The sequence below is a fragment of the Beta vulgaris genome, chromosome 9, assembly GCF_026745355.1.
Source record: "Beta vulgaris subsp. vulgaris cultivar EL10 chromosome 9, EL10.2, whole genome shotgun sequence".
Taxonomy (NCBI): domain Eukaryota; kingdom Viridiplantae; phylum Streptophyta; class Magnoliopsida; order Caryophyllales; family Amaranthaceae; genus Beta; species Beta vulgaris.
This window is the reverse complement of record NC_079210.1, coordinates 30,028,161-30,100,249: the sequence shown is the minus strand read 5'-3', so window position 1 is coordinate 30,100,249 and position 72,089 is coordinate 30,028,161. Positions and strand designations below refer to the sequence as shown.

Here is a 72,089-nt window from a genome sequence, read left to right as displayed (position 1 = left end):
GATACCCCTTGAGTTATTGCAATCACAACAAGGACACAAGACTAACTTTGACCCATTCTCCGATTGATGTTCTAACGCAACTCTGATAAATTCATTAACCCCTTGTAGAAATGTCGTCGAAATTCGATTACCATACATCCAGTTTCGATCCATATTCATACACTAGAGACACCAAACAAGAATACAATCGATCACATCATTCAAAGTAGTTTATCAAATGCAGTCATGACCATTTGGGTCCTTATCACTCCAACCTAACCCATCCTTGAGTTTCTCATCTCACTAGTGAATGAACATTTGGTTTTCAATTCTAAGAAAAATTCGGCAGCACTTCCCTACAGTTCTCCAAGTACACGATGAAGATAGTAGTTAAACTATCAACATATGTACCCAGAGAACGCTTAGGGAAATGAGCCGGATCTTTCTTAGAATCAAAAACCAAACATTCATTCACATCCTAAGTGAGATAAGAAACTCAAAGACAGTCCCAAACCGGGGACTATTCAAGACTTACTCCTAATGAGTAAGCCTCGAACGGGTATCTAGGCAAATGATGCACATTGCAATAAAACAACACAAACCAATCCATTCCTTAGATTTCCCTCCTCACCCCATTAAGGTATGTCCAAATAGGTTTGGTTATGCATGATTCAACATATATTTTCCCAATCACATAATAATCAAACAATTCACATATATACATCCTAAATCCAAATAATGGTTACATTAACATACATAAAAAAAATAACAAAAATATAATACATACCTCTGCTCTCAAGGAGCAGCGAAGACGAGCACAAGTGCACAACGACGCAGCTTGGAGAACCGGCAAACCCGAGGACTAAGGTGGCAACTAGAATACAATGTAAAGGAATGACATAATTCCAAATTCAAGAATTCCAACTCATAATCAAAACACATAATTCTAAATTGATTATTCAAGAAACTACATACTACACAAATTAAACTATAGAAATTCAAATTCATAAGCTACGAAACCTAAATTTAATCTCAAAATTATACAAAAATATATTGAAGCATAATAACTTTGAAGATATTATTTTTCCACGTTCTAAAATAAGTGAAATACGGTAAAAAAAACTTTTAAATAAAAGAAAGAAGTGTTTCACTTATTTAAAAATGACAGAGAAAGTGTAATTTTGCAAATGCAATTAGAGGGAGAATGGTAGATTCTTATAAACATCCTAATAAGATTCTACATTTACGATTTTGTAGTTCATGACTTTCTTTTTGGTGAACAGTGAAGGGTCTACCCTTGTAGTGTATAAAATGACAAACATACGAAACCTAAATTTAATCTCAAAATTATTTCACATGTTTAACAAAAATTAAAACTAAGTTTATTCAAAGCAACCCCTAAAAAACTTAAAATAACTTGAAAATACATGATTAATATACATTAATACAAAAAAATAAAAAAAAAATCAAGAATTCCATACATTATCGGCGGCGGGACCGACGGCAGCAACTCAGTCCACAGTGGCGGCGGCACGAACGCGTAGGATGGCAGCAACCGAGAAGAAAGATGAAGTTTGGGGCAGGGCAGGGCACGCAACTGAGGGCGAGTTCACAGTGACAAGGCACGTACGCACCGAGGGCGAGTTCGCCGGAGAAGTGAGGCGAAGATGGTGAGTTCGCCGGAGAAAGCCGTTGAAGCCGCGAAGGATGGCGGAGAATACCGAGAGTGAGAGATGAGAAAGAGTTAGCCGAGAGTGAGAGTGAGAGAAGAGAGATGGTTAGCCAGTGGGAGAAGCGACAGTCGCCGGCAAGATAATGCCGTTGGGAGAAGCGAAGACCGCCGGCGAGCGTGAGGGCGAGAGTGATGAACGAGGGTGTCGCAGGAGAGAGAGAGTAGAGCAGCAGTTGTAAAGTTAGGGCTCGAAAAAAAAAGGCCGTTGGGAAAATACTGAGTTTACAAAAAAAAAAACCTAATCTGCGTCGCATCAACACGCGCATGCAACGCAGATAGTGAATCTGCGTCGCACCCTAGCAACGTGCGACGCACATTAGTCTTGCTTAGCCCCCCACTACACGCGCCTATTTGCGTCAAGCTAGAGTCGCATGCGACGCAAAACCCTTATATGCGTCGCACATATGTACCATGCGACGCATATTGCTCGTGTTCTAGTATTGTTTTTGATGTTTTGCGTCATTCACTATTTCACATGCGACGCAAATAAGTGTTGTGCGTCGCTTCCGTGTCTATGCGACGCAAATAAGGAGACGCAAATCGTCCTTTTTCTACTAGTGCGACTTGCAGTTAGATATAGTAGTGAGCCAATCATACCTCGATACTTGGTTTGATCCACACTTATTCTTATAGAATCTTCATCCAATCTGGTTGAAATTCCCATAGGTGTATGATTTACTTTGGATGCTTTCAAACCATACTTTTTCAACAGTTCCTTTATGTACTTTTGTTGATGGATGTAGATTCCTTCTTCTGTTTGCTTGATTTGCAACCCCAAGAAGAAGTTGAGCTCGCCCATCATACTCATTTCGAATTCTTTACTCATGAGATTAGCAAAGTCCTTGCACAAAGATTCATTAGTGGCACCAAATATAATATCATCAACATATATTTGAACAACTAATAAATGTTTTCCTTTTGATTTTAAAAACAAGGTTCGATCCAATTTTCCTCTTTTAAACTCATTTTCAAGAAGGAACTTTGAAAGTCTTTCATACCATGCCCTTGGAGCTTGCTTTAACCCATAAAGAGCTTTGTCAAACTTAAAGACATGATTAGGAAAGTCTTTACTTTCAAAACCTGGAGGTTGTTCTACAAATACCTCCTCATTAAGATAACCATTCAGAAAAGCACATTTTACATCCATTTGATACAATTTAAAACCCATGAAAGCGGCAAATGTTGTGAAAATTCTAATTGCTTCCAGTCTTGCAACTGGAGCAAAAGTTTCTTCATAATCAATGCCTTCCTGTTGATTGTATCCTTTCACAACTAACCTGGCCTTGTTTCTTATTATGGTTCCAAACTCATCCAATTTGTTTCTAAACACCACTTTAAACCAATAACCTTGTTTGTTTAGGTTTAGGTTCAAGGTGCCAAACTTTGTTTCTTTCAAATTGATGAAGTTCATCCTGCATAGCTACGATCCAATCAGCATCAGTGAGAGCTTCTTCATGATTCCTAGGTTCCAAATAGAAAGAAAAGCATGAAAAGCACAAAAATTTTCAATTGAGATCTCGTTTGAGTTCCCTGTTTATATCACTGATTATGAGTTCCACAGGATGGGAACGATGAGTTTTCCAAGGCTTTGGTTGGAAATTCTGGATGGAAACTTGGTTTCCTTGATTATCTTCATTTCCCTGTTTGGGAACCAGGTTCAACAATAGTGGATTCATTCACTAGTGTATCATCACCTAATTCTTCTTCTTTCTCATTGGGAACAGGAACATGATGTTGTTCCCTTGGCTTTGTTCCCATGACTTCGTCTTCCAAAGTTTCATCAATAAGACTTAGGTCTTTTGCCAATCCTATTTCGAAGTCATCATCAACCTGTGTGCTTGCATCAAATTTATCTGTTTCATCAAAAATAACATGCACACTTTCTTCTACACACATAGACCTTTTATTATAAACAGCTTTGCTACTAGAAGAATATCCTAAGAATACAGCTTCTTCACTTCTAGCATCAAATTGTCCAAGATTTTGTTTCCCATCATTATGAACAAAACATTTACATCCAAATGTTCTGAAATATGTAATATTGGGCTTTTTACCAAAATACAGCTCATAAGGAGTTTTATTTAATAAAGGTCTTACCATGGCCGATTTATAATATGACAAGCAGTATTCACAGCTTCTGCCCAAAAGTTTAGGAAGACCACTAGCTATCAACATAGTCCTAGCCATTTCTTCTATGTTCTATTCTTCCTTTCAACAACACCATTTTGTTGAGGTGTTCTAGGGGCGAGAAATTGTGATCTAAGCCATTGTCTCTATAAAGTCATCACTTAAAGTTCTCAAATTCTTTGCCATGGTCGGATCTAAGGTGTAGTAATTTATGACCACTCAAATTTTGAACTTTCTTTGCAAAGACAAGGAACTCATCATAAGTCTCGTCCTTGCTAGAAAGAAAAATAACCCAAGTAAATCTAGAGAAGTCATCTACAATTAAAAACACATATTTCTTTCCACTCCTACTTTGTATCCTCATAGGTCCACATAAATCCATATGAATTAACTCTAAAGGTCTTGTGGTACTTACCACATTCTTGGACTTGAAAGAGGACCTAACATGCTTACCTTTAGCGCATGCATCACAAACATGATCTAAATGAAACTTAGTAGAGGGTAAACCTAAGACTAGTTCTTTAGAACGAAGTTTGTCAAGCAAAGAAAAGCTAGCATGACCTAGACGCTTGTGCCATAAAAATGAATCATCATCAATAACACTAAGGCATGTGAACTTGTTTTTGGGAACAAGGTTGAGATCCACAACATATGTGTTCCCTTTCCTTGTTCCTTCCAAAATGAATCCTTTGTGCTATTGTTGCAATTAAACATTTTTCACTATTAAACTTCACACAGTTCCCTTTATCACAGAATTGGGAAATACTCAACAAGTTATGCTTTAATCCATCAACTAGGAAAACATTATCTATGGAATGTGACGATGACTTACCAACTTTGCCCATGGCAACTATGTTACCTTTCTTGTTGTCACCAAAAGTCACACTTCCACCATTATAGGCTGAGAGTGAGAGAAATCTTGATTTATCTCCAGTCATATGCTTAGAACAACCACTGTCTAGGTACCATGTGTTGTTCCCCCTCACTCCAACCTGCAAGAAAACTAATTGTTAGAGTTAGGAACCCAATCTTTCTTGGGTTCCTTTCCTTCAGGAACAATAGATTTCTTTTTCCAAATTACTCTACTTGTTTCCAAGTTCTCATTGATGCGACCAAGTCTTTTAGGACAAGAGTTCCTAAAATGACCAGTGTTCCCACAAAACATACAAACTTTATCACTTGGTAAATCAACTCTCTTTTTAGGTTTTTCAAATTTCTTTTTGTGATTAAAACCAAGACCTTCGGTTCGTTTTGTTTGAGGGTTCTTAATCCAGTTTGGAATAGGTAGCATTTTCTTTTCATTTCTCATTTGGTGCAGTTCCCCTACAAGTTCTTTTTATTTTCAATTTCCAAAAATGAAACATGATTTTTCAATTCGTTTATTTCAGATTTGAAACTTTGCAAGGGAACTGACTTAATGTCAAATGAACTTACTTCAGGAACAAACTCTTTTATTGTGATAACTCAAGACTTAACAAGTAGTTCTCATTTTTAAGATTTTCGAAATCCTCTTTTAATTTAAGATTTTTGTCAAACAATCGAAAAATCTTTTCTCAATATCAATTCGAACACTTTAAGCCAAGAGGTATGTTCCTTTGCAACATTAAAGCATGTTGACATTGTTTTAGTTTAATGGTCTCATCTTTGCAATCATTTACAGCGTCAACAATAAACTCAAATAATTTTTTTACTTAAAGAATTAAGACGAGTTTTGATGGTGTCTAGACTTGCCTCAAGAGATTCAATCTCTTCATCAGATTCGGAATTGTCAAGAGCCATAAGACAGAAGTTTGCAGTCTCCTCATTTGGTTGAGGATCATCTTCTTCTTCGGTCAGAGTCTCCCCATGCAGCAACCATAGCTTTCTTCATGTCAGATCGAGTATAGGAGTTTTTGATTCCTTGTTCCTATCTCTGCTTTTCCCTTCCTTTGCCTTTTTCTTGTTCCCATTGGGGACAATCCTTGATGAAGTGCTCAGAACTGCCACACTTATGACAAACAAGTTTGTTAGAATATTTCTTATTCTTACCTTTGTAATCTCCATTCTTCATGTTCCTAAACATTCTTTTGAATTTTCGGACCATGAGAGCGGATTCTTCTTCATCAGTTTCTGAGTCTTCATTTCATCAGCTTTTAAGGCAATCGATTTTTGCTTGGACATGTCTCCATTCTCATTGTCCAATTGCAACTCATGAGTCATAAGGGAACCAGCAAGTTGTTCCAAATTGAACTTAGTAAAGTCCTTAGTTTCCTGTAAGGCAGTTACCTTAGCCATCCACGATCCCTAGGAAGGCTCCTTAGGACCTTTCGTACCTGTTCCTCAGATGTAATCACTTTACCAAGAGATGTTAGCTCATTAATAATATTAGTAAAGCGTGTAAACATGTCTTGGATAGACTCTTTTGATTTCATTTGAAAAAGTTCATATTGGTTCATCAAAAGATCTATTTTTGATCTCTTAACTTCACTCGTACCTTCATGAGTGACTTCAAGAAGATCCCAAATTTGTTTTGCGGTTTTCATCCCATGACACGATTGTGTTCATGAGGTCCAAGACCACAATGAAGCAGTTTTATAGCAAGAGCATTAATTTCCATCTTTTCGAAATCAGCTTTATCAAAATCAGATATAGATTTAGGAATTACCTCATTCTTGTCATTAGTGGTAGTGACTTCAAAATCACCTACCTCTATGACTCTCCATACCTGGTAATTGTCGGCTTTGATAAAGATCTCCATTCTGTTCTTCCAGTAAGTGTAAAACTTACCATTGAACATTGGTGGCCTCTGCGTAGAGTACCCTTCTTCCAGTTTCTCTCTAGTATTCATATTTTTCAAGATCTTGAACTCAACAGGGTTTCCTGATTATTAGAGTTCCTGCTCTGATACCAATTGTTGTATAATATGAGCACTATAAGAGGGGGGTGAATTATAGTGAGAGAATAAGCTATACTTTTTGCGGAATTAAAAGTAAACTTGGGAACAAACAATGGGAACGAGAGATTTACGAGGAAAAACTTCCTAGGCCTAGTAGGAAGAAACAACCTCGACCACAAGGGATTTTAAACAACTTTCCACTATAATAGGCCAAAACAATCCTGATTACAACCTATTACTTTTCTCTCGATTCTCAACTTAAGTCACTCAACTCAAGTTCCCAACGACAGTTCCCACAACTGACTTTTCTCTCAAACTTCACTCGAAGTTCCTTTCTCTGTCACTTTCTCTTTCTCTTGCTTCACTCAAAGCTTCTCACACTTACAAGAGTTCACTCAAACCCTTTTCTCAAAAATACACTTTGTAAAATAAGGGAAGAGTAATAAAATCGATTAATGTAAGTATGAATTCTCTTAAGGAAAAGGCACTGACACTTTAGATAACTTAAGACAAATTAACTAAGTCAGACACATTTTGCTCAAATGAATTAGGCGCCTATTTATAGACAATTAAGACAAGACATGTTCCACTAATTAACCATTATCACATGATTCCATGATGTTTAATTAATTAATTAAATTAAATTAATTTTCCATGTCATGTAAAATACTAATCCACTACTTCACTTCATAAGAGAACAGTAACATTACTGGTTTTTACAAAACTTGGAGAATAATTAAACTATTTTAATTAATTAAATACTTGGAGGATAATTAACTAAGCCACTAAATCCACTAACTATAAACGTGTAGCAGTAGCTTTAGGCGTGAATGAATTTTAGGAAATAAATAAATAAATAATTTAGCTAGTTTTTAGGAAAAATTCTTTTTCAAAATCTTTTATAAAACCGGAAAACAGTTTATATTTAAAAATCCGAAACATTTTAAAAACCGGAAATATATTATTTTCGAAAACTAAATCTTTTAAATAAAATATAAAAGATAAAAATAAAAATAAAAAGATAAGATTTGAAAATCAGTTAATTAAAATCAGAAAATTTTTAAAATCTTTTCCTAACAAACTTAAACTAAATTCCTAAAATAGTGGATCTTAGTCAAAATATCCCTAAAAACTCTAACAACTATATTGGGCACAATTTAATTAGGCGCACAATATTAGAGTCTCTTAGGAGTTCCTAAATCAGTTTTAAGTCTTGTTCCTAACCTTGTTCCTATATGCCAGGTCTGTTCCTTTCATGGGAACAGAACCAAGTTCTTTGAGAATTCACCACGAACTTAATTAAGCTTTTACTCAACCTTAACATGAAGATTGATAAATACCCTAATGTATTCTAATCTTCATTCCATGTTTGATTCTTCATCTCTCGAACATCTTTGCTTCGATCTTGATTACTTCTCCGCTTTAATCTACAATCAAGTATTCTCTTAGCTCGAGCATGAATTACCTTGCAACAACATTAATAAAATATACTATGTCTTTTGTGGTTAGGTCATCTTCAAAACTCAAGGGTCGACAAAATAGAAGAACCAACTATGCGCGTCATGCTTTATTCAGAGGGTGCCAACTGGGCTACTCTTCACACGGCTTTGGATCAGGTTCTTGAAGTCAGGGGCAATGCTCTATTTAATATGCAGTTGTATAACACTAGGGGAAAAAAAAGGAAGGGTTGCGCTTTCTTCATTACGCAGCCCTTCTATACAATAGGGCTGCGCTTTTAAATAAAACACATCCCTTCTTTCTTGTAGGGCTGTGTTTTTTAGTCAAACGCGGCCCTTTTAAATGAAGGGCTGCGTTTTTTGGGAGAAGCGCAGCCCTTCATGGGTTTTTTATTTTATTTTATTTTGAAAAGAAGCGCATTGGGCTTAAAATATAGAAGCGCGCTAGGGTAGTTTATTTCTCCAACCCTTCCTCCCTCATTCTCTCAATCTCTCTGGTCTCTCACAATCTCATTCTCTCTCTCCTCTCTCACAACGGCGTTCGACTGTTCTTCTTCATCAGAAACCAGTCGTAAATGGAAGAAACGAAACGACGGAGAATATAGAAACGAAAATCCCTAAAATTATAGAAACGAAAAGCCCGCTGAAACGGCAGCAAACAGTAACGAAATTCGAACTTTGAAGAGAGATTGGGGACACACGAGAGATGAATGAGCGTCTAAGGCGTATTTCCGGTGAGCCTTTGTCGTTTGATGAAGCTGTGAGGAAAGAGAAAGAGCACGAAGAAACACAATATTCGACTTTCACGAAGGCCGCCGTCAATATTTCGGCCTTTGTTCGTCGCCTCTGACGAGTTTGGCGGTGGCCTTTGTTAGTGTTTTGATTTCAACTTCAAATCTATAATTTTAGGGTTTTTTTTTTATTTTCATTTATTTTTTTCATTTTTTGTTTATTTTCAGATTAGTTTATTTTTCTAGGGTTTTTTTTTCATTTTCGTTAATGTTCAGATTTTTTCAGATTAGTTCATTTTCAGATCTATAATTTTAGGGTTATTTTTTCGGTTTTTTCACCATATACCCCTAACAAATTTTTTTTTGCACCGTATACCCTTTCAACTTTCCAAATTCATCATATACCCCTCACTTTTCGAAAAATACATCAACTTACCCTTTTGACTAACGGTGTTAGACTTCCGTTAGTTATTAGGCTCTAATCCTCTCCTAACTCTAATTAACTACCCTAACCCTAAATCCTAAATAACCCTAAAATCAATAACAAACCCTAAAAACCTAATTAACCCTAAAAGCCCACCAGCCCACCAGCCCATCAGCCCATCACCCACCCCCATCCCACCACCCCAGCCCCACCAGCCACCATCCCACCACCCCAGCCGCAACCTTGCCAGCCCACCACCCCACCCCCTCAACCTTGCCCCCCACCCTCTCAACCTCAGCAAGCCCACCACCACCCCCTCAACCTCGCTCACCCCCACCCCCACCCCACCCCCCCACCTCAACCTCGCCCATCCCACCACCCCAGACGCAACCTCGCTAGCCACCACCCACCCCCTCAACCTCGCCCATCCCACCACCCAGACGCAACCTCGCCAGCCCACCACCCTCACCCCCTCAACTTCGCACCTAATTTTCGCAACTGTGAACCCCACCCACCAGATTTTCGCAACTATGAATCCCACCCCACCGGATTTTCGCAACTATGAACCCCACCCCACTGGATTTCTTTTCGTCGGCATTCTAATCGCACCCTACTGGATTTCTTTTCGTCGGCATTCTAATCGCACCCCCTCAACTTCGCACCTGATTTTCGCAACTATGAACCCCACCCACCAGATTTTCGCAACTATGAATCCCACCCCACCGGATTTTCGCAACTATGAACCCCACCCCACTGGATTTTCTTTTCGTCGGTGTCTGTTTGAGGGAATATCGTTGGTCTCTTTTCGAGGAATCAAGCGTTTGTCGGCGGAGCAAAGCCGGTGGGGAATTCCGTCGGCATTCTATTCGCACCCCTGTGTTCGAGGATTCTGGTGTCGGGTTCGTTGCTGTGTCGACTGTCGGTCAATGGGGAGGGAGGGGGTGGGGTTGCCGATGAAAGGAGAAGGGGTGGGGTTGCCGGGGAAAGGGGGGGTTGCGGCTAGGGTGGGGGGAAGGGTGGTGGGTGGGTGGTTAGGGTAGGTTTAGGGTCAATTAGGGTTAGAGGAAGATTAGGGTAGGGTTTAGGATTAATTAGGCTAGAGAGGGTGAGGGTTTAGGTTAGTTAACTTGAGTTAGGAGGAGATTAGGGATTAATGACTAACGGACGTTAACGCCGTTAGTCATAAAGGGTAAGTTGATGTATTTTTCGAAAAGTGAGGGGTATATGATGAATTTGGAAAGTTGAAAGGGTATACGGTGCAAAAAAAAATTTGTCAGGGGTATATGGTGAAAAAACCGTTATTTTTTTCATTTTTTGTTCATTTTTGTTAACTTCTATTTTTATTTTCGTTCCTTTTTTTTCTATTTTCGTTCGTTTTTTTTTTTTCATTTCAGCACTAAGATTTCTGGAATAATCATTGTTTTGTTATATCTGTTATTTAATTTCAGTTGTATATTATATTATTTTGGTTGTATGATATTTATCACCTTTGGTTGTTGCTGTTGCTTTATCAAACTATATTATTTCAATTTTTTTATTTTTTTTGGTCTAAAAGGGCTGTGCTTTTTACCTAAAAACGCAACCCTTCAGTTGTGGACGGGCTGTGTTTTTAGGTAAAAAGCGCAGCCCTTCACTTGTAGAAGGGCTACGTTTTTAGGTAAAAAGCGCAGCCGTTCATTGTGAAGGGCTGCGTTTGAAAAGCGCAGCCCTACTTAAAAAGTGAAGGGCTGCTATGGAAAGGGTTGCTGTCAAAATACGCAGCCCTAGGGGCCTTTTTTAGCGCAGCCCTTCCTTATTTTTCCACTAGTGTAAGCTACGAATGGCTCGAGAGTTTAACAAAAGAGTGGTTAGGCGGCCATTGAAGGTGGGAGATCTTGTCCTGAGAAAAATGGAAGCGGTCGGCCAGGCTAAAGAAATGGGTAAGCTCACACCAAACTGGAAAGGACCTTACAAGATTGTCAAAGAAGTTCAAAGTGCCACCTTTCGTCTGGAAACTATGGACTGTCGTCCTATTCCTCGAACGTGGAACCAGACACTTTGAAAAAATACTACATCTGATGTAATTTGAAAGTGTAATTCCCTGCTAACTAAGTGTCATAGCACATTAATGACAAAGTAGAAATGTATACATGTATCTTAGCTCCCAACAAGCAAAATTCATATAATACAAATCTACTTCCATACTATGATTGTCTCTTTACTTGTTATGTCTTGCTATTTGATTAAGGGCACCCACCAACGGCCAAGCCGGTGGTCTAAAACAAATATTCAAAAAAGAACAGCAAAACATAAACACCTTCTATTAGGAGATCGACCAACATGTCAAAATCCATTAAGGATTACACATGACGAAGGCCACCAATTGACAAACTTATAAATTTAACATCAATCTCCTAAATGAAGGCGGTTGGAATTAAGAAACTTTAGTAAAAGGGTCTTACTTTCCGTTCAAAGGCCACTCACTATGATAACCACCTTAGTTAAGGAATAAGTTATTGCAAGTTGTAACAAGGATGGACGGGCCACAATCCAAGATTATACTTTGCATAGTATACCACCATCAAGCATGTTCGTTCTCCTTCTTAAAACAAAGAAAATTACTAAAATTTCTTCGTCCAAGAAGGGGGGATACATATTAAATATACTAATGCAAGTAGCAAAACGTCCTTGAACAGAAAACCAAGAATTGGTGCAACTTTGCGAAAAGTTCTGACGAACAACTCTAGCATTTCAGGCCGAACAATTTTGGCACTTGGTGCTATTATTCTTATGATTGGATTAGATCGTCCATGATGAGATTGTCGACATCTTCGGCCAAAACGATTTGCTTATAATTGGGAAAGTTATTTGAATTGAATTATTAAACTATGAGTAAAATGGAAATAAGAGACAATAAGTGAAAAAGGAGATTCTCTTATACAAATGCAAAGAAGATTACAACCTAGCCTAAACACACAAAAAAAAACTGCTACGCTAAGTACAAAAGGCTTGCGGCCAAGATCGGAAAGAAAAAAAAACTAAGCGTCCGGCTCGGGAGGATTGTTGGAAACATCTGCTTGAGTCTCTAGGTCGGCTTCCTCCTCCTCTCCCTCGTCGTCCGAGGATTCTTCGAAGACTGGGAGCTCTCTTCCTGCCATGGTGGCTTTGTGAAGGCTTTCTTGAAACTCCAGACGACGTTTATATCTGGGAACGTTGTCGGATTCGGCAAGCATTTCAAAGGCCCTAACTGCCCAAGTCTTGGAGGTGTTTATCACCTCATTCAGTGCCTCCTTGGCCGCCTCAAAAGCCTCAGTGGCCTTCTTCTATAGCTCATGATTTTTTGCCCGGAGGTAGCAATTCTCTCTCCGAAGCTCAACGGCTGTCAGAAGGGTTGTGTTCCTTTCATCCTTAAGAGTTAGCTCAACAGCGGCCTTTTCGTCTAAAAGCTCGGTTAGACGAAGGAGGTATCTCTGGTTGGCCGACTCCATCTCGGCCGAACGCCTCTCCCAAGCTTCTCTTGACTGGCGATACAAGACTTCCTGCTCGACCATGGAGAATTGAGCCTGGTCCGCAGCTTTGGTGGCATCCCAGACGAGTTGCTTGTTCTCTTTTCTGAGCAACCTTGCCCAATCCTCAGTTATTATACTGCGAGAAAAAAGTTGAAAAACAGAAGTTTAAGGCATGTCAGGACGACCGCAAAAGTTGTATAATTTGCAAAGTATAAAAAAGAAGACGACAGAGAAATAAAGATTGTACCTCAGCCCAGATGAAGCCCCTCTTAAGCCTTTCATGTAAGGCTCAGGGAAGCATTTGAATAGCTCCTGTTTGAGCTTCTCACGATCGGCCAAAGTCATCCTCGCAAAGGCCGTCGAGGAATCGTCGTCCGATAAGATCAAAGAACTGTCATGAGCTACTTCAGCTGCCCATTTTCCTTTATCTGAAAGAGGAGGCTCGTCAGTATATCGGACTGGTATAACCACGACCAGTTTGTTGGACGGACTCATTGGACGTCCCCCCATGCATAGGGTTCTAATTATGTTAGAATAGTAAGACTCACCAGAAGATCGAGAGGCCGATCTATAAGCCAGGGGCATCTGTGATACCATCCCCACCACGGGCCCAGAAAAAGTCGATCCGTCCACAGCCGCGTCCGACTGAGAAGCTTGCTTTTCGGCCCCTTTGGCCTCGTCCAGGAGTACAACCGCGTCCGGTTGCTCAGAAGTAATGGGGGGTGTCAAACCCACTGGGCCGGTATAGGGAACCATGGCCTTCTCTTTCGCTAAGGGGGGAACTTCCTCTGTTGAAGTGGGAATCTCGACCTTAGGCACAAGAGGCCGGTCAGTTTTCTTTTTCTTGGCCGTGAAGCCTTTGGATTTTTTAGGAGGAGGGGTGTCTCCCGTTGCGGCCAGCCTCTTCTTTATGGTCGCCTTCTCCGCCAACTCCTTGGACGTTGGAGCATTTTCCTGAAAAGAGTCAAGTTAAATATAAAGGTGTCAGAAAAAAATAAGAGAGTAATCATCATAAGGATAGCAAAATCCCAACTTGGACAGGGCTTGCCCAAAGAAGGAGATTGGCAAGACTCAACTAAAGTTGGCCCCTAGACGAGGTCCTGCCAAAGAAGGAGACCGTCATCAAATTTTTCCTAGCTGGGTGGGAGTTCGTCCAAGAAAGTTAAAAAAGCGTTATGGACGACGTTTCCTCCAGGAAGAAAATCGGCCACCAGAGGTTACGACGCCTTTCTCTTGGAAGCTGCGAGCGTCCAAAAGGAAGAACTCATCCGGAAAATCAATAACACTATTACTTCCTAGGACGAGGTCATGCAAGAGAGGAAAGCCGACCTTATAAAGGTTGGTCGCCTTCCTCTCCGGAGGAAGGGGCGTCTAGATGTGATGTCTCATCCCGTGGACGAGCCTCATGGGGCAAAGAAGACCGGCCTGATGCTTCTTGGACACCTTTCATTCTGAAGAAGGGTTCGTCTAAGAAAGAGAAAAAAGAGAGAAAAAAGAAAATTTTCACTTACCAAGGTGTTCGTCCGCTTTTCAGGGCCGGATTTGTTGTACTCTTTCCACAGTGTGCTATTGAATTTAGACATGCTTATGTCTCCTAGCCAAGATTTTTTCAGAACGACTTTGGCTGCAGCTGAAAAGGAAAAAATGCACTAAGGTTAAGTTACAATTGTAAGACGAAGCTATTTACTTAATGAAATCTGAGCAAATATACCTCTTTCCTCGGCCTGCCGCAAGCCTGCGGCAACCAAAAAGTTGTCATTATAAAACATCTCCTTAAAGGGAATCCAGTTGGACGGACCCTTGAAGGACGAATTATTAGGGGTAGAGTACTCCGGAATTCGGAAGTACTCCATCATTTCGTCCGCGGAATCATCTTCCAGCTCCAGGAATGAAGCCGTTCGGCCGGTATTAGTGGGGGATCGGCTGAAATAGCGGTAACGTCTAGCAACTGCTTCGGAGGGGGGTTGGATGAATAGAAACTCTGTCTTCCAAGCATGCATCTTAGATGTTTTATCCCAAGACGTCAGGAAGCCATGACGGTTGCAGACGCTGAACCAAGCTCCATCTATTGTTCTGGGGACTTATGATACGTAATGTATCTGGGTAAAGGTGGCCAAAGAGGAATCAACTCCCTTTAAGTCACAAACGGCCAAGAAAGTCAGAATATTCTGCCATGAGGTAGGGGCAAGCTGATTGTGGCTAATGTTGTAATGATGAAGTAAGCGGCTTATGAATGGATGTAAGGAAAATCGCAACCTGCGTTCAAGGCCAGGCGATAAACGGCAAAGTGGTCGGCCGGCGCACTTACTATGGTATCCTCCATACCTGGCAGTATGAAGGAGAACCCCGACATTAGTATTGTAGAAGAGAAATGTCTGAGGTTCGATCCTACTCGTCCAAGCCAACTATTGTCGGCCAGGATGAATCAAGGGTCTAATAGGGGACCTAAACGCCGTCGATTTCAGAAGACGTGGTGGACGGCTCCTCCGAGTCATAGGACGGGTTTGAGGAGACTTCCACCTCATTAGACTCGTCCATCGCCGCAACTTGTCCGGACGGGCTGGCCTCCGAGGTCCTTCGGGGGATCTTCTCTTCCTGGACGATCTCAGGAGAAGGAGTTCGATTGGCTGGCTGAGCACTTTGAATCTCACGTTCCCCTCCTTCAGGGACTCGGCTAGTTGATACGTCCATTCCCGAGCTAGAGGCCGGGAGATTCACCCCTCATCTAATACAAGCTGTTTGTTTGACACACGCCAGATTATCCTGCACAGGTAACGACTGGGTTGTCTGACTTTGCCGTCCATGTCCAAATAAATAAAATGCATGTCTGACCAGAATAGGCCCGAATCTAGAATATGTCGAGGAAGAAAGGCTCCTTGTTCTAGGGTTAAGAACAACCCTTAAGCGGCCGGGATTCGTCGATGAAGAGGACGAATCTATTTTTTCTTAAAAAGAATGAAAAAGGAAAAACACAAAGTAAGGATTAACAAAAGGAATACCTATAGAAAATACTCGGACGGATGGAAGAACCTTAGCGAAGATCTTGGACGGATTGAAGAAACTTAGCGAGGTCTTGGACGAAGGCTCTTTCTCTCTCTAAGGATCAATAAGAAATTGAGCAGGGTCTCTCTCTCTAAAAAGTTCTCTTAAGGATGTGAAAATGATTTCAAAAAGGACAAGGGGCATATTTATAGAGAGGTAAAAATGACCTCCCCTTCCGGTAAAGTAATTGTTGCATTCAAACAATGCTTGAGGGTTGACCTGTTAAGACCGGCTAAATGGCGCCCATTTCATCTTGAAAAAGATAGGGCAGTTCATGTCGGTTAAAAGAGAATTTCAACCGTCTTGGTGCCTAAGCTGGTAAAAATCCTCTTTTAAGGGGCAAATGTTGTAGCCTGAAAATATCAACGGCTATAAATGGGGCATGTGGCCGCATCACAACATTATTTGTGGCACTTTGCTGCTGCAGTATAGTACATGGCCTAGAATAATGTATTGACTAAAGTACACCTTTTCTGAATAAAGGAAGTTGTACTAGCCCTTCTTCTGCCCCAATATGTACTTAGGCCCAGTAAAAGCCTATGGCATCTTTTTATAATAGATGATGTGTACTCTCCAATCAATGATTGCCACGTGTTATAGTACTGTTATTTAGATGCTCCCAAATTAGGGTGACATTAAGGTACATTAGTCATTTCAGACACTATAAATATTCCTTGAAATCAGGGGAAAGGTACGTTTTTCAGAGCATAGTACTGTTATTCTGCCATAAATTCTCTCTCTCTACTTTCTCTCTCTAAAAGTTCCTTTATACTCCTAATGCCTGACTTAAGCTTCGGAGGGGAAAATACCACCTAAACCTCCAGGGTGGGTCCCTTTTTGCAGGTTTGAAAGCAGAGCTCAGGATCGGATTTTGAGTCCAGGCATTGTTGTACAAGTCTCATATTGTTGAACCCACTCTTGGGGATAGTAGTAATTATTTACGAGTCGAGCACTACCTAACAGTAGTCATAAGGGAAGTTGTAATTTATAGCAATTTATGTAAGAATTGTGAGTGACCAAAAGGAAGGTAGGTAAATCAAATCCTGTATTATGTGAGAATTTTAAATTCCCATTTTCCCTACTTCATGTCAACTAAATAACTACTCAAATCAAAAAAATATTATTGAGAATTTATATTACCTATATTATTTGTTATATACCAAACAGCCACTAAAAATGCTTCTAATTAATCTCCGGGGACTTCAACAGTGATAGTTGCGGCGATGACGCCATTATACATCATGATTCTTTCTCTCTCCTCTGAGTCGATACTCAAGAGAATGTTGCTGATTTTTTTCTCTCTCTTTTCAACTTCCATCATTCCATTCTTTTAGTTCCCATTGTAATTTAGCTAATTTCCTTTCTATAATGTAGCTGAATTGAATATTTGACTGGAACAGAAAAACCTTGAAGATTTGCTTAAGTGGAGATTTCCTTCTAATGAGGAATCTTTCGAAATCACGGAATATATCTTCAAATTAATGAACTCAGATATTTTCTAAGGCATTTAATGACGTGTTTATAAATTTGGAAACTAATAATATCATAAATCAAACAAAACCATTTAAATGGGAGTGACACGTGGCATTTATATCTTGTTCTATGAAACCGACGTATATTGTGAGAGTAGAATTTCTATGAAGTTGTCACATAGACGGATTTTTTCTTGCTTTAATATTATATATGATATATTGTTCTTAGTGATTTTGAATTGAAGCTTCAAGCTTCGCCTGAAGTATGAGCACATCTTTGCTGTTATGAAGTATACAGTATAGAGCATGTGTTTGTTGTTTTAGAAGTAGAGTATAATTTTCTGCATATGGACATTGTAGGAGTATACATTTTGATTTGAGATCATTTTCTTTTTGAACATGTGTTTGTTTGGTAGTATTGTGCTCGGTAAACGTCCATTTATAACTGAGATCATTGGGTAAGTTTACTGGCTTGCTGTGAGACATGTGTAGGAGCGGTACATCCGGAAAGTTTCTGATTCATAGAGCTCACTCTATTACAACCTACATGATGATTTTTAAGCCTATGGTCTAGCAAAACCTGCTGCCTCTTTTAGGCTTTAATTATCAGGTGTAGATAGGGTGTTTTTTAGGCTTTAATTAGCATACTAAATATAATAAGATCTTACCTTACTACTTAATGAACTAAAGCATCCTAGCAATTAGTTATTATTACTTCGGAAGCCTAAACACAAAGCTAATAAATCTAACATTAACTAGACAAATCTTAACATGCAAAATCCACACTTTAAAAGCATGTTACTATAGTGTGCTCCATTATGCTGAACAAATTTACCATTTGGACTTCCGAACACAACATTAGCCATTGTGGAATGTAGTAGAGTGTCGATCCACGTTAAAGCACAAAAGAACTGAGTAGGAGAAAAAAAAATTGAAATGTTTATACATTTACAGTTTATATCTTCACTTTTATGGACTTTGATCGAATCTTGCTAATGGAATGCCACAAAATTGGATTTATTAAGCTTTTGGTATTAAATCTTAGTAAAAAAAATTAGAAAACCCAAAAAGTAAAAAAATTTGGCAATATATTCTTACGGGATTCTATAGTCATTGGAGGGAGTTTTTTTTCCTATAACTTCCAAATTTATGATGGAGGTTACAAATCTTAATTTGTGGTGAAGGTTACAAACTATTTAATTTTGGAAGTTAAGTACTACATATTCTACTCATATAAATACCCCAAACCTTAGGTCATCTTTTCCACACAAAAACTTTGGAGAATCCATACTCTCTTACTTCAAGGTTCTTCTTTCTCTTCTTATCTATTCTACTTTTATATATCTTTTTCAAGTTCTAATTTTTTTCAAATACCAGATAAAGGAAGTGTACAAATTGCTGATGATAGAGATTCCTAGAGTGAACGGGGCAAAGGGTGTGTGGAATAAGATGACTCTTCCAAAGCACAGATTCATACTATGGCTCTGTGTTCAAAACAAATTGAAGACAAAAGAAAAGTTACAGCTCTATGGCATCAATCCTGATGATAAGTATTGTATTTGTGATCAAGTAACTGAAAGTCATTCCCATCTCTTCTTTGACTTTGACTATAGTACGCAGATCCTTTGCAAAGTTCTGGAATGGGTGGACATTCGTTATCATAGGAGATCTTTGTGACAATGGATATTGTGGTCCCAAAGATCCTACATAGGAAATAAAACGAGGAAGCAAGTTATCTGCACAATGATAGCTGCTGTTACAGGCCAGATTTGGAGGGCAAGGAATGAAGCGTATTGGAATATGCAAGTATATAGTGTAGATAAAAGTGTAGAGGATGGCAAGTTTATTGTTAGACATTGAATTAAATATTGTATACCAAAGAATTGTAGCACTGTAGATTGAGTGTGGTAAACCATTTGTAATGGTTGTTTGTTTGCTAACCTTTTGTGGTTGGATGCCCCTAGTATGGCCTTGGTTAGCTAAGGGTAGGAGTGCTTGGTTGTAACTTGGAGTTTTGGTGATGAATACAACTTACTTACTTACCCAAAAAAAAAAGTTTCAGTTTTCTTTGAGTTACGAAAAAAAAAGTTCCATGTTTCTTACTCAAAAATATTATGCTCATGATAGGTTATTCACGTTTACGTTTATGATGAAGTTCATGTGATAAGTTATTTATTAGATTTTTATATTATTTGTTTGTTAGGAGATCGTTAAAGATTAATACTAAGTGGAGATACTAGTATACTCTTCGTGAAAGATCAAGGTACATTATGTAGCTAGATCTTTTGAAATGTGATTTTATGTGATAAAGTTGTTTATTGATTTAAGTGAAAGTATTGGGTCAATCCGTCTGACCATAAGTTATGGTCATACCAGCCTAACCCAATACTAAAATTCCATTTAGTTAGCTCTACTTTCCTTTTAGTTAGCTATGTTTTTGTTTCAATTAGCTCTATTTTGAGTTCAATTGGCTTTCTTTTGCTTCATTTGGGTATTGTTTTGTTTCAGTTAGGTACAGTTTTGTTTCAGTTGGAACTCTTTGTGTTTCAGTTTGGAACCACTTGAGTTTTAGTTGGAACCACTTCTATTTTAGTTGGAAGCACTTCAAGTTAATTGAAAAAAATATTTCAGTTAATTGAATAATAAGACTTTCAGTTAGTAGAAAAAGTATTTTTACTTAATTGAATAAGTCTTTTCGTTAACAAAATTAAAGCTAACTGAAACACAAATATACCTAACTGAAATAAAAGTAGCCAACTGAAACAAAACAATACTCAAATGAAATAAAACAAAGCTAACTGAAAGGAAAATATAGCTAACTGAAAGAAAAACGGAGCTAACTGAAAAAAAAGTGTCAAGTGAAAATTACAAAAAGCGGTTTGACACAAATATTATGGTCAAACGCGTCTGACACAATACGTTCTCTTGATTTAATGGTTCGATTTGTTTAGAAATTTGGTTTAAAATGCTTACAATTATTCACTCTTAGAAGTGAAAAGAACGAATGATTTTATTAATCATTTTTGTATAGAAATTTTGTTATCCTTTTTGGAAAATTAAATTATTTTTACAAGAAAAAGTTGATTGGTTTTTATGAACTTTGAATGTTCAAAAAGTTGTTTATGAGAAAATGAGGTTTATTCATGACTTACAAGTCATATTATTCTTATTTTCGCTTTATTAACATCAAGAGCTTCAAAGTCCACTTGTTGGCCAATATAATTACCCCTTGATATACCTCCGTGATGGGATGACTAGCTTACGGGGTGTGTGTACACTAGCAAAATAGAAGGGGAGATAAGAAGAGAAATTGTTTTCAAGATTATTTTTAATACAAGTTGTTTGGAAAGAGTTTGCTCTTAAAAGGTTATTCTTGAATTATTATTCAAGTATTTGGAAAGAGTCTGTTCTCAAAAGATTATTCTTGAATTATTATTCAAGTGTTTGGAAAGAGTTTGTTCGTAAAAGGTTATTCTTGAATTATTATTAAAGTGTTTGAAAATAATTTATTGTTTGAATTATTAGTGATGGAGTTTTCGAAATGAAAAAAATGTTGGGAACTAACAAATGTGTTACTTATCTAGTACATTTCATACTCAGATTTATATTGGCGCGTATTTCCTTTTTTCTATTTGGATTTGCCTTGTTTACCTTTTTGGTAAGCATTTTTGCAGGTGAATTTTGGATGTGCATGGGAGCAAACTAGGAACGGGGATCTTCACCTACATTAGAGTGTTTTATTTATATTGAGTTTTGAAACAATATTTACTTTTATTAATAAAGAAGTATTATTATTATTGGTTAAAGTCTTCCGGTCCAAGTTATTTTGTTAGTTAGTAGTTGGTTGTCGAAAGTGTGTTAGTCATGTGGCGGTAATAATACTCCTAAATTACTCAAATATTATTTACTACATTATTTATTTAAAAGCGAGTAATTTTTGGGTGTTACTCTTCACCATATTTTCAGTTATTTTCATTAAACTAGCTTTTAACCCATGCAAAATGCACGGAAGGTTTTATATAGATATGAGTTGGTCCCGTGCATAATCTATGTGTTGCATTTTGTTTATTAAGTAGTGTTTTTATTCCAATTTATCTAATTCATAATTATTAGAATCCAAGTATTTAAAGTTGAAAGATTATAAAATGCAAAATTATATATCACGATATTTGTTACAACATTTTAAAGTTTGAAAATCTTATAATTGTGATATATAAATTGATAAATACGTTATGAAACAAAAAACACATTAACATGCACAGGAAGTTTTTTGTTTTATAAATTTAATATTTTAGGATGGTCTCGTAAAATTATAGTTTGAATATTAGCTCGTGATTTAAAGTTTTTATAATAATATCGTGTATTAAGTATACATTTTGAAATCGGTTTTAGACTTGTGCCACTTGCACGGGAAGTTTTTGTTTTAATAAATTTAAGATTTTATATTCTCTCCTAAAATCATGGTGGACGTATTTAACCCGTTAATCTATAAAAATGATAATATAAAAATTAAGAATATAAAAAATGAAACATACATATAAGTTTGAAAAAGTAAATTTTAATTTGTTATTCGCATAAACAGGTTTTCTAAAGTATGAGTAGACAGCTATATGAAATTAATGGTTGAATTCATGATTATTTACTTACATAAAAGAAAAAAAATTGTTCAATACTTTTGAATTGGTATGAAATACTTTTGACATATTATTATCAATTTTAATGATTATAGTCAATGCTTTTAGACTTTAAGAACTCATGAGATAATTCTATCTAAATTTTAAAACTAATAATATGTGTTTTAATTTTATGATCTTTTATCGAGAGTATTAAATGTGGCTATGACCCGTATGTTATATAGTTATGATTTTTGTAAAATGGCCTTGATATCTGAAAATTTGCTCATATTCTTAATCTGACAATATAAAATACTACTTTTTATATGTTTCCATCAATGTTATTGACTATACCGTTCGTGCTTGTAGACTTTGAGAACTACATTAGAACAATTCTATCTAAATTGTAAAACTAATAACTTGTGATTTTAATTTTATAATCTTGTGTTAAGAATAATTAAAACCTGGTACGTTGAATAGTTACAATTTTAGGGAGAAGTGTTTGTTGTTGTAATGATTACTTAGCTTGTGTTCAATCAATATTCTTGTATTGAGAATAATCAAAATTTTCTTATGACCCGTACATTATACTGTCATGGTTTAAAGATGTATATATATATATATATCTAAAGTAAAATCCTTGAGGCCACGTATCGTTCAGTTAGCGATTTCAATCCCACGTGGCATGACGTGGCATGGTCCTTTGATCAATATTCCTCGAAGCTCAATGAGGGTGTCCACGTGTCACTCGAATCAAATCATATGTAATTGACGTCAATTAAGGATTTTAATTGATATGTGATCTACATAATTAAGGAAACGTTTATTGGAATAACGTAGTCTTCGTAATCTATGTGAACCAAATTGCACGTGAAAATTAAAAAAAAAACTGAATATCAATCACGATATTAATTGATACATTTTCGAATCAATTAAGGAATCAATTAAGGAAATCTCAATATCAATCACGGTTGTAATTGATACTAAACCAACCAACCATGCTAATAATAAGGAAACAATTTTACATTACTATAATTACAAATAAATAAATTAAAAAACAATTAGGGAGGATATTAGAAGATAGATTTCGGAATTAAATTTTCGAATCAATTAGGAATCAAATACGGAAATTTGAATATCAATCACGATTGTAATTGATACTTACCCAACCACCATGCTAATATTAAGGAAACAATTTTACATGGTGGTAATTATACTCGGCCATATGTAGTATAAATATAAGTTTTTCATTGGCCTTTGTCTCACCACACCAAACCATAACCCAAGCTTTCGTAATTTTAACAATTAAAAGAGAGTCCAAATGACGTTTTTTGGATGGTCAAGGCACACCACAAAACAGTTTGTTCGTTTCTTATTCATGCGCTTTTATGAGATCAGTTTCAAAAAAATACAAACCAATCTAATAACCATAAACGTGATATGTCTGTAATTGAAGATGTAATTCATGAAGTCCCATGTGAAGCACAATGCGCCTCAATTGAAGATTCTGCGTGTAAACCAAAAACGTGTTGAATATACATGGCATCCGAAATTGGCACATTCTAATTTCTTTGATGTTGATGCAATGGTGTTAACACTATTTCGTTCGGGTCGTCTTTTGAGTCATAAAGTATCAACTGAATTCACGCATGATATATGTTATGATTCGCCTATATGGGATACTATTGAAGACGTTTGTTCATCAAAACCTAGGTTTACGGTCTACTTGGATTGTGATAACATGATGTTGTACTACCTACACACTTTACCTCCAAGGATTCATAAAGTGTGCCATAAGTGTTTCGAAGAATTGAATTTGGTCGACGGAAATCTTCTTCAATTAAGTAGAAATAAAACTTTGTTGTATTATGTTGCAAAGAATGATTAGCAAGTTGTCTTACATACTCTTTTATATTAGTGTAGTATGTTAATTTTATTAATTGAATTACAAAATAAGTGCAATTAGAGTTGTACTATTTATTTGTCAATCTTAATATATAAAAAAACGTGTTTGCTATTATAACTCACGGTTGGTGATTAATACATGCAATAAATTCAAGCTTTTAAATACCAACCAATGCATGCAAGTCATTAAATATTATCTACCACCTAATGCATGCAATACATTAAATGATATTTTTTGCCTATAAAATAGACTTGAAGAATCCGGTTTTCATTACCCCTCTTGCTTCCAATACATCAAATTCTGTTTTTAAATTTCCAAGCTAAATATCCTTCTAATTTCTGAAAAAATAACTTATTTTTCTAAATGGATCCTAAGATTGCAAAACATTATGATGGAATTTTTGAAGCATGGTCTGCCATTGATGAGCAGATTGCGAATTCTCTAAAAGCACTAGAGAAATTAGAAGAAGAAGAAAAAATGGAAACCATGGGTTATGTTGGTATGATTATCTCCTTTCGTAATAAGATTGAACTTGCAACAATAAAAGCAAAGGAAAGAGTTCAGTATTTGGATTCCCTAATAAATGATTAATGTACTTAAACGTGTGTAACAATTGGGGATGAAAAGATGAGATGATGTCTTGAAGAATGAAGTATTCAAGTTTTCTCATGTATTGTTTTGCATTTTCGTATTAAATATGTATTACATATCTCTATTTATTTTTCATGGTCATAAATTTTGTTTACTAAAGAAAAAGTCTTGCAGTAAATGACTAAATTGCTTAAGTGGAATTTCATAGTAATTAATTTGTGAATATTTGTATTAAATATGTATTATGTATGTATCTTTAGTTATCATGGTCATGAATTAAGTTCAATCAAGAAAAAGTAAAATATAATGCATAATTTTTTTTTTTTTTCGAATCTATAAAAAAAACGTGACTACAATTTATATCTAACATAATTATTTTGTATATTTCAATCTAACAATGAACATATCACTGTGGGATACTCTTATGTGTGTTAAAGATTTTGATTTGATTTACCTTTTAATATATTGATTCGTTACCAAACATATGCATTCAAACACTAGTAAAAAACATTTATATTTAGCAGTTTAGAAACGAAATATTCCAGTAATTTTTTTTATTGATTGATTCCGAAATTAAGTGATTTCAAGAGACACATACTTTTATTTGCGGTATTGTTTGTCTTATATATATTGAACATACAAAATTTAGTTCTATTGTGATATTTTTTCCAAGATCAAGTTGTTTTATTCTCTTTTGTGAAATGGATCCTCATGTCAATAAGGTGTGAAAAAATGAATTCACATTGCTAAATTCTTTGAAGAGGCAAGTTCACGTTGAAAATAAGGAAATAGGTATATATATATACTGCATTTTTTTTTCCACACGTTTCTTTGTTTTCTTTTTTAAACTTAATTTTTTACATTCTTATAAAACATTCTAACAAAAATAAATCCTTTTTCGATTTTTAATCACAGTATAGTTTTACAAAAACACATAAATTCATTTCATGCATGCTATGTAAATACGAAATCTATATCTTATATCTGAATTATGATAATTCTCTATTTATTTTTTACAAATATATATATATATATATATATATATATATATATATTATATAATATTATATATATATATATATATTATTTTAGATATATAGATATTATATAATGTTATAAATTATTTTTAATATTTTTGGTTACATTCATGTGATAAATGTAGTTATCCATATAAAATTATATTCGATATCGCAACAATATAGAACTATCAATTTTCGCCTCTTTGTTCTATTTGGGTTTTTCTTTATTTTTGTCCACATTTATAATTATTTGTATCATAAATATATATGCATGTGAAATACACAATCTTCGTAAATGTGTAATTCTTAAAAAATGACATGTTCGGTGTTGTTGGAGTACTCATCTTTATGGGACGTGTTCAATCAAAAATTAATCGACAAAGCAACAAACAATATATCATACTAATTGACAAGAGGTATTTTTATAATTTTGTGATTTATATTACATGTAATTGTAGTTCATTTTTTTTTTTTTGCCATAATCAATATATTGATTCGTTGTTTGTACTTATATCAGTTATACTGCTATGAAACTATGCGTTGTCGACAATTTTTTTGACCATTTAGAACAATTAAGTTCTGACCTATTACAATACGCTATGGTTGTTTTAGCAAGAGGATTGGTTTTGAAAAATGACGACGGTAAGCATGAAAATTGTATTATTTAGGTAACATATGTTTACAATCTGTATTTAAATTACTTTTGTCTTTTTACTACATTTCATAGGCATTTATTTGCAATCTGTTGAAAACACACAAATCATGATCAATCCTAGGACAAAGATTGCAAGCAAACTAAAACAATGGTAAGCTACTATGTATACTTACATGCGATTTGATCATTTTTTCAATCATGCCCAACTTAACGTGTTCGCTTAAATACATGTTTTGATTGGGTTAATTAGGTTTCGTAACGATCAATTTGTCTGACACAAGACAATATGGATAAATAAGACTTCTCTTCCGCTCAATAGATTACTATGCATCTCAAATTCAATGCGTTTATCCATTTATGAGTTTCACAAATACAACGGAGTATGTCCTATCTGATATTTACTTTATAATATCTTATATTTGTTCGTTTATATTTATATAAATATGTAAATTAAATTCATTGTTTCATTGTAGGGATGCAAGTGTAGGGTTGTTGGGAGAATAGATGATATTAATAAAGTAAATAGTTCGAATTCCCTATTCATACATATCAAAATTAAGGATATAAGTGGGTCATTAAGTGTTGGACTATCTCACAAGCAAATACGTTTTATATTACAATTGTCCACTCTTGATCTACCAAAACAAACTGAAGAGGTATGTATGTTAATATTAAAAACTTCTAGGATACAACTACAACTTTGTAATATAAATTTCGCATTATCGCTAATGATTGTTTTTTGTAGGTTAAATACATGGACAACCTACAGACCAAACTGTTCTCTCACATTGGAGATGCATATGTTTTCGTACTTGAAGCGACATTGCTATGTTTTAAATCTAAAGTTCATGAAGTTGTGGATGTTACACACGTTTACTGGGCGGAAGAGTGTGCTTATTAATTTACTTGCAAGTTGCCTACTTATAGCAAACAAATGTATCACAAAATATAATTTTTATGTATTTTATTTGTTATTTAAATTTTCTTAGTTACAAAGTGTTTCAATTATAATGTAAGTTTACTACTTTTTGTTATGCGTTATTAATTATATAATTCCACCACTTCGTTTATGTCTTAAATCATAATAGAATGAAAATTTAATACCAATATATATATATATATATATATATATATATATATATATCATATATAATCGTATTTATATATTCCGGTTATAAAATTGATTTATTACCAAACACTTAAAATAATAAACTAAATTAGTGCAATAATTAATATTGGACGTATATATAAAACAACCATATACAGTTATTAGTCACGTTTTTAATAAAAAAAATATAGTAACTGGCGTCAATTTTTTAATTGAATTTAGTAAATTTTCCTATATTAAATAGTGCACTAATTGGGGTAGTTTTAGATTTGACAGTTACGAAATTTTGGTAGGTGTTGCCAATAAGTAGTGACTTTCCATTTTGTCAAATATTATTGCCAAAAGACACAGCCATTTATAACAATGTAAATATATATAATATATATACAGATTTATATATGCCGGTTAGAAAATTGATATATTACCAAACATTTACATTAATAAAGTAAATTATTGCATTAATGGTTGTATATTTAAGTATATTTCAAAGAACTATATACAATCATTAGTCACGTTTTTAAAAAAAATATAAACTATCGTCTTTTTTTTTAATGAATTTCCTACTAATTCCTATATTAAAATAGCATTACTTGGGATATATATTAGATATTTGGCAGTTACGAAATGTTGGTATGATTTGATTTTAATTTGTGACTTTCCATTGTCTCAAATATTATTGCCAAAAGACACATCTTTTCATTTTCTCTAAGCATGCCTTTTTTATGTACGTTATATATATCTAAATATACATTCATAGTTTTTACAATTCATTCAACCAAAATACACCCTCCAAATTTAATTTTCGGTTTTTTTTTCATTCTCACACTCTCAAACATGGAATTCCCAACTGCAAAGAAGCCTAACATTGTTCATGCCCTTCCTACTGAAATTATTATTGAAATTCTTTCACTCGTTGGTGCTGCAAGTGCTCCTGATTTATTTGCATGCAGATTGACGTGAGTTTTATATTTATAATTTCTTTTGTTTTGACGGGATTTAAATTTACAATTTATCATCTTATGAAATTAATTTGTTTTCAGTTGCAAGGCTATTAATAAAATGTCACACGATGAGAAGATATATAAGAAGGTTTCTTTCGAACATCTGTACATGCCTTCGTTGCGTAATGATGAAAATAAAGCAAAGTTTTTTTATTTATGCTTGCAATACAAGAACCCAGAAGCACTTTTGCGTTATGGCATGGTAAAGTTGTTTACTTTTGATTAACGAAATTTTAACGCATGTATTTTTTTTATTTATTTAAATTATGAACATAACTAACTATTTTTCTATAGGTACAATATTTTACATATCTCTATTATATAAGGGAAGGGGGGAGCTATGGTGTCCTCTTTTGAACTGACTATTTTGCCCCCCTTCCTTTTCTAAATTACAAAAGGAATCTCAAAATTAAAATCGAGACTCAAAAAAACTAAATTAAAATCGAGACTCAAAAAAACTACCGAAAATTAATTTAACACTCACTCACAAATCACTTAAAAGAAGAAACATTACAAACTCATAATTAAGAAAATCATGTTATAAAAATCACGCAAATCACTCAAATAATCAGGAAACTTTATTAAAACTTAAAATTAACATACAAAGTAAAACTAATAACCTAGAATGTCAATACATACAAAAACATTTACTACAAAAATTTACTGACAAATTACTGTTCTCAAGAACCATTCACAATTACATACTCACAAAAGTTACCTATAAACACAAATTTGAGAAAAGCATAAGATTTTGACGGCGATATCACACATTCATCCTTCGGCAATTTGCGAACTTCGAAAAAGGTACATAATTCTTTTAACCTTCAAAATTATTTCACATAAGTTGAAATAAACAATAGCACATTAGTTGACTGTTATGTAGTTAAAAAAATGGAGATGACAACAATGAGTTCAAAAGGACTTTTATACAATTAGACTTAAATTTAATTCATTTTCATATAAAACAAATTTAGTTTTTTCTAAAAAAATGCCAATATTCAAATTTTTGCCCATAACTTTTGCAAAAAGTCCATGTTCAGAAATAAATTTTGAAAAACAAAACAATATCAAACTTTTTGTGAACAATTTTTGCAAAAATCCATTTTCAGAAAAAAAAACTAAATTAATTTGCGAAAAGTAACGATTTTTGTTTTTCTACAAAAAAAATCCAATATCAAATTGTGTATGAAAAAATCAAAATTTCATTTCAAATATAATTGAAGCTCAAAGTGTTAAAATTTAGAAAAGGACAAAAATTGAAACGATGAAAATTTTTAAATATCAATGTATGCAAACATAATATAGAAGTTAGACAAAGAAAAAACCTGAGGTGTATCTGTAGTGAAATCATAATTTAGAAGTTAGACAAGGAAAAAAAATTATTTACTTTTTCATAGTGTTTTCTATATATAATAAAACTTATACATATATTTGGACCTAAAGGAAAAAAAATTATTTACTTTTTCATAGTGTTTTCTATATATAATAAAACTTATACATATATTTGGACCTATCTCTTTCTATTATATAATAGCGATTAATTATCAAGGTAAAAAGGTTTATGTAAAATATCATTCAAGAATTAAAGTACAACATATCTCTATTATATAAGGGAAGGGGGGGTTATGGTGTCCCCGAATGAAGAGATTATTTTACCCCTTTTCCTTTGTAAACTACATATTCACTTACAAACCAAAGGGAGATTCAAATAAAAATACTGGAAATAAAATTATAACAATCACTTACAAGTCAACTTAAATCATAGAATTGCATAATTTACATTATACAAATCACTCAAATGATGAAACTTTACAAAAACCAAAAAATTAACTTACAAACTACCTCCAATACACTACCACGTCAATACATACTCACAAAAATTTGACTTGAAATCCAAGTGTCCACTTTCTTCACAATATATAAAGTAGTGTACTTAATTTAAAAATCAACTAAATTATAATATTAGAAATCATAGATAAATTCAATAAATTTTCTATTTTGTTCATAGAATTTTGACCTTGAAAAGTAAAAAAAGAAAAGAGACCGGTGAGAGACTTAAGTGACAGAGACTAAACCAATTGAATTTTGTAACTAAAAATAATTATACTTTGTATGTCTAATATTCAAATTTTGACTTTTACATACGTCGAAAAAAATCGAGTTTCCGTCTTGAAAAGAATTCAAGCACGCATCGCGTGCAAAAAATGCTAGTGTGTTGTTAGATGAAGGGTTGAAAACCATCAACTTGGCACATGCAAAGGGCAATGTGTTGGCCACATATTTATTGGGACTTTTGCTTATATGCAATGTAGATGAAGAACGCAAAAAGAGGGGTGTATTGTTATTATTTTTCACCAGCATCCAATAGATGAAGTGGTTCAATTAAGAGGAACTTTACAAGATATGATGGTGTCCCTTTGGTTAAATAATAGCATTGTTCGTGAGTCAGATGAATTGGTAAATGTGATCAAGGGCACCTTCATGCATATGAAACATTGTGGACAAATGGGATTACTTTGCATGGGGTCCTGATGATCTCAATAATTTATGTGATGCATACTTATGTAATCGCGAAGCAGCCTTTTTTCTACGCTTGCTCCACTAGATTTTCTTAGATATGAAATAGTTATTTTAAGTTTTTGCTTTATATACATTTGTAGTTTAATTTTCAATTGTATTAAGGTTCTTTTCATAATAAGAGTTTTAATTTCAATAAAATAAGTTTTTATTAATCTTATATATTTTCCATAGTAAATGATAATCATTTTTGTTAAGTTATGATAAACTTATATTCAGCTTGACCACATATCAAAGCAATTTATACCAATATTTAGATTAAACACTAATAAACAAAACCTATAAATGGTTGATTTAAATTTCAGATTTTGTTGTTTATTAAGGCACACTTATAACTGTTTAAGTCTAAATAACGTTAATTTAAGTAGTTGGCTTATTTAAGATTCAAATATATACTTACCTATATATGGATTGAATAATTAATTTGTAAGTAATGTAATCAAATATTATTGTTACGCCAATTTAGGTAAAGGTTGTGCATTATATGTCTTATATTTTTTTTTATCTATACAAAAACAAAAATTACGATTTGTGGGCAATGATTTTACAAGAGCTATACTTATGTCACCAATGATACCATTTTTCGTAATAATTGTATTTTAGGAATATATGGTTTATTCAAAGTATAAATATGCTAAATATATTAGTAATTGATTAGTTGATTATCTGATTTTAGGAATATATGCATAGATTTGCGAATATATGTCCTATATTTTTTGAATCTCAACATTAATTCAGAAGGAATCATGTACTTTATATATAAATATTTGTATTTCAGGAAGATATGTGTTACTCGAAGTTAAATTAGGCTAGATATGTTATTAATTAGGGCAGTTTATGATATGATTTTAGTGATTTAATGATTTAAATGAATGTAACAACTTATTATAAGCAATTAAGAAATCGGTGATTAAGATTATCATATTTTACAAAAAAAAAAATATTAAAATCGGTTATTAAGATTGTCAATGATTATGAGATATTCATATTATAGGTAAATAATTCCTAAAATCACTGTACAAATATATTCAAATCTTCTTTAGTTGATTTGTAGTTAATTCAGAAGGAATCATCATACTATTATTTTTTAAAAAATAAAGTAATAATGATACAATTATTCGTAATAGTTGTATTTCATGAATATATGGGTTACTCGAAGTTAAAATAGGCTAGAAATATTATTAATCGATGTAGTTTATGATATGATTTTGAGTGATTTAATGATTTAAATGAAGGTAATAACTTATTGTAAGCAGTCTTATAATTGGTGATTAAGATTGTCATTGATTATAAAATTTTAGGTAAGTAATTCCTACAATCACTATACGATTATGTATAGATAATTTTTAGATCTCAACGTTAATTCAGAAGGAATCATGATACTATTCTTTTTTTAAAAAAAGTTTATAATAATACAAATTTTCCTAATAATTGTATTTTAGGAATATATAGGTTACTCAATGTTAAAATAGGATAGATATCTTATTACTTGATGTAGTTTATGATATGATTTTGAGTGATTTAATGATTTAAATTAAGGTAACAATTTAATGTAATCAATTTTATAATCGGTGATTAAAATTGTCATTGATTATTAGATATTCATATTTTTCAATTTTCTAATCGAATTGGGTCTTAGATTTATGACCAAATCATTTCCTTAAACAGCATCATATTAACGTGAATACTAATTCATAAATATCATTTACTTCACTTTATATAAATACACACTGAGCTCTTACTCCTAATCTTAATTCATATTTGTTCGAAAACCCGTTTATTCCATCTTTCATTCATTCGAATATTTTCCTACACAAATGGCATCCCGAAATGATGCACCTGTTAAAAAAATAATTAATGTTTCTGATTTGGTTAAGGGAACAAAATATATCACTATTGAAGTCCGGATAATACGGGTTTATGAGAAGCCAAACTTTATGAACAATCTGGAAGCTGGTAGCATTGAAATGATTTTGATGGATGTACATGTAAGTGATTTGTAATTATATTATATATATAGATATTTGTATTCGTTTCTTTTACTAATAGTCAATTATATTATATATGTGTTTATAGGGTACAAAAATACATGCCAGTATTCGAAGGAACCTAATTGTTGCTTTTTGGCCTAAGATTGAGGAAGGAGGATGTAGACATATTTCAAATTTTTTCCTACGTGATAATGCTGGATACGAGCTAACTACGCAACATAAATTCACCATATCAATGAATTATGGATCGTCTATAGTAGACTGCAATCCTTTGGATATTCCACTATATGGTTTTGAATTTGTTCCATTTGGTGATATTTTGGCCAAAAAAGGTTCTGATGTTTATCTCATTGGTATGTTTATTTTGTTCTATAATCATTTCCATTATTTCTATGATTTTTAATTTATTTTGAAACGTACACCTTAAGTTATAATTTTTTTTTTAAACAACATATAGATATAATTGGGCAAGTGACTGCGTATGATGAACTAACCAATACCGCTAAATCGAGGTGCATGACTATTGAGCTGATGGACACAAAGTATGTGTATATACATTATTATTTATTGACTATCTTTTTTGGGACAATTTTTTGAATTTTATTCAAACTTTAATATAACAACTTATGAAATTTTCATTCGTATTTCTAATTAGGAATGACAACCTAACATGTGTTCTATGGGGCACATATGCTGATGAGATGATAAATTACATAAATGCTGAGGGAGCTAATGGTGCAATTATAGTCATCTTACAGTTTGCAAAACGAATCATGTATAAAGGTAATTCGTACTTTTATTTAATCCACGCTTAGATTTGAATTTTTGTATTAAATATGTATTAGCTTTTTAATTTTCGTATTAGATTTGTAATAGATTTTATTTTCGTACTAAATATGTATTAAATATGTATTGAAGAATCAAGAAAAAGTAAAATATAATGCACCACTTAATTTTTTTTTCGGATATTTTTAAAAAAGTGACTAAATTGTATATTTAACATAACTACTTCGTATGTTTTATACGTAAATTAGATTCGATTTTAGTTATTTAAATTTTTATTGTGTTATAGATATTAATTTGTCTATCTGTTTTTTTATAATAGGTGGTGTTCGTGTTCAAAATTCTCGATATGCTTCAAGATTGTTCATTAACACACAATTATCTGAAATTATTGCTTTTAAAGATAGGTAAGTTATATTAATTTTCAATTTAATAGATGACATATCAGCCACATTTATATAATTAAACATTTATATAATTAAAGTTTTATGATGATCAATGTTATATATCAATTACCCTACTTAACACTCATAAATACAACAAAATAAATTTCATACAAGAATAATCCTTTGTTTTATCATGCAACTATGTATTAGAATATCATGTAATGTACGTTTTATCTACCACAATAATATAATTTGTGATTCTGTAACTACATCTAATTATTTGTATAGAACAACACATTCATTAGCAGGTCAATATAATTGTACTTAACCATGTAGGTGAACTATGAATATGAGTTTATTTTGTTCCACCTAATAATATCAAATACAAATAAATAATTATAACATTTAAAATTAACAACAAATTACATCGCTTTAAAATATCATTTACATATAGCAATAAACTAATATTAGGTGGAATAAAATAGTACCCATTAATAGTAACCAACATGGTTAAGTATTATTATTTAATTTATTATACCATTAAATATATGTTATGGATCACATAGTAAGCATGTATTGATAGTATTAATATAAATGTAATTTATGTTGTGTCATATAAAGTTAAAAAAATTATACCTGCGTTTCATCACATATCACCAAATATGTAAGTTTCGGACTCTATGTTGTTGCATGATATCCTACAAATATATCTACATTATATATTAGCTATTAACTTTGTTTGTAAAATAAGAACATATGAAAGATTGAGTACATTATTAGATAAATTGGAAAATGATCTATTGGAAAATGCATTATTAATACAAAAACTCATACAAATAGTAGGAACATACAAATGCACACACATTTAGCACGATTTGTCTAAGATTATGCTACATGATTGTTTTGCAGCATGTGTTGCAAAACTCAACAAATATCTGGTCAACTAACTCAACTGACGAATGAGAGTGATGACTTTTTGAAGCAAGAATATGTAAAAGATATTTTCGACATTATGAACATGAAAAAGGTGAGAACTTTGTCATTTCATGCAACAATATATATTACCATCACAAGAAAATGACTAATTATCCTTAGTACACTTTTTCATTTCTCAGTCTTGTGTATGCGTATGCCTAGCCACAATAGAGGACATAGATGTTGGGTATAGTTGGTATTATGATGGATGCAACAGATGTATGAGTGGAGTGATTAGGGAAGATGATGTCATCCGGTGTAGAAAGGAGAATGTAGTGCTACGTAGTACAACACCAAGGCACTTATATTTTCTAATTTACCATTACAAAAAGGAAAATATACACTAATATTTAATGTTAAGTTTCAATAAATTACACATTTTTATAGTTTAATAGCTAATTTTCGAAAATTCTTATAGATTCAAGATAAAATTGATTGTTGCTGATAAATCTGGAGATGCTTCTTTTATGATGTTTGATAAAGAGGTGTCTAAATTGGTTGGTAGAACAGCAAAAGAAATGGTTGCCTCTCAAAATCAGGTTTGTTATCATACAATATCTAATTACCAATTGTAATACATGGTTTCTTATTTACATTTATAAATACTAACATCGAAGTACATGTAGATAGAAAACAATGAGTTTCCTGAAGAACAAATCAAATTATTGGGGAAAAGATTTTTGTTTAAGGTCACCGTGCCATATAATAATGGCGTTGATCAAAATTATTCCTACACTGTGAATTCTACGTCCGATGAACCCGAATTAATTAACAAGTGGATTGAACTTTATGTGAAGTTGGAGGTATTTGAATTGATACACACGATTTTACAATTTGTTTCATTATCTATCATTATGTAAACAATTAATTGGTAATTACTTATGTACACTTATCTTAAACAGAACTCTATTGTTGTGAAAAAAGAGAGTGAGGCAGAAAGTGTGCAAGAATGTGAAGAGAACAGGGTAATAATTAGCTATTTCAACTAATTTCTTCTACCCACATTTATGTAAATATCTATATATATATATATATATATATATTATATATATATATATATATATAATATATATATATATATATATATATATATATAATATATATATATATATAGCATTTCTAACAACCATTATTTTTTCACCATATTCAATAGGATCTCTCTCATTCGGAGGCAGACTCTTCTCTCTCCCACATCACACCGCAAAAGAGGGCAACATTACTTGATGAACATTCACCCTTAGGGGTGCAGCTTTCAACTAACAAGAAACTCAAGTCTGTTGTGCCTCAAGAAGAAGAATGACAAAGATGGAGTCTTAACAGTTCACCTATATTTAGGAACTACAAATAACGTCTATCTATAGCCTATTAGATCAGATGAACATTTTTCTTAGGTTGCGTTTTATATTTCTAAACAATTTGCATTAGTTTATTAAGGATTTGGTTATTGTCCTTTACAATCATTTCGAAACTTTTGTGGTTGACACATGATTGTTTACGCATTATATAATGATATATTTGATTACCATATATGTTTTCCTCACTATATAATGTTTAACTAAATATTTAACTAATTTGTAAACCTAACTGTTATAAATTATACATAATCAATAAATAAAATATATATATATATTATATATATATATATAATATATATATATATATAATATATATATATTATATATATACACACACACATATACATTACTTATGATTGACAGCATTTAGTATTACATGTTATGTATATTATTATAAGGAATCCGAATATAAATAGATAAATGTAGGCTTAAATAAATAGTTCATTTTTATAATTCTTTGGTATACGTTATTAAAAAAAAAAAATCATTTTCCAGTGATATAAACTATATGTATGTATTTTGATACTAATGTTTTATATTTTAAACATCATCTTACACATTTTTAACAATCAATATTTAAGTAAGTTAATAGTAGACAACACATTTTATTAAAGGAAAATAATATCAATTATTATAAAATAATTTCTATAAAACACGTTATTATTCCTAAATAAATAACTATAGAAATTTAGGAAAGTTTTCCAAATGCACATCAAATCAACTTAATTAAAAGGCCGTAATTACGGTTATTTAACCTATATGATCATGAACATTTTGTTTCCAAATGTGAGAGATATTGACAAGCTTAATACTAGGAATTGAGTCTTTGATTTATTCGGAAATTAGTTGAAACATTCCAATTATATGATATTCGTAATAACCGTTGCTCACATAATATTTTAAGATACTTTAGATCACTCCACCATATTCTAAGGAAACTTTAGCATATTAGACTCTATATATATGATAAGATATATAACTACTAAGGAAACTTTAGCATATTAGACTCTATATAATACCTCCACTCCACTAAAAACGCACATATATTCTTCATGGTCATTTAGACAAATTAATCATATATTGTTCTTATCTTTCAAATTACACCATATTTTTATGCGTTAATAAAAAATAATTAGAGAAATGAGTTCCTCTAATAGTAAACGTGTAAAGAAACTTTCAGATTACGGAAAAGAAAACGATTTTGGTGGCAATACTCCAATTGTTTGTAACAATTCAAATCAACTTCATGATGCAAAGGTTGCTATGCAAAGGAGGAAATCAATTTTGAACGATAAGCGAAGTAGAAGCCAATTGTCAAATCTTTCGACTGAAAGAACTCCTTTAATTGACATTTCTAATGGTAAGTTGATTTGCAATTCTTTTTTTCAATATGTAGTTACTTACTTTAAACATAGTTGTGAATTGACATTAACTAAGCCATATTATATTAAACATATTAATTCCAGGTAACAATAGAGATAATGATCTACATACAAAGACAACGTCTAATACAAATGATGATGACAAGGTCAGTAGGGGAAGGAGGAAGGGAAGCTTGATTGAAAATAAAAGGAAAACACAGGAATTGAGTGTACCCATTCTTTTATCTCCTGAAATTGATATTCCTAATGGTATGTATTATTGGTTAGTATAACTGTATAGTATAATTTTAGGATTACTATGTTGGCATATATTTTGTGGATACATTTGTATTAAAACTACTTAATCTTATTATTATGTACACCAACAGATTCATCAGGACCCATGTTTCATATGTTGTAATAGACTAATGGTTTTTGCCAAGTTTTTATATTTGTAGTGATATATTTTCTAATTATATCATGCTTAGTCATGATGGTAAAATATTGCATCGCGTATTTAAAATAATGCAAACATAAATGGTTGAATTCTATTACTATTTCCCATATATATATTAACATTTTCTACTCCATCTAAAATTAAATCAAAACAATTTTTCAAGAAGATATGAAACAATATAAACTACTTTCTTACATTTTTTTTATTCATATTTGTGGAGAATTTATGGAATAATCAAACATTGACTAAACAAATAAAGTTATTCATCATGAAATGTGCTTACTATAACATACATAAGTCAAGCTAATTGAGTATATCTTATATTTATCATGTATATAAAGTATATAATTATTAATAATTATAAAGAGGAAAAGAGAAGACTACCTTTTCATCTCACATTATTTCTTCAATGGCCACCATCCTTTGCATCCAAAGCAAACTCTCGAAAAAAACAAACATAGCTTATGTATTTAACGATATTTTTTAAAAAAGATTTATGATTATTTATAATCTATTAAATCATAAATATTATCAACTACATTTATAAAATCAGAACATAATATACAATTGAAAAAAATACTTTTAAAACATACGATTAAGGATATCAACTACTTTTTATAGAATCAACTACATATTATCAACTACTTCTCAACGAATTTTTTAAAAGCATTTATGATTATTTATTAATCTATTAAATCATAAATATTATCAACTACATTTATAAAATCAGAACATAATATAAATTGAAAAAAATTACTTTTAAGGATATACGATTAAGGATATCAACTACTTTTTTAAAGGATCAACTACATATTATCAACTACTTTTTTAATTATATTCGATTCTATATATCTATAGATAGATATTTCATACATTTATAAATTTTTAAAAATGATATTATTTTTACGATGTTATTTTTTAAATGATATATGATTATTTACTACGATTTTTATTTTTAAAATTATATATTATTATTTATTAATCTATTAAGTGATACATATCATCAACTACATTTCATAGTCAGTCAACATAAAATACAATTAAAAATTAAATATTCAGATAATAGGATAGTAAACTATTTTTTTTTTTGTGACATGCATGCGAGAAATTAATTTTTCTTGAAGCTTATATTTAACAATAAAGCACTTTAGGATATACTTGAGTTTTTTATTCTACGGTTTTTTAAAAGGTATAATTTTAGATTGATTAATTAATGATATATTCATGAAATAATATAGGAAATAATTAGCAAAAATTCAAATTTTAAATGGTATTATGATATTTCTACTTAATTTATATTTCGTATTTTTGTGACATGCATGCGAGAAAATTTACAGATTCATACATATTAAATACGAAAAAAAATTAAATTGATGATATGCATGCAAATTTAATCGTAATTTAAGATTGATGCATTAATCATATATTCATGAAATAATATAGGTAGTAAATAGTGAAAAAATTAAAATTTTAACAATATTACATAATTTACAGTTATACTTTATATTTCATAATTTTCTGTGCAATTTGGTTGCAAGAAATGTAGAGTCAAAACCATTTAATACGTTCATTATTTTAATGCGTAACTGATTTTTTTTAATGTATTTAACCATAAAGATTATCAACAAAATATATAGATCAACATGTAAATTACAAGGAAAACACAAATTAGATATTCAGATATCGTAATATTTTCAGCTAATTCTTTTTTTTGTCACATGCATGCGAAAAAAATATCTAGATTCATACAAACTAAAAACGAAAGAAAAAAATAGAGGATATAGATGCATGTTTTTAATTTACTGTTTTTTAAGAAGATGAAATGTTAGATCTACAAAATTATCATATATTCATGAACTAATATAATAATTAATTACAAAAAAAGCAAACTTAAATCTATAAAAGCACTACACCTGTAATTCGTTTCTTCAATTCTTCATCAATGGCAATGAACATACAATCCGATTTGCATGCAAAGAAAACTTCCGAAATTTAACTCCCCAATTTCTAAATCCCCTTTTCTGATAATCAGAAACTTTCTGCTGTCTTCTTTGTTAATCGAATTTGTTTTTGTTGTGTAAATAGATTTCAAATAAATCTGGAAAATATAGAAGCAAAGGAAAGTTGCCATTTTTGATGAGAAGATGTTCTTCATGCATGTTCGAGAGATTGGAAATGAATGTTCGAGAGAATTTTGAGAGAGAGAGAGAGAGAGAGAGAGAGAGAGAGAATATGAACGGACAAAAGAATGAGAAAATGAATTGTTTTGGTGCATTTGGTTTTGATGGATTTATATATATACTTAGGTTTTTAAGGTTTATGTTAGGTAGTATTAGGTAGTATAAATAGAGTATTATAGTAAATAATTGCGTATAATGGAAATGGAAATATATAATGGGCTTTAAAACAAGTTATATATATATAAATGTGTATTTATATTGGGCTTCGAAATCTTATTATAGTAAAGATTATGTTTAGGTGGAAATGTATAATGCGCTTTAAAACAAGTTATATTATTATAAGGCCAAATTAAATAAATCACTTTATGCCTAAATAAACAATTGTCGTCGCAACTATTTATAAATCATTGTTATACGTCATAAAAAAAAAATTAAATAGTTACGGTGATATAAGTTATATGTTGGTTAACATATGTTTAGGTATTTAAGGTTTAGCTTAGGTAGTATTAGGTAGTATATAAAGAGTATCATATTACGGTTATGTTTAGATGGAAATGTATAATGGGCTTTAAAGCAAGTATATATATATATATAATTATGTATCTATATTGGGCTTGTAAATCATACTATGTATTTACAAATTTTTTTGAGAATATAGAAATGTCATGTCCTTCTCATTAAGCATTCTAAACATATTTCATTCGTAAGTGTTATTTTATCTAAACTAATAAATTGTTATTATCATCCATTCAATATTGTTTCATACATATTTAAAAAATTGTTAATTCATGCTAAATTTATATTATTTAATTTGTAAATTAACAATATAAATGACTAATGTTTATGTTATTGAGCAAACGTGGAATTTCAAAGTTCGCTTTTAGTATACTACACCTTAATTCTTATATGTTAACTATTTTAATTTGCTTATTGTATACTTTGACAAGAACAACTTACTATAACATAAGTAGAATTATAACATTAATTTCATTGAACGTACATATGAATTCAAAACCATCTAAATATACGTACAAATTTATGTTCTATAACGTGGAAAACATTTCTTATTTTAGTTACCACTCATCACTCAATCAACTGTTATCAAAAGAAGCTCAACAAAAATATGCAAGACAAAAGAGGAAGTTTATTATGTTAGAAAAGCGTGCAAGATTACGCGTAACTCTGCTCCTATACGATCACGAAATTTAATGCCACGCAACAACTTACCTCTTAACGGATCTTATCAGGATAAATTGCAATTAGATTAAGTAATTAACACATATCATCCAACCATTTTGGACAATAATTAGTTATCCTTTTGTTTTTATATATGCAACTAACATGTTTATTGTCTTCCATTATAAGCGTTTTCCTCAACTTATGGATTTCTCCTTTATCGTCGACAATTACAAACTTCTCTACTAATTCGTACGTAATCCGATTCCTAATGGTGAGTGTATATAGTTTCTTTTACTTTGAAAACGTATTACTTGCAAGATAGTAATGTAACATTATTCTTAATGCAGTATTTTACCATCTTCAAGTTCGCAAGATCTAGTTGTATGTGGATGACAACTCAATCGTCATTAAGTGCTATAACACAAATTAGTATCGGTTTGTTTATACTAAATTATTCACTTATTGATTGTTAATTTGTCTAATAACGTTACTGTATAAACAATCTATTAATATTTTGTGAAATTGTGCGTTAGATAAAGAACATGCATCAAAGATAGCAAGGCACCAACGAAAACTTATAATTGAAGAGAAACGAAGTTCTAGTAATAAATTAAACAATTATAAATATGCCATGTTTATACTATTTCAGTTTGGCATAGTATGATCATAAATATATAAAACGTTGTGACCAACTGACATCACCTATTGTCGCTTGACATAGCGTCTACGTCATTTCCACTGTCAACGGAAGTTATACAACCAATGCGATTATGCAGTTCATTTAGATCAAAGACACGTGTAATCCGAAGTAGGCAAGTCCTTGAATCGGTTTCAAAGAGAATCATTCCAGGTATGTTATAGTAACTTAATTAACTAATAAGCACATAAATAGTATGTAGATAAGTTATACAATTAGTAAACTTGTGTGTTTATGCATTAAAAATTTAAATTTTGTTACAGATGACAGTGATGGTGAAGGAAATGATATGGATGTTGACAATTATCAAATTCTAATGCGCGAGTAGAAATAATTGATTCAGGTATAATCGTGCAGTAAGGCATATAATAGTTTGGTATATTCTTTAAAACACTAATTAAAGTTATAAGTTTTTTCTTTATTGTAGAAGGTTATTCAGATTTGGGAGATCCCACATGTGTTTGCGAGTTCTGTGGAGCACAAATGTGGTTTGGTGAACGAGTAAACAAACGGAATAAGAGTGGACGACCAAAGTTTGGGATGTGTTGCATGCAAGGAAAAGTACAATTACCTTTACTTAAGCGTCCACCCCAACTTTTGGAAGATCTATTGAAAAAGAGACATAGTAGAAGTGCGCACTTCCTTGATAATATTAGAGGGTATAACATGATGTATTCGTTCACTTCTATGGGAGGTAGAATAATTGCACCAACTACCCATGGTCGTGGTCCATATACATACAAGATTGGAGGTCAAAATCATCACCTGATAGGCAGTTTGTTGCCGAACGATGGAGCACGTCCTAAATTCTCTCAATTAACATATATGACACTGAAGAAGAGTTCAGAATAGGAAGAATGCGGCAAGGTATCGTGCTATTTTATGCAAATATTTGAACATGTCATTTGTATTAAATGTAATATATACATCCTCATTCATAATAAAGCAATGCTAACGTTGAACATACTATATTGCGTCAGTTCTAAAGACCCTAATAAATTTGAAGATCGTGTCGTTGCACAATTGAAGGATATGGTTGATCAGCATAACCCATTGGCCAAGAGTTTTAGAATGGCTAGAGATCGTTTCGAATCAAACAACGGCGAAGACTTAAAACTTAGGCTAATTGGAAGAAGGGATTCTGATGGAAGGACTTATAACCTTCCAACAACATCTGAAGTGGCCGCTCTTATAGTTGGAGACATTGATACAGCAGATAAGAGGGATATAGTAGTCCAAAGGAAAAATGGAAGATTAAGGCAGATATCTGAGCTTCACCCATCGTATTTACCGTTACAATATCCACTGATTTTCCCATATGGGGAAGATGGATATCGAGTAGATGTTATGCATAGAGACAAGACCGCATCAAGTAGTTCTACGAATAAAAGAGAACGACTTACTATGCGGAGTGGTTTGCATACAGAATGCAAGATCGTGAACATGAAGCCGATACTTTGTTATTATGTCGTCGGTTGTATCAACAATTTTTGGTTGACGGTTACACTATGATTGAGGCAGAGAGGCTATCCTTTCTAAAGAATAACCAACAAAGTTTAAGATCAGATAATGTGAAGAATTTAAGAGGGGTTGTGGAAAGAGGTGATACAGAGGGATCTTCCAATGGCAGTCGCGTTGTTATACCACCCTCATTCACAGGTGGACATAGCTACATGAGAGAGAACTATCAGGATGCAATGGCCATTTGTAGATGGTATGGTTATCCAGATTTGTTCATAACCTTTACGTGTAATGCTAAATGGCCAGAAATAAGCAGATTCGTTCAAAAAAGGGGACTTAGACCCGAGGACAGACCGGATATCATCTGTCGAGTCTTTAAAATGAAGCTCGACCAATTGGTTAAAGACCTAAAGGAGAATGAGATATTTGGCCGAGTTAAAGCTGGTACGTATAAATCAAATCCGGTATAATGATGTTGATTTCTACAGCTTTTTTCATCTTTAATATATATATGATTGAATTAATTGAATTTCATACTACTTTACAAAACATTTACACAGTCAAGATTAGTTGGTCTACTTATAAGTTGTTCAAATAATGATCATACATATTTCTTTTTTCTCCAGTTGTTTATACAGTTGAGTTTCAAAAGCGTGGCCTTCCCATGCTCATATACTTCTTTTCCTGCACCCTGCTGACAAATATCCACAGGCAAGCGATATTGACAAGATTATATGCGCTGAGTTACCAGATCCAATTGAGGATCCGGATTTGTATGAGACTGTTACAGAAATGATGCTACATGGTCCATGTGGTCCCTCAAACACTAATGCACCTTGCATGGATCAAAAAAGTGCACAAAGCATTTTCCTAAAAGATTTATTGACGAAACAAAGGTTGATGAGGAAGGATATCCAGTTTATAGAAGAAGAGATAACGGAATCTCGGTTGAGAAAACGGAGTGCATCTTGATAATAGGTTTGTTGTTCCTTATAATCCACAACTGCTTCGTAAGTATCGTGCCCATATAAACGTTGAATGGTGCAATCAATCCAGATCGATAAAGTATTTGTTCAAGTACATAAATAAGGGTTACGATAGAGTAACTGCTGCTGCTTATCAAAACAGAAATAGCTGCGATGATCCACAAAAGATTGATGAGATTAAAATGTATTACGACTGCCGTTACATATCTGCTTGTGAGGCAGTGTGGAGGATATATGGATTTCCTATTCACTATCGAACCCCTGCTGTTGAGAGATTGAGTTTCCATCTACCTGGGGAGCAAACGGTCGTCTACACTGACCAGATGGACGTGGGAGATGTACTTGATAGACCTAATGTTGATAGCACAAAGTTTTTATCGTGGATGGAATGCAACCAAAAGTATGAAGAAGCAAGACAGTTGACTTATGTAGAGTTCCCCACGAAATTTGTTTGGAAACAACCTACGCGAGAATGGACACCTAGGTCGAAAGGGTTCGCACTTGGCAGGGTATACCATGTCGCTCCAGGTTCTGGTGAGAAATACTATCTAAGAACGCTCCTTAATTTTGTAAAAGGCCGACGTGCTACGAGGATATAAGAACGGTTGATGGTTAGTGTATCCAACTTTCAAAGAAGCTTGCTACGCAAGGGGGCTGCTTGATGACGACAAGGAATACATAGACGCCATAACAGAGGCAAGCTTTAGAGAAACGGGGCATTATCTGCGAAATCTATTTTGCATGTTACTTATGTCTGGTAGCTTATCTAAACCAGAAGACATATGGGAAAAGACATGGCACCTACTATCTGATGACATTCTATATAAACAACGTCGTATTCATAAAAACAAAGGTAAAGTACAGTATTTGCATACTTACATTTTGTATCGCTTGCTTGCATGTTTAATAATTGTGCAACGAAAAAAGGATCACGATGACATAAATGAAGGCAGCTAATATTAAATCTTTCCTATCGCATTGCAGATTTAACTCTAACGGATGAACAAATTCAAGCTTTTGCACTGGCAGATATTGAAGCTAAACTGCAAAGTAATGGCAGTCTCCTTCGAAAATTCAGTGAGATGCCTTTTCCAGATGAATTAGTCGTGTTTGAAGGTCAAAATAAGCTAATAGCGGATGAGCTTTCATATGACATACCCTCATTAATTCAGGAATATGACAATCTGTTTCCATGTCTAACCGAAGAACAACTAATGGTTTTCAACGAAATAATGCACTCTGTTAATGGCCAATCAGGAGGTGTGTTTTTTGTATACGGATATGGAGGCACGGGTAAAACATACATTTGGAGGACATTGTGTGCTGCAATTAGGAAGATGGGTGAAATTGTTTTGCCAGTAGCATCAAGTGGAATTGCGTCCCTACTTCTTCCAAAAGGTCGAACCGCCCATTCAAGGTTCGGGCTTCCACTCAATGTTTGTGAAAACTCTACGTGTGTAGCTATTAGGCCTGGTTCTGACTTAGCTGCATTGCTCATGAGAACAAAGCTAATTATCTGGGATGAAGCACCAATGATGCACAAATATTGCTTTGAAGCACTTGATAGGAGTTTAAAGGACATTATGCAAGCTGTTGATCGAGATAATTTGCATCGACCATTTGGAGGTAAAGTTGTTGTCTTTGGTGGTGATTTAAGACAGATTCTGCCTGTTATACCCAAGGGTACAAGGCAAGATATAGTATTTGCGACGTTAAACTCTTCGTTTCTATGGGATTCATGTAAGGTTTTGAAGCTTACACGCAATATGAGACTTCAATCATGTTCTTCTTCGTCTACCGCTAATGAAATAAGGGACTTCTCAGAATGGATACTGAGCGTTGGTGATGGCAGAGCTGGAGGGCCCAATGATGGAGAAGTCGATATTGAAATCACTGAAGATATTCTTATAGACGGTGGAGATGACCCCATATCATCGATTGTCGACAGCACATACCCTTCACTCACTGATCACCTTTGGGAAGCCAAATACTTCCAAGAAAGAGCAATTCTAGCTCCAACTAATGAAATAGTTGAGAAGGTAAATGATCATGTGTTGTCCACAATTCCAGGTGATAAGAAAATTTACTTGAGTTGTGATGCAATTAGTAAAGATGAAGGGAACTTAGGGGCTCATGATATATATTCTACTGAATTCTTAAACACAATAAAGTGCTCGGGCCTGCCAAATCATAGTATTAAGTTAAAAGTTGGTGCGCCTATCATGTTGCTTCGTAATATTGATCAGACATCTGGATTGTGTAATGGCACGAGGCTGGTAGTGAAGCATTTAGGCAATCGAGTGATTGAAGCTACTGTCATTTCAGGGAGCAATGTTGGTGACAAGGTATTCATCCCACGAATGACACTAACACCGTCTGACTCAACAAAATTTCCTATCAGATTTCAAAGACGGCAATTTCCTTTGACTGTGTGTTTTGCCATGACAATAAATAAAAGTCAAGGACAATCATTGTCGCACGTCGGTTGTATTTACCGAGGCCTGTTTTCAGTCATGGTCAGCTATATGTCGCTATTTCCCGAGTCACGAGCAAAAAAGGACTTAAAATTCTGATTTGTGATAAAGAGAATAATGTGTGCAAAACAACCACAAATGTTGTTTACAAGGAAGTGTTCCAAAATGTATAACTTCATACACATTTTTGTAATGTTTGTTAATATAACTTTTACTTATTCTTTCATTACAAAATTTGTTGTCTGCTATTGGTTTCATTGAAAATTCTGTCTTATTAAGCAAATCACTTCCCGTGCATTTTTGCACGGGTCCCAAAACTAGTGGATTATATTATACAAGGAATATTAACTACACGATTTTCATAACTCATATAAATATACTATCTAGTATTGCAAGTTGTTGTGATATAAACATATAATATAATTTTCAGTTATTAAAAGATTTATGCATAATTTGATGTAATTGATAATTTTTAGCAAGAAATCGTAGTGATTTGATTGCGGTTTTTATAGTGTTTTAATGAAAAACGTGAAAAATAAATAAATGGTGACATATGATTTTCGTTTTTAACAACTTTTTGAAAAAAAAAAAATAGATAGATAACTGAGGTCATTTCCAAAAAAAATTCAAAGTCCTTTTTCAATTTTGAATTTCAAATTTCAACAATTGTAAAAATTATAGCTAAACATAAAAATATTAGCTGGTGATTTAAATTTTATGATCTCGTATTTAGAATACTCGAAAATTAGCTTGCAACTCATGTGTTGAACTATGACTTATGACATTCATGTTATATCCATGTTATATTGTACAATGTCAACGATCCTGGAGTATTTACTAACAATTTATATGGAAAACTTTTTAGTGCTTGCAAAGGTAATATAATAGTGCTATATCCTTGTTATGTTGTACAACATATATTATGGTAATAACTAATAGTTAAAGATGTAATATAATTTTGGAAATATTTTTCTTTGCTCAAGTTAAAGATTTTAAAAAAAAATCTCTATTCTCTTCACGTGGCTAAAATAATTTTTGCTTTTAGATAAATATATAGATTACTTATATTTTTAAAATAATGTTTGCTTGAAATAGTGACGCTTCATGGTTTCAATACTTGGAGAAAATATTTTCTAAACTTTCCTTAAAAATAGTGTAGATATCATAATTTCATTCTAGGTCATCATACAAATTTGGTTTGGTCAAATTATCTATATATATTTGCCTAATGAAATGTTTTAAGAAAACATGGTCCAAAAAATTATACCCTAATTTTATGTAACTAAGTTGTTAATCTTATTTTTTCTTTAAAATTAAAGTCTTTCTACCCGCATCTACTATATAACTTTGTAGATAACAATCATTTATAACTTAAAATATACCATTTTTCCCCCTTTTGTTTAAGTGACGTTATATCAATCGATGCAATGGATTAATGTATTACGATTTTTGTATTGGTAGAGCAATAAACTCAGCAAATGGTATAACAATATTTTATGATCATTTGAGACTGATGCACATGAACTCAGCACGTGTAGTATTATGATTTTTGTATTGATGGAGCAAATGATTTAAGGATGATAACAAATAATTCTTCCAATCAAATTTCCTTAATTCTTGTACATAAATCTTTTATATGTTTATTTGCTTGATTAAGGATGATTATAATACTCTTTCCTAATGAAGAGGATTGTAATTGATTTACTTAATATTCTTTCATAGCTTTAAATATTATGGCACACGTCTTGAAGTAATATGCAAACGATACATAAGCAATAGATTTCCTCCAATTTACACGTGGCATATGAATAATGAGAAGGCATGAGATTTGACATTTGGCGAATTAATTGTGAGCGTGACTCATAAGATTTATGTACCCAGCTTTATATAGATATATAGATAAAGTTTGGAAGATTTAGAATAATAAGAAAGTTCAGAATAATGGTTAAGGGAAGTTCAAAAAAATAAAAAAGATAAATAAAGTTCAAGAAACATATGGAAAGTCTGGAAAGTTCAGAAAAAAAAATCGAGAAAAATAATTAAAAAAAATGAAGAGAACATGCCCCTAATGTATGAGTAAAAATTATGTATACTCAAAGTAAGCATGGAGATAAATCTAACAATACCCCATATGACTATATTTATTTTTTTTTACTTTTAAATAAAAAATGAATGGATTCTTAGAAGAAAGTATGTGAATAGTACTAAAGTCCAAAAAAATGTTTTTAAAAGGGAGAAAATATGTCGATTATGCAAACATTTAAAATTTAGTATGATAACCAAAGAATATCATTTTCTTAAAACGGAGCAAATTGATCCGACTACCAATAAAGGACTTTTTGTCTTGTTATCCAAAAATATTAGAACACATTATACTCATAATATATAAAGATCAAGCTAATTCAAGAGCCCAACTCCATGGGTGATTTTTGTACTCTATAATACTCATTACTGTCAAGCAATAAGAGTCAAATCCTATAAGTAAGAAATTAAAGAATATATAATAATGACGAACACACCCAAAGTTTAACGTAAAAGAACAAATCGCTCACTATATGATATTACTCAATCAAAGTAATATATCACACAAATTGGACACTGTCACACTTGGGTTACTTATATGAGTGGTTGTGAACACACACTATAACAATCAGCATACAAACTCCTAAGTTAACTTTCAAAAATTAAGTTTCAGGTCTAATAAGTTCAGATAAGTTGCAATAAGGTCTAATAAGGGCAATAAGTTCCAATAAGTTTCAATCAGGTGCACTAAGTTTCAATAAGGTACAATAAGTTACAATCAGGTCTAATAAGGTCCAATAAGTTACAATCAGGTCTAATAAGGTCCAATAAGGTCCAAATAGTCAATGTTATAATCATTGTGGTACTTTAATTAAAATTCTAATAATAACATAATCAGCTAATAGTGATATGAAATTACAAATAACAAAATAATGGACAATAATACAAATGTTTATTAAACATTGACTATTTGGACCTTATTGGACCTTATTAGACCTGATTGGAACTTATTGGACCTTATTAGACCTGATTGTAACTTATTTGTATTATGTCTATTATTTTATTATTCATATTACTATTAGCTGATTATGTTATTATTAGAATTTTTTATTAAAGTACCACAATGTATAGTATAATACTTGTATTATCGTCTATTATTTGATTATTCATATTGCTATTAAATAATATTATAATCATGGTCAAATAATTAAGGTTAACAATAATAATAATTATAATTACAATATTTTGCAATTCGTCTTTAAATAACTAAAGATAACATGTTATCGTTACTAATAACAATGGAAGATATAAATGTTATCAATTGATTGTGGTAATATTTATGTTATTCATGGTCAATGTTTTTGTCTAATAAGGTCAAATAAGTTTCAATCAGGTCCAATAAGGTCTAATAAGTTTCAATCAGGTCCAATAAGGTCTAATAAGTTTCTATAAGGGCCAATAAGGTCTAATAAGTTTCAATAAGGTCAATAAGTTCCAATAAGGTCCAATAAATTCCAATCAGGTTCAATCAGGTCCAATAAGTTGAATCAGGTCCAATCAGGTTTAATAAGTTCCAATAAGTTCAGTTCAGGTTCAATAAGTTCAGTTCAGATAAGGTCCAATAAGTTCAGGGCCAATAAGTTGAATAGAATGCACCCTTATAAGAGTCCATACTTCCTAAACCCTAAAACAACTAGAAATATGAAACTAACAACCTCCTAGTATCAACCACTAGATATTCTATAACAAGTAGAATATATCTTTTTTCCTATATACATTCAAATAGAAAAACTATGAAGCTAGTAAATAAATCATATCTAGAGATTATTTCACAAAGAGGAAACTTAATTAATCTAACAAAAGAAACCATCAGCTTACATAGCATATTTGCAATTATCTGGACATACCATCTCACATACTACCTTCTAAACTTAGTTTATTAACTCTACTAGCCTTTTGTGCACGCGATGCGTGCGAGGATACATCCAAATGAATTATGATGGGTTGGTTTGGGTTATTTTTATTTTGAGCAATAAAACTTGTGCACTGCCTGTCTGATTTAATTTAGGAGGATTTTTTATTAAAAAATCTTGCTTGTTAACCAGGGACAGTTGATCCATATGCTTATTCGCCACTTAAATCGGTGAAGATTAATTTTTCTCCTTTTCTAAATGTTCACACTTTGAGTTCTAATTATATTTTAAATGAAATTTTAAATTTTCCATATACAATCTGATTTTGCATGAAATGGTCATTTTAATTTTTCTCCTTTTCTAAATTTTAACACTTTGAGTTTCAATTATAATTGAAATGAAATTTTAAGTTTTTCATACATAATCTGATTTCACATGAAATGGGCATTTTTAATTTTTCTCCTTTTAACACTTTGAGTTCAATTATATGTGAAATGAAATTTTAAAATTTTCATACACAATCTGATTTCGCATGAAATGGTTTTTGCAAATTAATGTAATTTGTTTTTTTTTCTGAAAATGGATTGTTGCAAAAGTTGTTCGCAAAAAGGTTTGATATTGTTTTGTTTTTCAAAATTTATTTCTGAACATGGATATTTGCAAAAGTTTTGGGCAAAAATGTTATATTGGAAGTTTTAGAAAAAAGAACTAAATGTGTCATAAATGAATTAAATTTCATACACATCTTGTTTTCTGATTTTATATGAAAATGAATCAAATTTAAGCTTAATTATATAAATGCCCTCTTCAACTAATTGCTATTATCTCCATTTTTTCAACTACATAACAGTCGAGTAATGTGAAATAACTTTGAAGATTAAAAGAATTATGTACCTGTTTGAAAGTTCGCAAATCGCCGATGGACGAATGTGTGATATCACTATCAAAATCTTATGTTTTTCTCAGATTTGTGTTTATAGGTAATATTTATAAGTATGTAATTGTGAATGGTTATTGAGAACAATGATTTGTAAGTGAATTTTGTGAATGTTTTTGTATGTATTGACGTCCTAGTATATTAGTTTTGCTTGTAAGTTAATTTTTAGTTTTTGTAAAGTTTCTTGATCATTTGAGTGATTTGCGTGATTTTTACAACGTGATTTTCTCAATTTTATGAGTGATTTGTAAAGTTTCCTCATATAAGTGATTTCTGAGTGATTGTTGAAAATTAATTTCCGATGGCTTTGTTTGACCCCCATGTTGGTATTGAGATTCCTTTTGTAATTTAGAAAGGAAAGGGGGGGGAAAATAGTCAGTTCAAAAGAGGACACTGTTGCTCCTCCCTTCCCTTATGTAATAGAGATATATACTCAAACACCATAATAAACCATTTTATTAGGCTTATAATCCTAATAACAACTATTATCTACTCCCTTCGTTTCGTAAAGATCTTCCTTGTTACTATTCTTACAGATATCAAGGAGGATCCATTTGTGTGGGGTGTGGGGTGTGGGGTGTGGGGTGGGTAAAGTAGGAGAGAGAAAGTGGTTAAGATAAATAAACAAATAAAAAGGGGCTAAAGTAGGAGAGATAAAGATAGTAAAATTGAATTAATAATGTAATGATCGACCATATAATAGGGACATGAGAAGATAAAAAAGACAAAAAAAAACTCTGAATAAGGAACAAATTAAAAAAGTAAAGATTTTTTGAAAATGTACTTAAACAGAAAAAGGAAAATTTTTAGTAAAGAGAGGGAGTAGTTCTCTATTGCCCCTCTTATTGTGACTTGACAATTAACATGGAGTTTCGTTCTAAAGCCCACAAGAATATGAAAGTATACAAGATAATGACAACTTATATCCATGAATACTTAACTTGAAGACTATTCTTGCTCTACAGTAGTCTGGCCCACTCCTCCATAATTAAGGCCCTTATCGAGGTGGGTGGTGGCCTAGTGGATGTGAAATAATGATCTTGCAATTAATCTCTTTTTGTAGAGTTGATGACTATCAAAATTCAAAGAAGGACTACTCCTTGCCATAATCTACCATTTTACCTTTCAAAGACTATTGTTATCTTTTCGAACTGTCAAAATGCAATTGATGTCATCATGAGAGAGAAATCAGCATGGTGTTTATCCTAAATGATATGCCATATTACCCCTTTTGTTTTTAAAAAATTTCATTTTAGTCTGGTTTTAAAAGATTGTCCTATTTTTTATTTAGATCACATGATCTCTACGTTTTCTCGCTACTTCGTCTCCTACTCGATAGTCCATACTACAAAACAAAACTACCAGTAAAAAAACAAACAGATACCAATCCTATTCAATACAACTCCTACTATAGTAACAAAATGAAAATGGAGTAATCTTTAAGAAATGGTAGGTGTACGTTGGCATTAAGCTTTGGCAAATATTCCCCAAGGTAGCAACAACCTTCCCTAGGAGTGAAAGACAACTAGTTGGCCAATAGGATTGCTAAATATCGTACAAGGAAATGTAGAAACGTATCAATGTAACCAGGGTTCTCTCTAGCACTAAGTATATATAGCATAAACATTTACCACTTGGATTGTATTGAGAAACTTAATTAATTTTTTCTTGTCATAAAAATTGCACTATTATACCCCACATTACCATATTAATTACAACAATTCTATTTTATACATGAACTTGCTACTTTTTTATACCAATTTTCACTCTACCGTTAGACCCCCGGCCAATAAAAATCAACATACTTTACCTATAATACTTCCTCCTTTCTGTTTTAAAAGAACTATACGAGATTGATACGGGGATTAAGGAGAGAAGGGAGATAGAGAAAAAAAAATAGAAAGATCCATATGATAAGGAGAAAGATAAAGAGAAGTAAATACTAAAAAAAAACTAAGGTTTCAGATATTTTGAAACGACATAAAACGGTAAATGTTTTATTTATTTTAATTCGAACGGATGAATTTTAAAAGTACTTCCTCAAATCAACTTTTACAATAAATAAAAAACATATGTTCTATTTCACTTATTTTCTAGAACTATGTCCACAGTGGCGGATCCAGGAATTTCCAGATGGTGGTTCATCACTAGTTACCATCAAATATAATCTAACAAGATCTCACATAACTATATTTATCATTAAGTACAAGTCACAAGAGATAATCAAAGTCATGTATATAAATAATATCAAAAATCAAAACGAATCATCTTAAAAAACTGGAAAAAATATTGTGTAACACAATCAATCTCAATTTAGAAACACAATCATCTTATTTCAGATGCGTGCCTGATTCTTTTTATTTTTCAAGCATAAATTATAACCTTTTTAGACATCAATAGGGGTAAAATTTTGACAATTAGACATTTTTTTAGGTAAATTTCAAAGGATAAAACCCTATTACTTAACCTATAGCTTGTTTTATTAATATTTTTACTTATTATTTCTTTTAGGTTTTTATAATTAAACTTGATGAATCATAAAAGAATATTAAATGCATTTATTTAAAATTTCTTATGTTATATTAACATAGTCTTTTGTGTTAAATAAATCATTTCACTTTGTTATTTGATTTTCCGTTTTGTTGTATCATGATTGTAACACAATCAAAAGAAATGTTTTGCTATGTTTGAGTTTGAATTTTTTTTTTTTTTTTTGTTGTAGTTGATTTAATAATGGGCAATTAAATAAATTTATAAGGAGACACCATAACTCTCACCTTCCTTTATATAATACTAGCCTTTATATGCACGCAATGCGTGCGTTAATTTCAAAATTTGTTATTCTATTAGATACTCCATTCGTACTTTATTTATGATTAAACTTAAATGTGAAAAATTCAACAGTTAGATGAATTTAGATATATTAATTCGCTAATGTAAAAAATATAAAAAGGTTGTGAGTGATTGTTAACATTAATTTTTGTGAATGAATATTGAACAGAAAGAACAAAAATAATGAGTTGGTTTAACTGAATTAGAGAGTATCAAAGGTAGTGAATGTTCAAACTTTTCATGTGCACGTTATGTATGACATCTCTTTTAATAAGGTATAAATATTTTTGCCCATTTAATTTTTGATTGAAGTATTTGATGCATATACCATTTTAAACTTGTTTTAAATGGCAAGTTGGAATGAGAATTTTAAAATGATTTGCTTTTGTAATTTTTTTCATTCCATTAATTAGATCATTAAGGGTATCTTAGTCAGTTCAAAAGAGGACACCACACCTCCTCTCTTGGCTTATATAATAGAGATATATCATTTCACTACTCACTAGTCTATCACCCACTAGGCTAAATCTTTACTATCCAATTTACTCTAAAATTTCAATCATGATTCATGGGTACCAAATGTAGGCATTCTCCTCAAAGAGTAAAAAGAATTTGGACCCACTAAATTAAAAAACAAAAAAAACCCAACCCTATAACAATGCAAATACCAACAACAAGGACGTGGCCCATTTCAATCCCTAACCCAAATCACCCCCCACCCCACTCTCTCTCTCTAAACCCAAAATCACCCCCACCCCACTCACTCTCTCTATCTGATCTCTCATTCTCTCTCCTCTCCTTCATTAAATTGACATGTTTCTTCTCTCATCATCTTCTTTCTTCTGCAAATTCTGCAATTACACTCTATGATTGAAGAGAGATATTGGCAAAACAATGGAGAAATCAAGAGCCACATTTATAATCGTTTCTTTTTTTTTTTAATGGTGGTGCACGTGCACCATGGTCAGGCCCGGTCCTGATCTTTTTGGGACCCTAGGTAAAATAGTAGATTGTGACCCTTTAAAAAAAATGTAATTTATGATAGATTCAACTAAGAACATATGATAGTAGTTTTGGCAAAATTACACACCCACAAGGAGAAAAAACAATAACCCATTCTCCCAATTTAAAAAAATTAATAAAAGGGCACTAATCACTTGTATAAAAGAAAACAAAATCAGAATAAGAAGAAGAAATTTGCAGGCATCAATTTCAATTGTCAGTATTATTAAAGTATGCATCTCTCTTATGCAACTTAATTTTCCTTGAATTCTCATGGCCTTTCTTCTAATTCTTCCCACACTTACCCACTTACTGAAGAAATTTCCGAAAAAAGCAAAATGTTTCACACACCAAAAGACTTCTCATCTTCTTCAGTAAGAACAACTTGATAAATTTCCATTGCCCATATACAGTAAGAACAACAAAATCGATGCAACTTGAAATATAAATGAAGCGAATATTAAAAACAGCAAAATGTTTCACATAAAAATATACTTAATCAGATCAAATGAAAAAAAACAACAGATCAAAGATGATAGTTCGAAATTCAAAGAATATCATTAACTCAGAAATGAGTTCAATATATGAGTAAAACATGAAGATGATTGGATGAAAGACATTCATTTTGCAGCATTAGAAAAGATATAGAGGGAGGAGAGAGAGGACCTTCGAAGTAGACACAAAACTCAAGCAGTAGTGAGGAAAGGAGAGAGAAAGAGGAGGAAAAGTAGGATTTTGGGAAAATTTTGGGAATTATTAAGAAAATTAAATTTGGACTTTGGAAAGAGAGAGAGAGAGAATAACTGAAGAAGATGAGAAGTCTTTTGGTGTGGTGAAGACTGAAGCGTACTCTTTCTTCTGTTTCACGCATGTAATTGCCACTGTTAGTAAAAAAAATTTCTACAGTTGGGCCCCTTTTAGGCTGGGGCCCTGGGCCGTCGCCCCTTTAAACGCCCCTCAGGACCGGGCCTGACCATGGTGTTATATACTGCATCCGCCACTAAATTGTCCATAATAATGTGTTGTCATCAATATCCGAGGGAGGGATTACATAATATTACATTTGATCTTAACGAAAAGGCCGAGAAACGATCCGTAAATGGTGCAAACGTTCGTATAATGAGTAAAGTGCGCACATGTACATGGTTAACAAGTTAAATGAACATATGTACATCTATATTAGTATATGTTCATTGATATTGGTTTTTATTTTTATAACCTAATATTTGATGTTTACCGTGCGCACTTTTCTCACCATACATGGCGTACAAATGTATGCACCTACTAATTTGCATATGTAATTTAACTGCTACTCCATTTGAAAAAATAAAATTTTGGTCTTTCACCGTAAAGAAGAAAAAAAAAAAGTGGGTGGTGAATGCTGACTGAGTGTAGCGGTGTAGCTGTGTAGCCTTCTCCTCCAGCGTCAACGATTAATCAAGTCAACTCGATCGAATATGGCTGTTTGTGGGCTTAGCTATCATTCGTTTTCCCTGGGAAAAGTAGCACTTGATTGGTAATTGGCGTATATCCTATGCAATAAAGATAGTGAGTCAATTTGTGGCCTAATGGGACGACAAATCAAGTCATTTTGAAACCGATGGATCTTCTAGTTAATTGAGAAAATGCGTCAGCAAGTTGTTTGAATATAATGTTATCAACTCTAGACTTCTTTTTAAGATTCCAAATACTCAGCCTATTTCTCAATCTAAAACTACATATAGTCGGTAATCACCTAAGATTAAGGTTGATCAAGTGTCTAGTGATAAGGTTTTCCGATCCTTCCACCTATATGATAAGGGTTCGATTTTGGAGTAAGATTTATGTAGACATGATCCACAATAATGTTAGAGTTTGTATTGTGTCGGACTCGTCCGACACAATATTCTCGTCGGACCACTTCACTTGAGTTTCAGGTAGTCTTCATTTTTTTCAGGTAGTCTTCATTTTTTTTCAGGTAGTCTTAATTTTTTTTCAATTAGTCCATTATTTCTTTCAGTTGGCCCATTATTTCTTTCAGTTGCTCCATTCTTTGTTTCAGTTGGTCCATTATATGTTTCAGTTGGTATACATATTACGAAACAAAGTCCAACTGAAACAAAACAAAGTCCAACTGAAACAAAACAAAGTCCAACTGAAACAAAACAAAGTCCAACTAAAACAAAATAAAGTCCAACTGAAACAAAGAAATAACCAACTGAAAATGGAAAAGAGGAAAAGAATGAAGACTGAAATTAAGAATTTCATGAAGAAAACTACCAACCTCAATTTGTTGTTACTCGCCACCTTTTCTTCATTCTCTTACTTTCTCTCTCCTCAAACAAAAAAACAGCGATGAGAAGAACAGTGGGTTTGGTTTGAAACTTTGAACATAGGCTCAAACATGATTTGAAGGGGCATCGAAGAGAGAAGGACAGTGAAGCGTTTCCTTCTGGTTTTTTGTACAGTAGAACCGTTGGTAACGTACGACAAACAATCCGACATGCTTAGTACCACAGTCGTGCAGTCTACTGGTGCCGGAGAATCTTTTGCTTCCGTTAACGCCGCCGCTGATGCAACGGCTATAAATACCACCAGGAGTACCGTGAGAGGGGAAGATTGGGGAAACTGTTGTTCTGGTTTAAAGTCTGCTCTTAAAACTAATGTTGAATGTCTTTGTGAAGCTTGGAATTAGAGCAACAATTGGGCTCAGCCCGTCTGACAATATGCATTGGGTCAGACGGTCTGACCCAATATTCACATAATGTTATTGTGGATGGAGATATTATGCATGCAAAAATTCGTACGCGAAGCACATAGTGACCTATTTAAAGAAAGTCACCATTTTGTCATGTAGTAACTTTATTTTGTGACATATACTCTCAAAGGCGGATGTATTATTGGTCTTGGGTCGCCTAGGACCCCCCAAAAAAAATTCAATTTCCGTTTTGGTCTTAAACGTCAAGCAGTAAATCGGTTAACAGAAATATTCATGCACTTGTTCTTATAAAGCGGATGGTGCTCCAGTGGTCAACCTTCAAACTATGGCCTTGTTTGGTTGTATATGGGAAGTCATACTTCCTAAGAAGTTACTTTTTCCATGTATTTGAAATTCCTAGGAAGTGTAAAATTGTGTTTGGTTGATAATGGGAAGTAAAACTTCCTATGGGAAGGTCTACTTACCTAGGGGGACCTAGGTAAGTAACTCCTCCATTTTGGAGGAAGTAGAACTTCCTAGGAAGTGCAAATTCTCATGGTTTTGCCAACCAAACAACTTCATATACTTCTACTTCTTAGGAATTTGCACTTCCCATGATTTGTTTTGTCAACCAAACAAGGCCTATATGTAGTTCATGTGGTAGTTTTCGACGCGAGGTCGAATCCCTTTAGTAGCAATTCTCACTCTTCTTTCCTTTTTTCTTTTTTTTTACACTTTTAACTTTTTCCTTTGTTTTTTTTTTCAAACTTATAAGCTTTTACTCTTTATGTTTTCTATTTCAGTACTAGTCTATTTTGGAACTCATTATTTTGAATAATATCCATTTTTATCTTAATTTTACCTCTGATTTTACTTTTTTATTTATTTTTGTAATATAATGATTATTTCTCCTTCCGTTTTCAAATAAATGAAACTATTTGTTTTTATACACTATTCATATATTGAGTATGACCAAGATTTATTTACAAATAAACAATAATTGTTATTATTTATGATTTTGGATCTCTATTTACATTTAGGAAATTTGTATAGATAATTATAAAATGAATATCAAAGGTTTGTGTTTGTTGACGAGTGTTGAAGTCAATTTATAATAAAAGTGGAGATAATATCGAAATATCAATATAATGAAGGTATCTCTAATAGATGACTCGGATATTATAAATTTTGGTTTTCTTATATTTAAAACTCAACACCTCATTTGTGAACTAAGGGCCCGTTCGTTATCGTTTTTTGTTTTCAGATTTTTTTGAAAACTAAAAACCAAAAACTGGAAACCAGAAAATGTGATTTTCATTTTTCAGTTGTCAGTTTTCAAAATCATCACGTTCCCAAAAAATTTGACTTAGAGTGAGTTTATCGCTAGTCTGGAGGGAGAAGTCCGAGGCCAGACTTTGTGGAGTAACACTCCAGACTGGCGGTATTCAACAAAATTGGGGAGGTGAGTCTGGAAGTGAGTTTTGGGTTTCCAAACTCACTTTCAGACTTGCTTTGGGCCCCACATCTGAAATTTTTTTTTTTTTTTGTCTTCCTTTAACACAACAAAACTCATTTTCCTTCCTAAAAAAAAGCAACGGTAATATTTTGCCCACTAAAAATGAGCTGGGTTTTTTTTTTTAAAAAAAAAAATTTGGCCAACGGTAATATTTGTGAAAATGCTTATAAATAGGCTTTTGTTTGTATAATTTTTATCATTCTTCCAAATTCTCCTATATCAATTTTCTCTTTCTCTCCACAAATTCTTCCAAATTCAACCTATTGTATTTTATAATGGATCCAAATCAAAATTTTGATTTGAATTCTCTAATGAGCTTACTGCAAAATAATGCCCAATTTCAAACTTTTGTTGCTCAACAAAACCAACCCGAAAATTCTCAATTTTCAAATTTCTCTACCCCCATTCCTAATAATATGGGAAATGCACAAGTGCAAACTTTTACCCAATTTCTCCAGACTAGTGATAATATGGACCAACCTCCTATTACACCAATCAGTATTGGATCCAATTCCGGTAACCCATTTGTAGATAATGTAGGCATTGAAGAGGGGGAAGATATTGATGTTACTACAACTACGCGTACTGCTGCTCGTACTGTTACACGTCGCAAAGTAAGTCAACCCAGAGAGAAAAAAGGGGTTAATTGGACGATAGAAGATGAAACACTTCTAGGTATGGCGTGGAGTAATACTACCAAAGATGAAGTAAATGGCAATTCACAAAGAGCAGATGCCTACTGGGGGAAAATTTGTGCATTCTTCAATGAAAATAGGCAAACAAATCAAACTGAACGAGAGGTAAATCCTTGCAAACAACATTGGTGGGCAATTAATAATGCACCTGGAAAGTTTGCAGGGTGTTATGCCAAGTATGCAAAGAGGAGTGGGTTCAATGAAGCCTTGAAACTCTCAGAGGCTCGTGCACTTTACCAAAGTCTCTACAATACAAAGTTCCAGTACGATCATGTATGGAGTATTGTGTGTGAAACAGATAAGTTCAGAGATGAACTTAAGAGCAAACGTAAGAAAGGCAGCGAAACTGATTCATCAAAAAGGAATAAGATTTCTGAATCAGGAGACTACACAGCAAGCGGGGATGATGTTGAGGCTTTCCATGAAGTTGATGATCCCCGACCAATAGGTCAACAAGCTGCAAAGAAACAACTAGCTGCCCAGAGGAAGGGAAAAAGCAAAAGCATCGAGAGTGATCATAATGAAGCCATATCAGCTGCAAAGAATATTGAAGAGTCACGTGCACAATCATTGAGTCGTATGGCAGATTTGAAAGAGCAGGACCTTGAAAATCAACTACTTTGTGCCGATGTCACCAAAATGGCTCCTTTACAAAGAAAGATTCACGAGAAGAAGTTGCAAGCACTTGCGGAAAAATATGGATGGACTTTTGATGATTAAGTTGCTTTGAACTTGCTAAATTTTATTATGTTTATTAATGTTTATTTATGTTGTTTTAATATGTTGTAGCTATGTTTCAGTTAAGCATGTTTTTTAATTTATGAACTTATGTTACTTCTTAATATTAATAATAATTAATTATTTTCTTGATTAACTTTAAGTATAATAATTCTTAGTAATATTATTGATAATAGTAATCACAACAATAATGGTGAACTGATTCCAACTTAAGTGACTTGTCACTTCCAAGTCTATATCAATGCATGACTTGTTACCTCACATCCATCTTTTCAGTAACTTTATCAGATATTATTGCACTTTTTTTTTGAATTATTGTACCAAATATCAGTGCATTACTGTTGTAGTACTCATTGAGTTATTTGAATATTGTGCATTGAATTATTAACATCTACACCTTGTATATATTTACCTATTTAGCTCAAATTCTCATAACAACCTTTCCACAAATCCTCTGAACAATTATAAACCTCAAGGCATAGTAATAATGTCATACTTTAACCCTCCCAACACCTTTGATGAATTGTATAATCAAACATATGATTCATATATGGGGGGTGACGACATTTCCACACGTTTAGTATATGATATCCTAAATCATGTGATTGAAGATACATCACCTTCAAACCCTACGAAAACAAGAAAGAAAAGAAAAAACACAGAAAGAAACCGTGAGGAAGGGCATGAGCGCATATGGAATGATTATTTCTCAAGCAACCCGGTGTATAGTGCACAACAATTTCGCCGAAGGTTCCGAATGAGAAAGGAGTTATTCTTTCGCATCGTCAATGCTCTTGAAAATCATTCTACATATTTTGAAGAAAAAGTTGATGCCGTTGGTAGGAAATCTCTCTCCCCACTTCAAAAATGCGTTGCTGCCATTCGGTTATTGGCTTATGGAGTGGCAGGTGATGCCGTAGATGAATACGTGTGAATTGGTGGATGTACAACACTACAATGCTTGAAGAACTTTTGTAAGTGTGTGATTGAGGTTTTTGAACCTCATTACTTGAGAAGGCCAACGGTCGATGACACTCGACGTCTTCTTCAAATCGGGGAATCCCGTGGATTTCCTGGGATGCTAGGTAGTATCGATTGTATGCATTGGCAGTGGGATAAATGTCCCACGGCATGGCAAGGTCAATACACTGGAGGTCATCAAGGTGTACCAACAATGATATTAGAGGTTGTTGCTTCTTATGATTTATGGATTTGGCATGCATATTTTGGTGTCGCAGGATCTAACAATGATATCAATGTCCTGGATCGATCCCCGATATTTGATGAGTTGCTTGAAGGTCAAGGTCCTGAAATCCATTACACGATAAATGGAAGCACGTACAATATAGGATACTATCTTGCAGATGGTATCTATCCTGAATGGCCTGTTTTCGTCAAAACCATTCCTCGAGCAAACATGTTATCTGAAAAAAGAAAACTATTTGCTCAACATCAAGAAGGTGCAAGGAAGGATATAGAACGAGCTTTTGGGGTGCTCCAAAAGAGATTTGCGATTGTTTGCAACCCCGTACGTTTGTGGAAAAAAAAGTGAAGTTGGTGATATCATGAAAGCATGCATCATATTACATAATATGATTATTGAGGATGAAAGAGATGATACTGAATTGACCACTAGCGTTAACTATACGGTAGCAAGGAACCAAAGTGAAAGTCCACAACTTCATACCGGTCTACTTAGAAATTATTATGTAAACCGGAGTAGGTACTTTGAAAATCATACGCGAATTCGCAACCGAGCCCAATGTCACCAAATGCAGCACGATTTGGTGGAACACATATGGTCGCGTTTTGGAGGATACGCTAATTAAATTTCGTGTGTAATTTTGCAATTTCGTGTGTAATTTTCAATTTCGTGTGTAATTTTCAATTTCGTGTGGTTGTACTTCTTTTGTAGTTTAGCAATTATGTATGCAACTACTTCAAGTGTACTCAGTTTGTGTCCTGTAATTTATATAACATTAAAGTAATCCTAAAATCTTAAATTCATAATTACATAAATTATAATTTTAATTATATAATAGTCGATAAATATTCGAACTATATATTATCATCATATTAAGTAATTAACATTGTAGAAAAAAAAACATAAAATAAATGTTATATAAAATAATATATTCAACTTTTGGTAGAGAGTCTGGAGTGAGTCTGAGGGATAAAGTGTAACACTAGAATGAGTCTGGAGTGAGTCTGAAGAATAAAAAGTAGGTAAAAATTAGTGGAAAGCTGATGTGGCACAGTCTGAAGGTTGGGTTTGGGTCTGAGGGATAAACTCACTCTAAGTTTTTAGTCATTATAGAACATATATCATATGACTTTAAAAATCAGAAAACTAAAAAACAGAAGACCACATTAATACCGAACGGGACCTAAGATCTTTGTTTATTTGATTGATTTAGTTAGGACCCCCTAACTTAAAATCCTAAATCCTCCCCTCTATACTCTAACTTATAATTAAGGTATCTGTCAGATATATATAGTCATCTTTGTGACATTGTTAACATATTATTATTCCTTGTTATAGATATCTTTCACAAAATAAAATCACATTCATACATATACCCTTAAGTAATCTTTATTTTTATTATATTAATCTTTGTTTAAAAGATGGTGACTATTTTTCTAGAGGCAGTGAACCATGTACATACGTAAAACTCGAATATATGTTATACAAAAGATTATTTTGTCAAAATAGAGGTTACTATGTCTTCCACGTACAATGTTGGGCATATCCGCATATGTGACCGTTTGGTCCACAATCATTTTAGTTAAGGCTTGCAAAACCTGATCCAACCTAATAATCCATCCTGAAGCTCACTGGAACTTGCAAAACCTGATCCAACCTAATAATCCATCCTGAAGCTCACTGGAAATTTTTGGGTTTGGATTGAGATGCTCGATCTGGAAAAAAAAAAGTTGACCCAACCCGATCTGAAACTGCAACGGATTAGGTTTAGGTTGACTTTTTAAGTTTTTGAATAACTTGATTTAATTAGAATTTGGGCCACATTCGGATTAGGTCAACCTTAAATGAACCCGATATATACAACTTATGTCACATACTTTGTAATTATAAATTTGTATTGGGTCCAATACCATTTCTAATTTGAAGCCAACGACTAATTTATGGCTTTGAAGTTTGAATTTTTGATTTATTTATTGTTGCAATTATAACATATAAATCAGGCTATATTTGGATTGGTTTCAGGTCAACTCAAAACTTAGCAGGTCGGGTTCGAATTATGTTTTTGATATGAAATTAAAATCAGGTCGGGTTTGGGGTTAAGGATAATTGACCCCAAATAGAAGTAAAGTCAACATGAACTCAATCACAACCAATTGTCACCCTAATATTAGTATACATGAGATTCACGCAAGACTTTAGCTCGATTTTGACCCTTTTATAAAAGAGTCATGATTTCTCCTTTTAAAAAAAAAAATTCCTTACAGAAAAAAGAATCTTTAATGACCCATTCGTTTCCTTTGTTTTATTCATATCCAAATTGATGTAGTTTTCCACCTTTGTTTTGATCATTACATGGTCAGACCATTTACTTAAAAATCAACACTAGGCTCAAGTTATGCCATAATTGACTTCCTCTTCAACTTTCTGGTGGGGATTAAGCATGCTTACTTATACTATGTGCAACTTTGCCTAAAGTTTTGCACCAAAATAAATATTGCATAAAGTTCCAAAATCGTAAAAAAAAAATAATGATTTCCTTGTATCCTACTTTTACAAAATTATGCATTAACAAGTGTGAATTCTTGTGCATTTTTTACATCATTATAGATATTAATAGTCAAAGTTGTGCATTAACAAGTGTGAAAATCAAACCGTTACCCTTATTTAGAAGCAGGTATTAGTATCATTTTAACACAATGAATTATTACCTTAATATGCAAAAGGGTGTACCATAATGATGTCAACAAAACAGTAAATAAATAACAGTGTATATAAGAACATAGACTAGTAATCCTAAAAGAAAAAAAATAAAAAGAACATAGACTAGTCAATGGTGTGAATTCTTCAGCTAGCAAGGTTATCTTCTCCCAAGTAAATAAATATGTTTGCTACATTTTGAATCACAACTTGACAAACAGCATGGAATTAAGCAAATTGCTCTTCTTGTTGTTTCAACTGATCATTTTAGTAATCCAAACCTCTGCCCAATTTGAATTCCTTTACAACAAGTGTGGAACCAATTTCTCCACTCCCAGTACATACCAAACAAACCTTAGAAATGTCCTTAATTCTATCTCCTCAAACACCCAAATCACATATGGCTACTACAACTTCACCGCAGGCCATAAACCCAACAAAGTCGATGCCACGGTCCTCTGCAGGGCCGACATCTCCGTGGATGCGTGTCAGCTTTGTGCCAGTTTCTCTGCTGCTACTATCCAAACGGTCTGTCTTAACACAAAACAGGCATTTGGGTATTCTGAGAACTGTACTATATACTACACAGATACCTCTGCATTTCATGTTTTAGCTGATAGGCCATTTTGGGCACTACGTTATGAGGAGAATGCTACTGATATCCCAAACTTTAATAGCTCGCTTACTAAACTTATGACCGCCTTACAGAACAATGCTTCCTTAGGCAATTCAGAGCTGAAATTCGCTACTGGAAAGCTTAATTTTTCTTCCAATTCTAACCAAACCTTGTATGGCCTTGTTCAATGTAGTCCTGATTTGTCTAGGCTTGACTGTGTTAAATGTGTTCAAAACATCACACTTAGTGTTTTTCCAGCGTATTTTGTTACATTTACTGATGCATCATTATTTATGGCGAAAGGAGGGAGAGTCGTTTCGCCTAGCTGCTTTCTTCGGTATGAACTCTACCCATTTTATGGTAATGTGACATATGTAGCTGAACCACCAGGGCAACCGCCTGCATCACCCGCTTCAAACAGAAATATTACTTCTGTAGAAGGTAATCAGACATATAGCTCAAACTTTATATATATTATCAGAGAGAAGAAACTAGAATGGCTAAATCACTTATTGATATCTAACACGTGATGTTTCCTGTTATAATCTCTAATAATTTGTGATTAACTGCCCTGAAATACTCATCAAGATTAATTATGGAATTGCTTTTTTAATGTTGTTTGTGTAGCTGGAAATAGCAGCAAGTCTCATAAGATCATTGTTATCGTCGTACCAATTGTGGGGTCATTAGTACTCATCATAATCATAGCTTCAATCTGCATCTTACTAAGGAAGAAGAAGCCGAGAAAGGTTTCTGGAAAATTTAATAGTAAGCTACTTAGACCACAAATTTATTAGTTTTTAAGTATTTTATTCAAAATTGTTTTGAGGTTTACTCCTTTATTTAATATGGTTGAAATGACTTACTTAGAGGAAGAAATGGATACTCTTGATTCCTTGCAATTCACTGTTGGGGCAATTAAGGTTGCAACAGAGAATTTTGCTGATGAGAATAAACTTGGCGAGGGAGGATTCGGTACTGTTTACAAGGTAATTATGCTCTTTAACTTCTGGCTTCGATGTGAAAAGGACAAAATTTCAGAAGAGAAACCGTAAGGAAAAACAACACTAATGGAAAAAAGCCCATCTGATGCAGTCAAAATCGGGCTTACTGATGCGGTTTTCGTCCGCATTAGATGGGTCTGCAACAGCTAACAAAAAAAAACTGATGCGGTTAAAAACCGCATCAGTATAGTAAGAATTTGATGCGGTTTTCCAGAATAACTGCACCAGGTTTTGTGTGTTTTGAAAAAAAAAAAACGTTATGCGCAGTAACCAACGAACGGAACGAGAAACCAACGAAATCAACTAACAAAATTCGAAATAGTAACCAACGAAACAAACGAAATTCATAACTCAACAAACGAAACCAATGCAAAGAAATCTAAAATTACAACAAAACAAACATATGAACTGCAAAATACGAAATAAAAAGGGCAAAAATTACATCCAAAAAACATATAATAAAAACAAAAAAATTCACCACCTCTTACAAGTCAATGAGTCTAGGTTTACCGCTTGACTTCTTTGAGAGTGAGAGAGACCGTATAAGGGAATCCCCACTCCTAAAGAGCCTCTAGTGGACTTGGTGAGGAACATACTTAACCAATAGTAATTGTTTTTTCTATATCGTTTGTTCTTGAAATGTATGGTTAATATCTATGTAACCAAAAACTTAGAAAAGCAAATCCATGTTGAATTTATGATCAGGGAAAGCTTCCTGATGGACAGGAAATAGCAGTAAAGAGGTTTGAAAGGAATGCAGTTCTTGGAGAATTACAGTTCAAAAATGAAATTCTGACCCTTGCCAAGCTTCATCATAGGAACCTTGTGAGACTTATAGGATTCTGCTTGGAAGAAGACGAAATGCTTCTTATATATGAATTTGTCATTAATAAAAGCCTTGACAATTTCCTCTTTGGTTAGTAATAGTCCTTTTGTACACAACTTTTCTGCAAATTGAAGTTTAATTTTCTGAAAACATCTAAGACAAATAAATCAACACAGATCCAATGGAACATGCGCCTATGCAATGGCAAACACGTTACAACATTATCTATGGTGTTGCAAAGGGACTCCTCTACCTCCACGAAGATTCTAGACTGCGAATTATCCATCGCGACCTCAAAGCTCCTAATGTTCTACTAGATGCTGATTTCATTCCCAAGATTGCAGATTTTGGCATGGCAAAGTTATTCAAGATGGACCAAACTCAAGCACTTACAAGCAAAATAGTTGGCACCCAGTAAGTATGATATAATATTGTCTTTTAACTCTTCATCTTAATTTCGAGAAATCATGACTTACGATTTTCTGCAGCGGATATATGCCACCTGAATATTTGATACAAGGTCAGGTGTCATTAAAATCAGATGTTTTCAGCTTTGGTGTACTTGTTTTGGAGATTGTCAGCGGTCAAAGTGTGAACTCTTTCCACATAAACAAACATTCAGAAAATCTACTTGCCTTTGTAAGCTTAATTATATATTCTTGTACTAATTTTCTTGCACTCATTTGATAAGAGCATTTTATTAACATGGTTTAAACATTTTAACAATGTAATTTTGACTTGTTAATTAGACATGGAAAGCTTGGCAAGAAGGCAAACCGTGGAGTGTTGTAGACCCTGCACTATCCCCTGCTTCTAGTGATGAGATATTGAGATGCATACACATCGGCTTGCTGTGTGTCCAGAATAACATGGCTGACAGACCTAATATGTCTTCAGTTTCGCTTATGCTAAGCAGCTTTTCTACAACTCTCAAAGTGCCTTCACAACCCGCATTCTTCACATTGAATGTGTCTTCTCAATGCGATACCTCAGATCAATCCAATAGCAGATCAGGGTCCATGAATGAAGTATCTGTGACAAAGCTCCACCCTCGATAGTCCATTAGTTCCATATGAGAGGCGAAAGCATACACTTCACAGTTTATATATGATATCAATAAATGGAGTTCTGCGATGAAGCTATTACTGCTTATTGAAATTCATATTCAAGTCTAGCTAGTAGCACTCAAACATATGATTGACAAATAGCTGCAAATGTTGTGGTACCAGCTGAATCCGGCACAAGGTGAATATATGTCTATTATCACAATATTATTGTGTTCAGGAAACGTTTAAGTTAGATATCTACTTTATATATTTACGGAATGATATACTTTTAGGAAATCTGTCAATTGACTTGTTGAATAGCGGAAACGTTTTACAACCTATATAGCTCACAGACTTGGAGCTTAAGCAAAACCTACTTGCCATAAACTTTTGGCTACAGAATAACTCTACTGGAAACAAATAACTAGTTTCCTAAACCAAAGTAAACTACCATAAATAACAGATTTACAATACTCCCCCTCAAGTGGGAGCGTAAAGGTCACGAACGCCCAACTTGGAGAGTAAAAAAGTGAAGGCCGGAACGCCAAGGGCCTTAGTAAACAAATCGGCCAACTGAAACTTTGTCCGTACATGAGCTGTTGAAATGAACCCCTGCATCAGTAACTCGCGTACAAAGTGGCAGTCAATGTCTATATGCTTGGACCGTTCATGAAAAACCGGGTTTGCTACAATGTAAATTACTGCTTGATTGTCACAAAATAGACGCACAGGTTGCCTATGTCGCACACCAAGAGAAGTAAGAAGCACTTTAAGCCATTTCACCTCCGCACAAGCATGAGCCATAGCATGGTACTCGGCCTCGGCTGATGAGCGAGAGACCGTATTTTGCTTCTTTGACTTCCATGAAATAGGTGAATTTCCCAGCATCACAAAATAACCACTAAGCGAGCGTCTCGAAATTGGACAACTAGCCCAATCGGAGTCACAATATGCATATAACTGAAGATCACAATCTGCCCGAAGCAATAGTCCTTGACCCGGATGTCCTTTAATGTACCGTAATACTCGGATGGCAGCATCATAGTGATCTTGTCTTGGTGAATGCATGAACTGAGATAGAATATGGACTGCATAAGACAAATCCGGACGAGTAATAGTGAGGTAAATTAGACGCCCTACCAAACGTCTGTATCGAGTATGATTACAGTGATATTCCTTTTCTGTTTTCTCCTCTAAGAGCATGGCCAGCCGTTGTCCTCTAGTGTGGGCATAAGGAAAGAGAAGGTAAAAATAGTATTGTTTATTAAGAGAGAGAAGAAAAAAGAAGAGAGAGGAAATGTTGCCTAGTCCATGGTGAAGAATTATTAGAGCATAAGGAGGGCAAAGCTTTAGCACCTTACACGTGGATAGGTGGGAAAAGGAAAGTTGAGCTTGCAATGTGAAGGAAAGACAAAATATAGTAGGGCAACCATAGGGAGTAAGAAAATTATGGATTTGAGATGAGTTGGATATGAGTGAGGTGGAAGAGAGAAGAAATAATAAATTATGGTAAATTTCCTCAGGTACCCTTGAGTTTTGACGTAATTCTCAAATTACCCCTCACATTTGGGAAATTTTTCAAATACCCCCGAACTTTAACTTTATGCTCAATATGCCCTTACTATTGTCGGAACCCTAACGCCGTTAGGGTTTCTTTCTCTTTTTCCTCTCCATCTTCATCTTCTTCTTCTCTTCTCACACAATCCTCCATTAATGACACCTTAAACCTTCAATTTTCTCCCTCTCCTTCCACCTACATGCCTCTTGTTACGTAGTATGAAACTAGAAAGTTAATACAACAATTCCGAACAATAGGTTCTCAACTAGGAGACTTGTGCAACAATGCTTGGACCCAAATCCCGATCCGGAGCTCCGACTAGCAACCTGCAAAAAGGAACCCACCCTGGAGGTTTGGGTGGTATTTCCCCCTCCGATGCTTAAGTCAGATATCAGGGATATGAAGGAACTTTTAGAGAGAGAAAGTAGAGAGAGAGAGAGAATTTATGGCAGAATAACAGTACTATGCTCTGAAAAACGTACCTTTCCCCTGATTTCAAGGACTATTTATACTGTTTGAAATGACTGTTGGACCTTGATGTCACCCTAATTTGAGTGCATCTGATTGGCTAAGCAATAACATGATGACACGTGGCAGGTGCTGATTGGTTAGTACACCTCACCTTTATGCAAGGATATAAGCTGCTTTGGCTGGGCCTAAGTACAAGTTTGGGCCATAAGAGGGGTTCTAGTACATCTTTTTCCTCAGAAAATTGTACTTTAGCCCATACAAACTGCTGACCCATGTACTTTGCCTACGTAAGCAATCGCCACATGTAAGGCTAGGATGAGGCCACGTATCATCTTGGTAGCCCTTGATTTTTACGCTATAACATTTGCCCCTTAAAAGAGGAAGTTAACATTTGGGCGCCAAGACGGTTGGTTTTCCTCTTTTAACCGACCTGGAACTGCCCTTCTCTTTTTTCAAAAAAGAGGCGCCATTTCGCCGGTCTCAACAAGTCAACCTTCAAGGGAAACTGTCATTTTTACCTGATGAGGGGGTCATTTTCACCCCTCTATAAATATGCCCCTTTGTTGTTTCTGAAATTATTTTAACATTCTTGAGAAATTTTCTAGAGAGAGAGACTCTGCAATTTTTACTGAGCCTTTAGAGAGAGAAATTACTCCCGTCCAAGCTCTTGCTAAGTGCTCTTCAATTCGTCCGAGGTTTCATCCAGCTCGTCCTTGACATTCGTCCGAGCATTTTCTATAGGTATTACTTCATTCACTTCCCTTGTATTTTCACGCATTTTTTAAGAAAATGGATTTATCTTCTTCATCGAATAATCCCGGCCACTCAAGGGTTGGTACTGACCCTAAAAAGAGGGTCTGTCTTCCTCGGCACATTCTAGAGTTGGACCTATCTCGACCGGACATGCATTCTTTTACTTTAGTCATGGACGGCTGTAACACCCCCAAATTACTCACTTTTAAATAAATAATTTAGTAAATAATATTTGAGTAATTTAGGAGTATTGCCGCCACGTGACTAACACACTTTCGGCAACCAACTACTAACTAACAAAATAACTTGCAACGGAAGACTTTAACCAAAAATAATAATACTTCTTTATTAATAAAAGTAAATATTGTCTCAAAACTCAATAAAATAAACCCTAATCTAGGTGAAGATCCCCTTCCTAGTATGCTCCCATGCACATCCAAAATTCACCTGCAAAACTGCTTACCAAAAAGGTAAACAGGGCAAAGCCAAATAGGAAAAAG

The 72,089-nt window shown here is 33.2% G+C and overlaps 3 protein-coding genes and 2 pseudogenes across 3 annotated transcripts; all 5 read left to right on the top strand.

The window, feature by feature from the left end:
* Positions 1–28,053: 28,053 nt before the first annotated feature.
* Positions 28,054–36,232, top strand: LOC125493588 (uncharacterized). The gene is made up of 13 exons (XM_048637054.2): positions 28,054–28,175; positions 28,260–28,422; positions 32,675–32,785; positions 32,874–33,141; positions 33,246–33,330; positions 33,444–33,571; positions 33,894–33,933; positions 34,867–34,984; positions 35,073–35,230; positions 35,351–35,471; positions 35,559–35,735; positions 35,835–35,897; positions 36,086–36,232. Exons 1-13 carry the CDS (start codon positions 28,054–28,056, stop codon positions 36,230–36,232), a joined length of 1,701 nt encoding a protein of 566 aa, XP_048493011.2.
* Positions 36,233–37,427: 1,195 nt separating this feature from the next.
* On the top strand, positions 37,428–47,308 carry LOC125493587 (uncharacterized; annotated as a pseudogene).
* A 13,089-nt stretch (positions 47,309–60,397) lies between these two features.
* On the top strand, positions 60,398–61,396 carry LOC104897691 (glutathione S-transferase T3-like). Its single transcript, XM_010684627.2, has one exon. The coding sequence runs from the start codon at positions 60,398–60,400 to the stop codon at positions 61,394–61,396; it is 999 nt and encodes a 332-aa protein (XP_010682929.2).
* A 480-nt stretch (positions 61,397–61,876) lies between these two features.
* On the top strand, positions 61,877–63,497 carry LOC104897690 (uncharacterized; annotated as a pseudogene).
* A 1,743-nt stretch (positions 63,498–65,240) lies between these two features.
* LOC104903540 (cysteine-rich receptor-like protein kinase 10) lies at positions 65,241–69,065 on the top strand. Its single transcript, XM_010691585.4, has 7 exons — positions 65,241–66,372; positions 66,559–66,699; positions 66,802–66,920; positions 67,641–67,851; positions 67,938–68,175; positions 68,250–68,400; positions 68,511–69,065. The coding sequence occupies exons 1-7, from the start codon at positions 65,538–65,540 to the stop codon at positions 68,817–68,819; spliced, it is 2,004 nt and encodes a 667-aa protein (XP_010689887.2). The 5' UTR covers positions 65,241–65,537; the 3' UTR covers positions 68,820–69,065.
* Positions 69,066–72,089: the final 3,024 nt, after the last annotated feature.

What these genes read in the sequence shown, in the direction of transcription:
- LOC104903540 (XM_010691585.4), top strand. Translation starts at nt 65,538, where the DNA reads ATGGAATTAAGCAAATTGCTCTTCTTGTTGTTTCAACTGATCATTTTA. An exon ending in GATTCGGTACTGTTTACAAG is followed by an intron (nt 66,921 to 67,640) that starts GTAATTATGCTC and finishes ATTTATGATCAG; the next exon opens with GGAAAGCTTCCTGATGGACA. An exon ending in CCTTGACAATTTCCTCTTTG is followed by an intron (nt 67,852 to 67,937) that starts GTTAGTAATAGT and finishes AAATCAACACAG; the next exon opens with ATCCAATGGAACATGCGCCT.
- LOC125493588 (XM_048637054.2), top strand. Translation starts at nt 28,054, where the DNA reads ATGGAATTCCCAACTGCAAAGAAGCCTAACATTGTTCATGCCCTTCCT. An exon ending in CACTTTTGCGTTATGGCATG is followed by an intron (nt 28,423 to 32,674) that starts GTAAAGTTGTTT and finishes GATTTGGTTAAG; the next exon opens with GGAACAAAATATATCACTAT. An exon ending in AAGAATGTGAAGAGAACAGG is followed by an intron (nt 35,898 to 36,085) that starts GTAATAATTAGC and finishes CATATTCAATAG; the next exon opens with GATCTCTCTCATTCGGAGGC.
- LOC104897691 (XM_010684627.2), top strand. Translation starts at nt 60,398, where the DNA reads ATGGGAAATGCACAAGTGCAAACTTTTACCCAATTTCTCCAGACTAGT.